Source organism: Lytechinus pictus, chromosome 15, assembly GCF_037042905.1.
Source record: "Lytechinus pictus isolate F3 Inbred chromosome 15, Lp3.0, whole genome shotgun sequence".
NCBI lineage: Eukaryota > Metazoa > Echinodermata > Echinoidea > Temnopleuroida > Toxopneustidae > Lytechinus > Lytechinus pictus.
This window is the reverse complement of record NC_087259.1, coordinates 23,649,681-23,711,605: the sequence shown is the minus strand read 5'-3', so window position 1 is coordinate 23,711,605 and position 61,925 is coordinate 23,649,681. Positions and strand designations below refer to the sequence as shown.

The window sequence follows — 61,925 nt, the reverse complement described above, 5'->3', positions numbered from 1 at the left end:
TAAAATGGCACTGTAAAGCCCCTTTCACAATTGACGTACGACCTGTTTACGACCGCCTGCAACAGTTTTTTCTTGTTGTTGCACGATCGATCTCTTGGTGTCTTGCGAGCACTCGCAGTGGTTGTAGACGAACGCACGAATTTGAGGTGGTCGGAGGTGGTCGTGACTGGTCGCATCTGAATCTGAACATGTTCAAAATCCAAACGCGATCAAATACGATTGATTTACTCGCATCAGGGGAGCGTTTCATCAATACTTTCATCCGACAAGTTGTCGGATCTGACATCTTTCAATGATTTTGATTGGCTGAGAGGCATTGTTCCTATGGTAACTGTCGGATAAAATGGGACTTGTCGGATGAAACGTCCGACAAGTTCTTTCATGAAACGCCCACCAGGTCGTACCATCGGTCGGGCGATCATCGTGTGAGTGTTGTTCAACGTTGTACGACTTGGTGCGAGAGGTGACACAACTACGTATAGTCGCATTTAGTCGACTGGAGGTCGTACAACACTTGCACATGCGCTAGATACCTACAGAGACCAGTCTTGCGACTGGTTGCGATAATATAAGACTGTTGCAAGACCGATCGAAATTACGGCTTACAACATTCCACTACCGTTGCATTCGCATGTATGCGACCGTACAGCCCCTTTCACAATTGACATCCGACCAGTTTACGACCGCCTGCAACAGTTTTTTTCTGCTGTTGCACGATCGATCTCTTGGTGACTTGCGAGCACTCGCAGTCGTTGTAGACGGTCGCACGAACTCGAGGTGGTCGTGACTGGTCACATCTGAACTTTGAACATGTTCAAAATCCGAACGCGATCAAATACGACCGATTCACTCGCATCAGCTCGTATCCGGGGTCGTACCATCGGTCGGGCGATCATCGTGGGAGTGTTGTTCAACGTTGCACGACTTGGTGCGAGAGGTGGCACAACTAAGTAGTCGCATTTACTCGACTGGAGGTCGTACAACACTTGCACATGTGCTAGCGACCTACATGTACAGAGACCTGTCTTGCGACTGGGTGCGATAATACGATGTGCCATAAGACTGTTGCAAGACCGATCGCAACGGCTTACAACATTGCACTACCGTTGTGTGCGACCGTTCCCCTCGCAATCCCTCGTGCAACACTCGCATGTGATCGCACGAGCACAATAGGATCATAAGCGACTTACTCGTGCAACGGGTTTTACTGGTTGTTTTTGTTGTACGACAGCTGTTGCAACTGTGAAAGCCTCTGTGCGATATTATGAGATGACTGGCGATTGATGCCTGTTGCAGCCTGTCGCACGACCAAAAGGTCGCAAGTGGTCGTACGTCAATTGTGAAAGGGGCTTAAGATACACTTGCAATCATTTGTGAGACAATTCTATGCCCTAAAACCAATTATAAATCTTGCTATTAATTTTACATTTATTACCAATTGCTTATCTGTCTTGTTCTTGCAACAGAAAATATGAGTTCTTATATACTACAGTTAAAATTGATCTATCAATTTGATATCTACTAGAAATCAATATAGATCTACATATACACGGGCATGAGCACTGTATTTAATACAATTTAATTTACCTACTCCAAAAAAATCATTTCTGAATTTACAATTAGCTGCAAGACTTATGACTGATTTGGTGACTTATAATAATATTATTATTATAATAATAAGCCAGTTGCTAAGACAGAATATCATCATTAATTGTAATAATAATGAATGACACAAAATAATGTCACAAAAAAAAAAACTTTCATCAAACCCCAAATTATGCACTTCAATAATTGCACCACAAATCAATGGACGGAACTGCTTTATTCTACAAGTACATGTACCTGGTTTCACATTGAAACATATTAACAAGTTTTCGGCAAACTAAATACTATCCGTGGCATAGATTATAAACTTTATTGAAAGTGACAGGAACATACAAGAACCGAAGTGACCTCACCAATTTCCATTTTTGCATTTTGGTATTTTTATGACCATATTTTGGTAAGGCACATGAAGAACCTCCACACACCTAATTTGACTAGTCCAGATGCTGGACCTTCGAGATTTTGTTTTCCTCCACACACTGCGCTCTAACCACTGTTCGCTTTTCCCATTGATCGCGCGATCCCCAAATTTACCCTCCTACCGATAGGAGGTAGGAGGGTAAATTTGGGGATCGCGCGATCAATGGGAAAAGCGAACAGTGGTTAGAGCGCAGTGTGTGGAGGAAAACAAAATCTCGAAGGTCCAGCATCTGGACTAAATTTGACATGAATGGGTTCGTGTTGGCCCAAGGTAGAGCTTAAAGAAAAACCGAATAGGCCCCCATTGAAATATGTGTAAATCGGCCTGGGTCATAACTGTATGGAACCCGGCAAATTTACATTGATTTCAATTGGGCTTAGAAAGTACATTTACAGCCACATCTTGTGTCCCCATGGACCGGTTCCCATCAAGTTTGGGTTGTGGAGGTATTTTTTTTTCATGTTCCAACAAACAGTGCTCTCGGGCACGCAAAAAAAGAATACGTGATAGGTATCTTTACATATGACAAATCGAACGTTATAGATACAAGTGAGAGTAGAAAAATCTATTTTCTAAAGCTTTTAGCCTTTAGTTTACCTTCATATAAAATATTAAATATGTACATGGATATGTATTTCTGATACATTCACATATTTCATTTCGAATTATGCTATGTGCACACCAGCTGCTTATAATGCACTTTCTAATCATCACATTACAAATAATGCATAAATGGCTGTAAGGATAACATATTGAATAATTTATCTATACACTGTATACTGTACATAATTTACAAGAAGAGGAGGTAAAAACTGGCCATATAAATAATATTTCATACTAATTATGATCTCTAGTGGTACTAAACATATGCAATTTACATTGTGAATATACAGATGTATACATTCTAATGTGCACTCACTCGCTCGCTCACTCTCTCTCCTCCCCCTCTCAATCTATTTATACCCCCACACCCACACCAAAATATGCACTTTCACCCTATCTTGTCCACCCTCCACTTCTTTTCATTTAAAAGAATACATTACACTTACATTATATTAAACTAGCTACGTAACTCTCCAACTGAATTTCAATGGGCCTGACAGAGGTGGATTAACTTTAACCGATGGGGAATACAGATTTCTTTTTTTAAACAAAATTTGCTAAGATTCTGAACCTCAAAGCGGCAATTTTCCACATCTGGTGCAATTTTTGCGGCATAAAATTTGAGTGTTCGTCTTTGCCATTTTTGACATTTACGTCTTTGCAAAACGATTGTAGGCCCCATGAAAGCCAGGGTTTACTTGGAGCTACCAAAATGCCTCTACAACTGGAATGTCCTTACATTAATAATACTATGTTTTCCTGAGGAGTTGAATAATGAGGATGTCATATCATTCAAGCATACTTCATGATAAAATAACAGTACAATGTTTCTACTCTATTTAATACTAGCTGACACATGAAATTGACTTTAAATGCATGATGGTATTTTTGAGAAACAAGTTACAAACTTCTTTTCCAAATGAGTAGCTATATACTACATGTACCTTATTCTAAACATAGAACCTAACTGATATAAAATCCATCATAATAATAACAAAATATATGCTTGAATATAATAGTCACTATTCTATATAAATTATAGAAAATCACCAATGAATTTGTCTAAAAATAACTGAAATCATTAAATACTTACTCAAAAATGTAAGCAAATGATTGGTTAAGCACAAACATAGTTTGTGGATTCATATTTCACTATTTGATAATGTAAATTGACAACATGATTTAGAAATACACTCAAAATTGTATGTTAAGGCCACCCATCGGAAACGGAAATGGTAACCACTAGAGACAGATGGCTGCTACAATAGGTTTGAGAGCATACAAATATATAATGTCTTTCGAGGATCTAGTATACAAATGTATAATTTCTTTCGAGGTTCTAGCAAAAATATGGGTAATGAGGAGGTATAAAATAATAACTTTTTACCTGGAGCAACTTTCTATCAATTTACTATACCCGAGGCTGATAAGTATATCAGGGTCTGATTTCATAAAAGACTTGTTACAATAAGAAATTAACAAATTTACAATCAGCTAATCACAATGAAGGACTTCAGTAGCTGATGGTGGTGCTCCTATAAAAAGGGGCGTGGTCTGTGGATGGGGGGGTTATGGTGTCACCTAGCAACAGGAGGGGACATCATCTCGGAATGTCCACTTCTTAATCTAGGGCCGTGGAGGGCGTGTCTGAAAGTCAAAAAGAAAATGAAAAGTGGGATAGGTGAAGTAGAACATTTGATAGAATAAAAAAATAAATAAATGAATGGAACACTTCCTCAATAGATTATATGTTGCTTAAACAAATTTAGTAATTGTGTCATTTGCCGGGATTTTCCAAGTAAGGAAAATTCAGGGGAGCGTTTCATCAACATTTTTGTCCGACAAGTTGTCAGATCTGACATTTTTCCTTGATTTTGATTGGCTGAACTGTCAGATAAAAATGGGACTTGTCGGATGTTTTATCTTTTATCTTTTACCTGATTGAGCACAAGAAAAAAATCAACAGTCATTCGTAAAGTTGTGTGTAACATACAAGAAGGAAAGGGTAGTGCCAAGCATCATCGCAAAATTCTACGAGACAACATCCAAGGTATCACTAAACTTGTGTAAGTGTGAAAGGATGCTTACGATTCCTGTTTGTGCGAATAGCGGAGGGATACGGGTCTGGGGTCTGGTTCTCTTCCACAATCATTGCAGAACGATACTGATTTGGCACCTTGAGATGAAGACATATGTGAAAGGGTCTGAAGTTTCCGTACAAAGGCACCTGGTAGAGAAAATAAAGGGTAAGTTCAATCTGTTGTATTGTATCATAGGTACTTAGAGTATGAAGAACACATAAATGACCTGAGAGATTATGAGTTAACTTATCACCTCTTCCGATCTTTCCCTAACATGTACACATACACCATCGCCTCCCCCTCCCCTCCAAAACACATTCTCTCTCTCTTTCTTGTGCGTGGATGTGTTTCTCTCTCTCTCACTCTCTCCCTCTACCACACACATCCTTCTCTCTATCTCTGTCTCCCTTGATTTCTCTATACCTGTCTATCTCAATTTTATTAGTCCTTCTTCCAAAATGGATGATATAAGGTCTCTAAATAACAATAAAGTTGATTTTGCAAGTCTACTTTCAGTCCCTAAAAAGATCGTAAGTTTTAAAATTAAAACAAAATTGCGATTTATTTGTAATCTGCTTCTTGAATCAAGGAGTATAATCTCATATGCTACAGCTAGAATTGATTTATCAATTGCAACCGAAATTTTCTAATGATTGCAAATATTTTCTTGCAACACCCCCTTAGTCTTGCTGCAAGTCTATGACGAACCATGTAAAAAAAAAATTAATTGTAACTATCTAGCATATATATTTATGTTATACTCTCAGGTAGGAACAATAAATGGATGAATCTTCTAACTGCAAAAGGCATATATGGTGGTGATTTTCATGAAATTGCTTGAACTCTTCATAAACTTCAAACTTGTGCATTTCAAATCCCAACGTGATGTAACACATTTGCAAGAGATCATATGCATGATCCACACACAAAGGTCATATCCTACAGTGAACATATCCAAAGTTTCTACATGGGGAAGAGGGGCAGACTTTTCATTCAATTGCCACAGTCACACTGACAAAGCCACTCCTGGGCCCCGTCTTACAAAGAGTTACGACTGATCCAATCAATCGTAACTCTATGGAAATCCATTAGTGTCATAATTTTTTTCTACGAAAAATTTGCACAATGTCCTTTGTATGCAAAGAGAAGCGCAGTGAATTTTCAAGAAAACAATGAATGCATGAGTATACACCATAGCTAGAAAATATTTTCCATAGCATGACGAAAAACCTCCATTTGAGAACACTATACCCCAGTTTCCTTTTCACCAATTCTCTTCTCCAAGTACTATAAGCCCGAACTGCCCCAAGCAAGCAATTTAAGTATCAAAACACATGTTTCTTGACCTCGGTCCGAAGATAACACGACAGCCCAGCACATACAGTCACAGCAGGGGGCCATACACGATGGATTGAGAGCCTGCTATGGAGTTCCGTGTATACACGCGGTGAAGTGCAACTTTTTTCTTTTCTTCCTTCCTTTCTTCCTTCCTTCCTTTCTTTCTTTCTTTCTTTCCTTCTTTCTTTCTGTCAGGCTGGTTTTTTTTTTCGAACGTTAGGACTGTATCAATGCGCGAGTGAACGGCATGCATCCCATATTTTCTTGCTGGACGGACAGAAACTATGGGATGCATCGCAGCGCTGAGGGCGGTCCCTGCATGCAAAGCATACCGTAATTTTTATTCGCTTATTTTCCTTATTTCGAGGTCGATTTTCTTCGTTCAAAATTGAAAAAGGACTAATATTGGATGTCTGAATACAATATGCCTTTGAAAACGTGATTAAATATCGAATACAATAATTTCATTCCGAAGTTCCTTCTACAGGCAGAAAAGTCTTACGTAATAGCATAGCTGTTGTTTATCATTTCGTCCTTGGCTTTACTGGCCTGTGGAGGTGAAATTGAGACAACGGGGATTACCTGGCCAAGATGGGTTTATCGGGGCTTGGAAATGTTCAAATGAAAAATGAGAGTTTCAAATGAAAAATGGGGTCTAAAACCGCAGTTTGCAATCCGAACTGCGGTGTCGCCTAAAATGGGGTTTTTGACGTAATGGTTGCGATTGATCTGAGCAATCGCAACTCTTTGTAAGATGGGCCCCAGGGGACCGTTTCAAGAAAGCTGTCAGCACTGACAAATTGTCTTTCTCCGACAGTTACCATAGTAGCAGTTAGAGGCCAGTGCCTATCAGCCAATCAAAACCAAGGATTTCACTGAAATTGTAAGCACTGACCACTTTCATGACCCCCCCCCCCCACTGCATGACCAAAGCTACTACCTTATTTTGAATGATTTACAATTGGTCAGTTTATAATCAGTTTTATTTGTGTGACTGTAGAATGACTGATAAACAAAAGTATTTAAAAAAACAAAGGTTTTAACACAAGACACAAAAAGGTGGCATATGAGAATGTGTTGTGAAGTTCCATACAATGTGCTTGTGTGTGTAGGGGTGGGCTGGCGGCCTACCCAAAGCTACAGCATCTAACACACAGTGCAGATCAATCCTGTCATTAAACCTAATGGCCCGTATTCTGAACTCGGGTTTAAATTAAACCCTGGCTTAAAGTTGTGGTTGAACTATGGAGAGCTAATTGGAACACAAAACTCTGTTCAATTTATTAACTCTTATGACTCTTGAATCATTTATAACTGTTTCAGAATGATTACTGGAATATTTTCTTCATTATGAAAGCAAGGGGAAAGAAAACAGTAAATATAAGAAATATCCAATATAAGCAGAATTTTTTTAGCTTTTAGCTCTCTATAATTTTAGCACAGAGTTAGACCATGTTCTAAGTTAAACCTGACTTCAGAATACGGGCTAATGAGTACAAATTGCTTTCAGTATAATACACTAAGAAAATAATATGCAACATCTAATATAATTCAACATTCTATTCAATATAGTGTTGCTATGTGCTGGATACTATTACCCCAGGTTTAGCATGGCTACCATAATCAAGTGCTCAAGCATCCAAATAACTCCTTCCTACCACAAACATATGTTCTATGAATACCTGGGCTGAGAGAGGTAACTTAAGATAAACCTTGCCAAAGAATGTGAGTGCTGTGGGGGTACATGAACCCTAGACCTCATAGTTCAAAATCTAGGGACTTTATATCCACAGAGCCACAACATTTTTTTTTTCGGGGGGGGGGGGGCATACATGTAGGATTCATGAGTATATGTGTTAAGAATTTGTGACTTCAAAACAGGATGAAAGTGCAAATACAAAACACAAGTAAATTGCAATTAAATTATTATAGGACATTAAATGATTTTTTAATAAAAACACACATGTGTGAAATGGGGAGAAAGGGGGGGGGGGTCAATTAGAAAAAGGTACTGATAGAGGGAGAGGGACGGGGAAGGAGGAAAAGGTGGATTTTGTGATCAATAAAACCACATCAAACCCTAAAATGGCAAAAAGGAAGCATGTGACATCATATTTCCTGTTTTAATGAGCAAAACATAACACATTTTAATGCAATGCCTGGAAATCGTTTCATGAAAGGACTTATCAGAAATTTTATCTGACAAAATGTGTTCTGACTGTTACCATAGTAACAATGTTTCTAAGAAAATCAAAGTCAAGGAAAGGTGTTGGATCTCAAATTTAAAATGCAAGCTTGATTCTAGTTGGTTGTGCTTTTCAGTTGTGTTTAAATCTGACACTTGTGTTTGACTCCAACTCTCTTTTTCAACAGGCCAAATGATGCTTTTATGAACAGGAATGTGATTTTGTTCAGAAGAATAGCGCAGGAAGAGTAACACAACAATATATTTATAAGTAATTTTTTTTTATATGTCACTTGCGTCCTTTTGTCCTTTTGGTGGGGAGATAACCATTCGTACAATCACAACATACTTCCTAATATAAATGGAGCTGTGAGAGAAGAGCATTACTTGCTCATTGTACTGGTCCTTTTCATTTTCAAATCTGAGGACCAAATAGAACAAGTCAAATTAAGATGAATGAATAAATGAATAATCATCTTTAGGGATTGGGTCAGGTAAAATTAGATCTATCTCCTCTTCTAGAAGTAGTTTAGCTGTGACTGTCAAGTCAGTGGCATGTTTCGTGAATGACTTAGATTCATGGTGAAAACCATGGAAACAGGACTTGGTATCCGATCACGATCAAGGTTTCAATGGTATTCACCATCAAGGTAATGTTGCCTTGATAATTGTAAATCTTTTTGCAAAGGGCCTTTGGTTATAGCAGTCATTTGTTGTTAAAGTCAAGGTGTATATTGCAGCTTTTAAGCGAATATGATTTTAAAAAGAAATATTTCAATTCATCATTCAATTTTTTGCTAGTTCTCTTTATCAAAAAAATACAGAAAAAAAAACATGACTCATAATTAGTCATCATGGCTATTTAGCATTGTTATGATCACAGTACAAAAAGCTTTAGTGTTGTTGATTAAATTTTTAAAAAAAAGTTAAAACATCATAGCTTCGTTGTTAGCTCCAAACAAAGGAATACATAGCTGTTACAATTAGAAATAACTAGCACTCGTAACTGATATCAAACTATTATCTTACTCTCCAAGTTTGTCAGAAAATTATTATAATTTAAAATTTGGGTGTTACAGCATTGAAAGGGAGTGGTAGTATTCATAGCAAACAGCCTTACGATCAATTTCTGGACTAGTATAACAGCGAGCAAGCCTAAGATTGGCCGGTAGGACTAAGAAATTGGAACATGAAGAAAGAAAGAAGTACATATAATAATGATGTGATGAGAATAAATCTTATTCATGATAAAAGAGACAAATACAACATAAACCCTGGTATACGTTCTGTATGAATTATTGTGTAAATGAACTGAAAGTAGAGATATGTACATGTACATCATGTATATGACAGGGCAGGTTTGCAATCACTACACAAAATCTTTTGTCAAAAGCCCTTCAATAACAAAGAAGCATTTGTCGAATAATGGTGAATCAAAATAGCAGTGTCATCCTGGACTCTGGACAAACCACATTTGCAATTGTTCATCCGGTTCGAATCTTCAGACTATTTGCTCTCCCGCTCCACCAACTTTCGACAAAAACCTCTCAGCTGTCCATTGTGATTTGACTCACATTTTCAAAGGAATTGGTGAAATGAAGAAAGCGTCTGCATAGTGATTGCGAAAATATGCTAATCACATTGTACAGTGCATTAAAAAAAAAGGAAAAAAGAATTCCAATTCACTTTTTTCCAATATTAACAAAGATTTATGGTATATTTCATTTACATGATCGTAAATTTAGATATTTTTTCTGTATTTGATACCTACATGTAATATGAAAGCTAAGATGAGAAAACATATACAAAATATTGATGTCAAAACCATGTCGTATGGAAAAATGGGTCGAGATTTGTTGAGAATAACAAGGACATGGCGCAAGAAAGGGACGCCTCGTTAGCAGTTCTTTTTTATTCTTTATTAGCTTCTGCCGTAATGAGAGTGGATTCAGATTCAAATGTTTCTCCACAAATCATTTCTGACGTGCCCCAGTATTTTTTGTAATGTGCCACGCATGAACGGCTCTCTAAGAATTTAGTCTCAAATCAAAGAATCTATGAAAGAGGGTTTCCTTCCTTTTTCATTGGATGCATTGTACATGTACATGTAATTATTATATTATGAAATGGCAATATTGAAATATTCCATGTTCCACATTGGAAGAAAGAGAAAATGACAACTTGATTATAAATGTAAAACAATAAAAAGAAACCAAAAAAATGCAGATAATATTAAGTGATAATGGGCAGTAAATATGAAATGAATGACTACAAACAAATAATATACAAATGATATGAGCAAGAAAAAAAAAGAATAAAGGCAATTTTGCTTGACAACATGCAATATAACATCTTGAGAGGTAAAAAGGTGTTAATGGTACATTTATATACCAAGAAATAATATGAACTTATCAATGAATTGTAAATAACTTGAGAGTAAGAAAGGTATTAATAGCACCTCTATACCAGCTGAATAAGAATAACTATTCAGGAAATACTTTGAGAGTAAGAAAGGTGTTAATAGTACTAGTCTTATATACATGTACCAAGGAATAACAATAAAACATTCAATGAGTTACTATATTATAAAGAAGTGTATTAATAGTACCTTTATACCAGGGGAATAAAAATAACTATTCAATGGATAATTTGCAAAATACATTGGAATATAGGTGTTAACAATGCATTGAAACCAGCGAATAATATAAACCATTCAATGCATTTACAATATAATACAAGGATTACTTACTTTTGTCTTGTAGGCTGGCAAGCGTGTTACCCCTGGGGAGGAGAGGGGTGGGGAGATTGACGGGCTGGGTGCGGAACTGGGTGGGAATGAACTGGTAGTTATTGGCCCCACCCCCAGATTTCTTGCTGCTAGGGAAGTCGGGATCTAGAGTTGTCTGAGCGGTGGAGGGTGGCGGCATGTTGTAGGCACCGGGGGCTATTAGTCTTGCTAGATTCTTCTTCAGGGTAGGCCTATATTATGATATGATGATAAAAATATTTGGGTAAATTTAAAAATAATACAGTCAAATCTGTGTTAATGAACACCTGTCTATAGCAGCCATTTGTCTATAATGACAACTAGAACTGATTCTCATGGAGGCAGAATGTGTGTATAAGAACCTGTCTATAGCAGCCACCTGCCTATAGTGACCACTAAAACTGATTCCCATGGAAGCAAATTACTTAAGAACCTGTCTATAGCAGTCACCTGTCTATAGTGACCCCTAAAACTGATTACAATGGAGGCAGATCCTGTGCATAAGAACCTGTCTATAGTGGCCACCTGTCTGTAAAGGTCACATTTTGTGTTTCCCTTAGGTGGTCACAAGTGACAAGTTTCACTGTAATTACGATCTATCAAATTCTATTTACAATATTTCTGAGGAATATCATGAAGATATTTTCCATTGCAAAGAATTGCCCCCAAGCACAGGCTTCAAAATTGGAAACAAAATAAAAAGCAGTTGAAACGTTGGAAGACAATATGGGCATAGTCCCATACATGTTCATTTGAGTGTGGTGAATGTGACCTTCGGGAGAATTGAGTCAATTTTCTTTTTTACCACTTTAGGGATTCCATTGCTTTTCCATTGAAGACCCTTTCTTAGGTGCATAATAAACATCCTTTCGCAATCACTTTTGGACAATTTTCTCCAATATTTCAATTCACAACTTAATGTCATCTGTAAGTCCAATTTTGCTTCTTGTTTGACATATATCTCCCATGAATTCTTATGTTTCTTACCGATGACTTGATATGAATGTGTTAGTCCTCTGGTAGAATGATCCATGGTCAGCTAAGATGCTACGGGATGGCAAGGCATGTTCCTTCAGAGGATTCCTGCTAAGGTTGCCATGAAAAGAACATTTTTTATTTAAGAAATGATTTAAACAATTTTAAAATGCATTTTAAAACACATCTTAAAATAAAACCTTTTTTATTGTGCCAACTAAACTTTCTGTACAGAGAATATACCATCTGTTCATCAATCTTTGATCAAACATCTCAGTACCATGTCATGGAGGATGTCAGTCTCAGTGTAGGCAAAGTGTGGATTGACGCCTTGCCAAAGGACGCTAGACCATGGTGGGATTCGAACACAAGACCCTCTGATTACAAGGCGAGAGTCAGAACCGCTACACCACGGCGCTTCCATGCAAATAATAAAAAGAAGCAAATAAAAGTGAAAAACAATGACAATGTATAGAGCCTATAGAGCCATCCATTTAAAGTAAGTCCTTAATACACACTCTTACAGAAAATTGCTGATTGGTCTCCACCCATTTTGTCTATTTTCAGTTCGGTCTCATCCCACATGGTCTAATCCTAGTTCGTCTACTAAACATTGGTCTAAATGTCATTTAGCCCAATGTAGCATTTGGTGTATGTTCCAGTTAGGCCTTACCCAATTTGTCTAATGTCCACGTTGTCTAACACCAAATAGTCTATATGGTTAGGTGAACTGTTTATTAATGAATTTTTCATTTGACAAAATGAAAGAAATAATTAGTGGATGAAGTGGAAATGAGAAAAAGTTAGCATTTGCCTAAATTAAAATCAGACTATTAAAGTGGTAAAAAGACCAAGTGTACTGTACCAGAAGACCAAATTATAATTATACTAAACTGATAGTAGACAAAATAGGTTGAGCCCATGTGGTATTTGACTAACTGAGAAGTAGACCAACTGCTTATAGACTAAGTGAACCTAAACTTCTCTAACCTGGTGAAGATATCCCGTTTGATACCCTTGTTGATTGCTGAAAGGGATTTATCTCCTCTAATGCTGCTATTGCTGTTGTTGTTATCATCAATAAAACTTGGTGCTCCACTGGCCATCCTGCCGGCATCATCAAAGTCATCATTGTCACTGTCACTGACTCCGAACCTGTCAACGTCGTTCCACGAACCTCTGAGCGACCCCACTTCCCTAGGAGACCTCTCGGGGAGATGGTCAGGAAGCTTTTCCACATCATTGATATCCTCTTGGACAGAAGACCTGTGACTTTGAAGTTCTTGTTGTTGCTCCCTTTTCTCTGCAGAGTTCGGTTTCTCTTGATAGACAACATAGCCATTGGCCATCAAGGTGAAGTCTTTGCTCTCCCCTGCAGCAGACAAGGGATTGTTTGGGGCAATGGAGTTCTCCTGCAATCTCAGATCTTGCATGGCAAGAGAAGGGTTGAATGACAAGCGGCTGCTGTGGGCCAGAGACTCCAGCTGGCGCTTCTTAGAGTTTGACTCCTGTGTGGCGGCATGGTGCATCCTACCAGGCCGCGGAGGAACGTACGACATGACATCTCCTGGATACTTCAAACCTGCTTCCCGCTCCACTCCTAGAGCAGTTTGTTGTCTCTTCATGGACAGCGAGAGACGCATCAAGGCCCTCCTGTCCACGCTGTCCGCAGGGAAGTGCTCTAGAATTCCTTCACCAGGCAAACCTTCTCCATGTGCACCAACAGCATGCTGCTGCTGCTTCTTCCTGTCCCTAGAATGCACCGTCTCATCAAACGTAACGTCCTTCCGCGACATCTTATGTCGTCTCCTTGTCTCGTTTGATTCTGCTGAAGTAGATTTTTCATTACCGCCCTCCACTCTCTGAAGCACATCATCATCAGTGAAATCCTTGTATGATACGGTGACACTCAAGAACTCTGGGTCATCCTTTGTGTCTCTGTGCCTACTTGGATTGACCGTGGTGTGGTTTGAACCGCTGACCTGCTGGCCTGTTAGCGCCTTCCATCTGTCGTCCTCAGACCAGTCTGAGGAATCTTCTCCTGTAGATGACTTCTGACCTCTCTCCAGTTTCTTCAGGGCAGCAATGTGACGGTTCTTGCGGGCATCCTCCTGAGGATAGAAGAGCAAAACACAAGTTTTAGATTACTTTTTGGAAGAGAAACACTGATGTATACATTGTGTTGAGTACATTGTGCTCAACCAACCTCTCAGGATAAATGTGAAGGAGTGACTTCACAAAATGCACAAATTCCCAGTATTATCAATAGTAGTGACTGAGCCTACCATATTTTACAGCTTTTATATACCTTGTACTAAGATTTTTATCACTGATTGGTCAAAACTACATCATGTGACGCGGTGCTATTCCGTATATCATCATCTCAGGGGTTGGACTTACTGTCAATTTCTTCTATCAAACCCTCTGATAGTACTCGTAACCCCTGAGGGTGGGGCCACAAGTGTATTGCTAAGTGCGACCTAGCTGGCTGCTTCTTCTTGGTCAAGTACGCACACCAAACGGTGCGCTGGCCAGCTGGATGTATTGGCTGCCCAGCACCAGTGCAGTGCAGCTCATTTTATTACACTGGGCATCCTAAAATTGAAACCATTGGGTCTAAGATTATGTGATTTACAATGAGGTACAATGTATACAAAACAAATATAGACTGCTTTGTATTCGGATGACAGTGGAAATCATCACTCCCTCACTGCTTTTCATACCAGCCCTTCTATCACCCCAAGGCCTTGCTCGGGAACAATAATTTACACAGTCATCCTCAAATTTTGTATGATAATACAGCAAGAATGCCACTTAGGCTAGATAAAAAAAGAGCAAAAGAGCATGAATGGTAAGGTGGTCTATTCTGGACGGGATCTGAGCTTCACTGTTAAACAAAAGAGCTAAATCATCTAGAATGACCCATTCTGACATGAAAAGGGAGTTTTCTATGGCAGAAGATATGTTGAAAAGGTCTGAATTCAGACTTTAGTCTGGAAAGAGGCATCCCTGACACAGGTGACAATAATCCACTGGTCTCCTTACCGTGCTCGGCTGCTGTGATTCCCTCTGTTTACGTGCACTTCGAGCTCTAGATGACCTCTTTTTATGGTTCCCACTCCATGAGCTGGATGCAGCTATATGGAATGAATAATGAAAATTCAACGCATCTTTAGAAAATAATTGGTTTCCATGAATTCGGTGCAGAGAGACAATATAAACTTACTTCCATTACATCATTCATAATTTCATTATAACATCATGGAGTTAACAAAGACCAATTGTATCTACTTAACTTTCAATTTCATTTAACCTAAGTAAATGATTTTTAGACAAATTTGATTAAAATTTGATTAAGTTTTCAGAGAATACTTTTCTTGTCATAAGAAAAAGTTTAATGATGGGCTTTCAGGACATTAATAATATCAACAAGACACAAAAAAGTTCCTCGAGTCTATTTTCTGAATCTTGAAAAAAAAATCATTAAATCTTCAATATCAGGAAAACAGATCCCTTGAAAGGAGATAATTTGATTGCAGCTATGTATTCATACTTTCTATATTTATTGAGAATAACTCCCGAGGAGTAGTGTTTGTAAACTAATATTGACCTTTTGAAATCTTGAATTCTCAAAAGTCTAAACCAAAATGTTTAAATTCTTCTGTTGCAAGCGAGAAGGTACAGATACTGTTATCTTTGGATACAATTAAATACAAGCTATGGAACTAATATAAACTTTGACATGAACACAGTAATATACATTATCTGAACAATTAGCTTTATTCTCACCTGACATGGGTCTGGAGACTGATGTATCAAAACTTGCTGGGGAACTCCCTGGTTTGGACTATTGTAAACAAAATTTTAAAGTAAAAAGAAATTATTGATAACACATATGGATATAGCATTTTAATGGAATATTTGTGAATCCCAAACAGATCAATTTCTCCAACATTGATCTCCTAATTTTATTCATCCATCCATCCATTCAACCAATCATCCATCCATCCACTCATTCGTTCAATCATTCATTCAGCCATCCACCAATCCATCCATCCATCCAGTCATTTATCCATCTATTCATCCATCCAACCATTCATCCATACATTGACCCATTCATTCGATCATTCATTCAGGCGTTCATCCATCCATCCGTCCGACAATCCATTCATCCAACTGTCCATCCATCCATCCATCAGTCCATCTATCCAACTGTCCATCCATCTATCCATCCATCCATCACTCAATCCATGATGTTACTGGTGCACAAGACTTTGTCAGCAGCACAAGATTAAAGGGTCAACAATTTTTTTATATCACAATACAGTGCAATTTAACCAATTCATAATTTTAACACAACTCAAATATCAACAAACCCTATACATTGTCGATGAGGCACAACAAAAAGAAATTCATCCACCACTGCCTCATCTAATATTTATCATACACCTAACTATTTTCACACACTTCGATTGACAATTATGCATAAAATTTACATTTATGGTACCATAAGTAACTTTTATGAGTAATTGTAACTATCAAGGCAGCGATACTCAACAGCAAATCAAAATTAAGTATATTTTGCAAGTCATTTAAGGGAGGCAGAGTCGCCACTATATTAACTTTCATGCAACTGGGCCCTGATAATAGTCATATCAATGTCCATAGAGGAGCCAAAAAGTTTTCACAAATTTATTTTCTGCACTCACATGATGGTCTCTCTTCTTGCTGTGCCTGGAAGGAGAACGAGGATTTGATCTTTCTCTTGGTTTACCTGGAAAGTAGAAGGAAATCACTCATAAAATAAGCCCTGAGTAACAACAATAAAGATAATCACAGTGAAATGTATATGTTCAGGCCCCCCCCCCCCCACTTGAATGGTTTATCTTAAAACATACTGAAAATAGCAGCTGAAAGGCTGAAAGCTGAAGTATATTCAATTTACAATAAACATACAGACATATAAAATAATACAATAACAAAGGCAATTATTAAAACAAAATGGTATATATATGAGTATAATGTTCAGAGATAAATTGGAGTAATTGCATGAAGAGGGATGATACTGTAAATTAGTTTTTTTATGTCATATTACTTATCAGTCTGGAGTTATTTTCGGGGGAGCATGATGAAAAACATTAACGTCCAAATCTGATAGGAATTGGTTAAATGGGGCCAAAGATATCATCACATAATATCTACAGTAATTAGCCCCATAATTTGCATCATTGAGGCTGATTAAATAATCATGTGGTCCTTGCTCGGACCCCAGTGAACCAATTCCTCTCAAATTTGGGCTGTAGATGTTTTTCAAAATGCTCCTCCAATATATAAATAAGAAACAAGGAAATGAAATGCTAAAAAAAAGTGATGTCATCACTTCAGTATTGTAACTTACTGCTAGGCTTTGTTTCCAAGTTTGTTTTTGTTGGATGAGAGAAGAAAACTGGTGCTGTAGACTGGACATTATCTAAAAAGACAAACAAAGAAAGAATATATAAATTTGTGCATTTCATAATACACAAGCCACCAATGTTCATTATTATACAAGGTCTTTAGGTCAATCACTCTCACCTACATGTATGACATACAAAATAGCATAGAGTGAGAACAAAAAAATTCAAGAAATATTTAACTGAATGATGAATCCCAGGCACTGAGAAGAATATGAATTAATCAGTAGATCTACAAGTGAGATCTAGGAAAATTGTACTGTTTTAATGGTGTTTTTTGTCTATTTGAAAGAGAAACATGGTGATTAATACATGGTGTTGAGAACAATTTTGTTGACCAATCTCTTAGGATAAACACGTAGGGTTCAATTTGCGTGCAGGTATAGTAAAACATTTATTGACCAGGTGAATATAAACCAGCAGACAATGTAGTTGGGAAAGAATAGAAAACCAAGCTTACATTCATCTTTTCCTGTTTTCTTCTTCACCGGGTCACTCTCACATTTGCCTTCACTGGTCACAGCAATCACCTGCATGAAGTGAATGCAATATTAGTAATAGTGACCATAATATTATAAGACACATCATCAGGGGCATTAGTTATAATTATACATACGGTGTGTCTCTCTGACAGGTCTAATGCTGTTTCAAAGGAAACAGGTGTGTGTCATCATTCTAAGGCCTGAGCAGAATGATGTGTATTATGCCTTATAAGATAGCGATGTGGATCTTTGTTATTTGATAAACATTCTCATTTCAAAACCATGAACGGTCAAAAGAACTAGTAATTAGAGCTTGTCATAAGTGCCAGGCATTAGCAGATTTTCTGAAGACTAAAATGAATGCCTGTGTCACGAGTTAGTTTTCCGCCAAACAATTAATTAAGATCCACATCACCATTTTATAATAACAATTCTTACATGAATAACATTGCATAGAAACAATGAAAGCAATAATATACAGGGGTCACATATTTTCTTCAGGCATCGTATTTCACATTTAATCTGAGGTTTTGTAAATCTAATTTTGATATTGTATCTTCAAATAGTTCAGTTTATAGAATGAAAAAAAAGATCAAATTCTAAGGGGAAGGAAACCTCGATGAATAATGGATCTTTAAAAAAATGATATCACTCATTAATAAAGTGTAATGGTTATCACAACTAGCATTCATGGTCAATAATTGACAGCTACAATATATCATTTTTAACAAATCTTCATTGATAAGTTTCTCTTCCTTTAATGTTTTTATTTTTTTAAACCAACTTGAACCTTCCCCTGAAACATAATACCAATAGTTTGACTTACCGTAAAGGTATACTCGGTATTTGGGGTGAGTTGTTTAACAGTGAAGCTCAGATCCCGTCCAGAATAGACCACCTTACTGTTCATGGTGACTTCAAATCGGTATATCCTCCCCAAAGGAAAATCGGGCGGGGCCCAAGTCACATGAATTTGGCTCCGCCCACGCGCCGTCAGCGTTGGTTTGCTAGGAGCATGCTTGCCTGCATAAGATACGGTTAATAGGTAATCAACAATATTTTACCAGCAAAATATATAATAATAATAATAGTAACATATACTATTCATGACACTGATTATCTAGTTGGCTATTCAATGGCTCACTTGGTACACAGCTTTATCTCATATGATTCTGATCTATGTTTTTAGTTGTATTATATTTAAGGACAATAAACATTTACACTATTTTCTGGTCATTTATAACCCGATACCCTTCTGAAATGTATTTGAATTTAGAAGTTCAAGTTCAAAAGCAATGTATACACCAATAAAAAAAATGTGCAGAATTGCTTTTACCCAACAAGAATGTAAGAGGGATATTTCAAGCAAAAGCAAATTTCTTACCAAGTTCTTCTGTTGTTGCTGAAATTGAAGATTTTGGTCCTTTTCCTTTATGATTATATGCACATACCTACAAATATGAATGAATAATATAATTATGATTAATCATGTGTAACATTAAAGAAGATTTCAGTAGATTTAAAGTGGCCCAAATAATAATTTTATGAATAACTTTGTACGCAGATTTTAATTGTACAGTGGTGTATAAAGGAAAAGCTCTGAATTTGCACCCGCTTTCAATCCTGTATGTTGAAATCACATCCCTTTCAACTTTAATGCCAACAAATTCTTTGGTTGTCCCTCATATTAATTTTTCATGGTCCTTCCACTTAAAGTATTGTCTTTTTTGCACACCATGAAAGTAGTATAGCATCACAATGGGCTGGAACAATTCAATGCCACACGTTCAGGGAGGAATAAAAGTTTGTTTCACATTATACTGAGAAAAAATATCAATATTCCATATTTCACAAAAAAACAAACACAAGAAATAGTGAGTTAAAGATGTCATTGATTCCCTTACTTGCATACCAACCATGATGTGCATATGACTGTTTTGTAAAATTAAGCAAAACTCGAAAATGACATAACCTTCCTACTGTAGTTTAAATCTATTCTTTGATGAAAATTTTCACCGCCATGCCTTTATTTGATTGTTCTCTTTTTACTCAAATCAACTTTTTACTCAGGTGGACTTGACTGATAATAACACTTTACTTCTTATGAAACTGTCTAAAGAAGAAAGTTTTTATGAGCGCTAAACTAAACATTTATGGGAAACAGATATATCAAACTCACATAGATCTCATAGGAAGTCTTTGGCGCCAAACCGCTGATGATGGAGTTGAGTTCCGAGGTGGTTTCCACCTGATGCTTGCCATTGTAAACCACATATCCCTTGAGACCACCGTTGCTGTACTGAGGTGGGGCCCATCCCAACCTGATCTGTGAGGTGGTGATTCCCAGGACACGCAACGCTTCAGGAGCATCGGGGGCTGATGGAACGATGAGAGGAGATTGAAAGATGATAATAATAACAACAATGTCATTCATATATATACTGAACTGCCAACCCTAAATGAGCAAAAATCCAATTCTTTATTTCTTTTATTTACAAATTTTGAGCATAAAATCCTATTTATGTTTCAAATTTTAAGAAACATTTACAAAAAAAACCTTTGTAATAAGATTTAAAAATCCTATTTCAAAGGGGAAAAAAATCCTATTTAGTATCACTACCCAGCATCTAAATACTAGGATAAAATCCTACTAATTGACAGGTCTATATAATATATGATAGTAGCTATGAGATATTATTACCATGGTTATATATAGCCCGCAAGTATTTTACAGTGAATAGGCACTCCACGTAATTCAGTCCTGGGAGGTAAACATTTAGCTCAGAAGAGTTGAGTGCAGCTCAGTTTCTTGCTGAAGTTATGCAATGACTGAGATTCAAACAAACAAGCCTCTGTTTCAAAATCCAGAGACTAATGCACCTGGCCACAACACAAAAATATACAATAAACTCACCTGCATCTTGCGTCTTGGCTGTAGAGTCATTGCTATGTGGACTGTCATCACCCTCAGTGTGTAACTGTAGCTTGAAGGTGTACTTGGTGAATGGTCTCAGACCAGAGATAAGCTGCACAGTCTCCGGACCGTGGTACACCTGCTTACCTTCTGTAAATTTAATCAAAATTCCATCAAAATATAATCAAATTATTTATGAAAAGTTTCAATCATTGGTATGGTAATGGCATTAATTATTTGGTGCCAACCTTGACAAGCATGTTGCTATAACATAAGCTCCAATTACCAGAATTGACTTGTTTTATATGCCATGCAATGTAAATACACCTGACTGTACTAATAGGTAATAAAGTCGACTTCAAAATGGTCAGTGATTAACTCCAGAGGGCCATTTCACAAAGTGTGGCTTCAATTTCTGGTGGTGTGCAGTGTATCGCTTACTTGGTAATATCAAGAGAGCACACATTTATTATATAGTTATTTGTAACCGCAATCACAATGGTATGAAAGACGTATTTAACTCTTTGTGAAAAGTCTCCAGTTGTGATGTGGATTAAAAAATAAGCTCAACCAAAATAGCAGTCAAATATCAATAAACATCATGTATTCTAGTTGAAAATGAGATCTTTCACTGCGATTAGATTGGATACCTTTGAAAACTTCCCCACTGTTACCGACCATATGGCACAAATACCTGTGCATGAGATAAACAGCTTGTCAGCATGAATAGGAACTCACCGCAGAAGAGGGTGTATGTAACAGGTAATCCACTCTTTAGCTCGACAACCGGCCAGGTGACTTCTATCTCGTGGGGACCTTTGACCTCTAACCCTGGAGCTTCGGGTCTGGCAAGGTGCTTCAGGAGTTCAAGGGTCAGGTCGACTTCTTCCAAGAGGTCAGGGTTCAGACTAGGCTTCAGGGATATTTGCTGTGAGATAGTATATTAATAATACACATTAGAGAGGGCAATAATAAGAATTACACACACCAGGTAATAACAGTTCTGTCTTAAAGGTAACAAGTGTGGGCAATTATTCTAACGACCAAATAAAAGGATGTGTATTATATGTTTTTGTAAGACAGTGATATGGATCCTTGTTATTTGATAACTCATCCTCCATCCAAAACCATCATAGGTCATTAGTACAAGTCATTTTACCTAAAATAGAGTTTGGTCACATGATGGATTTCAGCCAATCAATTGATAAGGATCTCTATCACCATTTTGTACACGATAATCCTATACTGATATCATCTTGGAACAAACCTTCAGGAGTGGAACAACATCAGTATGGTCTCTAAGTCTGAGGACGCCTTGTCTCTTTCCAGCTAATGTTCGAAGAGTCCTGCAGAATAAACAGAAACCAAAATGTTCTTTGAAAATATAGCCGTATCTTGATGGAACTACAATTCTTTTTTTTCCACATCCTCTGCTGTTTAAAGTTTCATTTGTTGAAAGAACATCAGTGTATATTATTTTGGATCCTCTGATGACAAAAAAATAAAATGAAATATCTGTAATAACAGTCCTATTGATTCCAACTGATGCAGTGGCACCGAACATTCTAAACTGACCAAAATTTGGAGGAGTCAACCAGGTGTATCCCTCCAAACTTTTGTCTAATTCAACTTTTCTGGAAAAACAAGTCAGATCTGGAGATCTTGACTAACGAACAGCAATGACAGGCAATTGGATTCCAGATAAAAAATATAGATTAAATGTAGAGTTCTGATCATATTTCATGCAAATATGATTGTTTCAAACAAACATATTGGAAATATTACACATGTTACAGGTGAATACTAGGAAATGTTAAACAAATGTAAATTCTACTCCCTTTACTTCAAAGGTAGTTATATGGTTCAAAGAAAAAATACTTGTACAAGAGACAAAGCAAATGTCACACTAACTATTGCTAAAATCCAGTCGGTCAATGTTTTGAACCCACTTTACAGTCAATTATATATTTTTCCAAAAAATCACAAAAAGAATGGTATAACTGCCATATAATCTTTCACATTTCCTGGAATTCAAATTCCCTTTTTGTGAGATTTGACTTGTGAGAGGATTACTTACATAGCAGCAAACCATGCTGTCTCTCCATCCTCATTGCTGAGCTGCTGGGCCAGGAGATGTAGCATCAGGTCAGAGTTCTTGTGCAGCAATAGTCGCTTGTGACCTTGGTCACTGCTTGCCAGGCAGCTTAGAGCATAGCAAGCGTTCTTCCCGCATCCAGAGTCTTTACTAGTCAGCATGCAACACAAGCTCTCCAGCTATGGTAGTGGTAAAAATAAGAGGTGGATGGTGAATCTGCTAGCTGTTCAAATCCCATTTTATTGTACATGAGCCAACTTTCACTTGGACATACCTATACAATTGTTGTGTAATTATAGTAATACTACCTGTAAGTCCCACTTGGTCAACACCCTTCAGTCTATCTAGGGGTGCATCATGAAGACTTAAGTTTGACTTAAAGTCATGCTTACGCGCCAACGTGTACACGTTATTGAACCAATACTCTCTCTAAAAGAAACGCCGTTCGTACATTTCCTGTACATGATCTGACCAAAGTGACAATAAATCTAAAACCACATGCAACTGGGAATTAAGTGTGACTTTCATTCAGTCTGATGTTTATTTTTGTGAAACAAACCCTGGACAAATGGAGAGTTGTTGCACCGTATATCACAGGCAACTGAGAATTTAAATTTGACTTTTATGTCAGACTTAAATCTTTGTGAATCACCACCCCCTCCCCCCCCCCCAGATATTTACAATGAACTTACCATTTTCTCAGAATCTCTGTGATTCAGTAATCTCAGCCTTCCATCGTCAATGTCACACAGACGGCCGATAGCAAACGCTGCATTCATCCCCCTCCCTATACAAAAACAAGGCAAGATCCTAAGAATTAGAGTATTAGTGATTAATGAGTTAATATACAATTACAAATAGGAGTCCATCTTGATAGTATTACAGATTATATTTTTAGGCTTGTGGTAATGCAAAGAGATTCTTATTCGCACTACCCACTATGATAAATCTGATCAATACTTTTGATATTACTATAATTATTATATAATTATTATAATTTTGATATTATGGATCAAATTTCAAAACCCTGGGTGTATAATTTCCTCTGTGCACATTTCACATGCGAACATGAGCTTATTACCATATATTTGCTCTCATCCCACAAGGTTTAATCCTAGTTCGTCTGCAACCAGTTCATCTATGAACCATGTGGTCTAATTATCATTTCATCCATTTAACATTTTGTCTATTTTCCAGTTTAAGTTCTACCCATTTCTACCAATACCCACTTGATCTAACACAAATTATGTATACATTACTCAAAAGACTATTATTGAACTAAACTTTGATTTGACATAGTGAAAAGCAATACGTGTAAGTAGATGAAAATGAAGTGAAGTGGAAATGATAATAAGGTTAGAAGGAAATTTGTCCAAAATATTGTTGACCAAATGGTAATTAGACCAAAATGATAGTAGACCAAATACATGTTGGCTTTAATAACCCAAGGTGACTCTGTGATATAGACCAACTGCTTGCAGACCAATTATCCTTTTGACCTACCAGCTTCATCCATTCCAAGTGATTCTACAAGCTTGGTCAGGATATGAAGAGAGCTGTAGTGATTCAAGATTCGCTGACATCCTTCTTCTGATATCGAGAACCTGGTAAAAGAAAGGAAATTGAAAACAATACAATATAACCTAAACTGTCAATTAAAGGTCAGGGATGAGTGCACATTGTAGTCAATGCAATGAATCATTGAAAACTGTAAAATCATTGGTAAGCTTTCTCTTTGGGACCAAGATTACATATGGGACATCCACTTCTAAATGAAAGTGAAGTATTTGGGGTTACAATGAAAACATATGAGGATTTGAAAATGTGAATACTCAAGAACCCGATTGCAAATAGATGAGATCCATGTTATATCCTACTTACTTTCCTCATCATCATTATTATTATTATCATCACCATCATCAACAACATCATCATGATCATCATCATCATCATTACCATCACCACTATGACCACCATCATCATCACTGCTCTTTTTCATCTCAACAATCACAGCCTAAAGAATTTTAAATCACTGATACTTACAAAAAACAATCAAGGTTTGAAAATATTTGAATTATGTAATAAAATGTAAAGAGATTTATCATTTGTATTTACTGACAGATGTCATATGCTACTGAATATCATTGCATCTCATTGGCTGAGAGCAAATTAGTAGGTGAAAATCATTGACAAAACTCTTCATGAAATGCTCTTTCCAGAACCTGATACATACCTGGCTAGAACAAGTGCAGCATTGCTAGCAGTCCACATATTAGAAGAGGAGAGAAGACCGGTAACCTTTCTCAGTAGATCATCTAAACATGATTCACCCAGCATCCAATCTCTACCAGATTTACTCTCAGCCTTTAAAAAGGATATCATACAAGTTTAAGGGACTAATTATATGAGGACACAGGTTATACAAAATGAATCTCTAGATTACTGATGGATTTCTAGCAAATGCTGAAAATGATCTATTTCTAGATTTTCTGGAAAAAAAATCAGTAAGACTGACTAATATTTCTAGATTATTCTCTAAATTTGCAAAAGAGTGAAATCAATCTCTATTTACAATTTATGTAATAAAATATTACATGTATTTCATCAAATTTTCAAAAAATGATCATTCATTTTTAATCATACATGTAAATGTATTCTATCTTTATCTTTTTTCTCTTTAACTATACATGAGAGAAAAAGGTACGAACAATTGTTGCTAATTTACAAAAGCAGATTAATTATATTTCTTAGAAAAGTTCTTCAAGATAAATTTCTTACCAATGTGCCCATGGTTCCCGCAGCATTCATGACACATTCTGTATCGTCATAGGAGAGCATATCGGTAAGATCAGTCAATATGTTATGAGGAGAGGAGCCATGGATGAGTGACATCACACGAACTTGACCTACATCATGCTCCGCCAAGGTTCCAAAGATGTACGCAGCATTCCCGGCAACTCTGTAAACAATCAGTTGAATTTCCAAAGTTAATTTCATTTCATTCACAATAATCAATATTACACAAGGTTCTTTTATAACACACTCTGTAAAATTGGGAATAGGAAGTATGACTACATGTATTTGATTAGTTAGAACGTGTATGTTAGGGAACAAACCATTGATTAAGTGACATCACATTAACTCGCCTACCGGTACCTATCTGACAGATAGGGTTGTAGGGTACTGAAAATTCAAACAGTATTCCTGACAACTTACTGGTAAATTTCAAAGTGAGTTTCATTCCCAGTTTAGATACAATATTTTATGACACACTCAGTAAAATAGGCAACTCTGTACATACACAACCTACATGTACAGTATCTGTCGATTTTCAATGTTAATACAACTGATTCACAACATACAAATATTACACAATTTCTTGGCATACTCTGTAACTGTAAGATAGGCAAATCTGTAATCAATCATTGGATTGTCAGATATCAATTTATTGTAATCCCGTCAATTTAAAACAAAACAGAGGCCTTGAATTTGTAATATTCTCAGGCAAACCAAAATTAAATGAACTTTAGCCTAATTTGTCAGTGACTTCAATTTTTGTTTTTGATTTGTTCAAGATGGGTTTCAAACATTTAAACATGTATGCTATAGGCTACACTTTTGGGGGCATGAATGTAAAAATGGTGTTCACACAATATTATATAATCGAGATTGTATGGGTGCACCAGGATATTTTCATAGGTGGTGAGGGGAGCAAGAAACTTTAGGCAAGCTCACTTTTTTTGTCTCTGATTAAATAACAGTACAACAATTTTTTTTCTTCATAATAATCTTTTTATCGGTTCTTTTTCACTACTTGAATAATCATGGGGGGCACTCACCCTCCTGACTTTGCCCCTCCCCCACCCGTTGTTTTTACCACTCCTGACTGTAGCCATGCATATTGCACTGTTTCCTTTTTTGTATGAAAATATTCAAAGATTACAAGCTCTTCCATTACCCCCACAGATGCTACATAAATGTATTTTGAGCAATAATGTAACCCTTATGAAACAAGTACTACCTAATTGATGATTGCAATCTCCACATTCATAATCATACCACTATACACAAAAACAACCAGATGACTTGTTCTAGTTATTAGAGTTATACTAAGAATACAGTTCTTTCCCACACCCTGACTGAATGGCAGATCATTGTTAATAGTTCCTCCTACATGTTTTGTTCTGATAATCAATACAGACTACAAAACCCTCTTTTGTTAAACTTTTTCACTTCTTGTCATCAGAAGAGTAAAAGACCCAGAAATCCACCCCAATTCACAGGAGATGGATCAATAATTAGGTCAATGATTACTGAAGAGATATTTTACAGATTCCCAGTTGGGAATTATATTTGTTTAATATGTTCAGTAGTATACTCAAATCTTGTTGTGTTATACCACTTGAGATAATAACAAGAATAAAAATATTGTATTCCAATAATGACTTTATGTTTTTTTTTTCCTTTCTCCCTTATCTAGTTTTGTAAGATAATGTACAATGAAAGTATAAAAACAGCAAGTTTACATTTTTGTCATTAACTTTCATTCCAATTTTGTTTACTAGTACTTACAAAGTATTTTTACTTTTCAATAAGTGCCCAAGTGTACATGCATACATCCCCGCCCAACATTCATGCAGGATTTTGTATTATAGTCACACTGTGTTTGCATGAGGGATCTTTAAACAAAACACTATTTGCATTCTTTATTCAAGACTCTCTTCATCACGACACAAACAAAACCAAAACAAATAGCTCTGCTTTATTTTATTCTTTCTTCTTCACCATCCCCCCTTTTTTACTCTTCGTGAGCTGACTTTATTCAATTAGAATCAATTGTCTTTTCATAAAGTTTCTGAGGGATATGCTATACTTCTTTTATTCACCACATTATTCTTTTTCAGTGCATAAACGGTAAATCAATCCTCATCATTTTTATCATTTTCATTGTACCATGTAATAATATTGAAAAGAAGCAAATGAATAATGAGTGGTGTGCAGTGCTATGTACTACAGATGTATTGTTATTGTTTGTACATTGATGGTATCTTTGAGGTTTCTGACTTTCTGCTAGTCTGCTACATATCACACACACAAAATAGTGTTTAATAACGAGGCACTCCAGTGATGGGAACTCAAATTACAAACTATATGACCGAAACCCTGGCAAAATCTATTTAGATCTATAAAATAGACACATGAATAATAATATTATTCTGGATTCAATTCTAACAACACTTGAAATTTCCATTTTCAGTTCGATAGATTTCGAATTGTTTTTTTTTTTGTCTACATCTCTGGAATGTTATTGTTAATGAGTTTTTCTTTCTGAAAGTAGAAGTGCTCCACATTTCCATTCTATTTTAAGAGGTTTCTCTGACAGAACAGACAAGTGTGCATACAGAAGGTGTAACCACTGTTTGTAGAAAGGCTTTGCCTATATCATCAACAATAAAATGTTTACAGAGCTATGACTCTCAGCTCTGCACAATAACTCACTCTCATCCTTCAACAATTTCATTGTACAGATTTTGTCAGTTTCTGTGGATATCTTTTTCCTGAGACAGAGAATAAAAAAGCAATTGTGTCTACAAATTATACAATTTGATTAAAAGAATACAATGCAATTTGTAATTGGGTAAACTGAGTGATCTCTGAAATTACATTGTCTGAATTACATAGAGCTTAGATTCCAAACACAGCTTGGCATTCTAGAGATTGTAACTACAACAAATCATTCATGAATGAAAAGTGTACTATTCAGAGAAAACATTTGAGATTTGGGATTAAGCAAATTTTGCTAAATTTCCTTTTAAATTAAGTTTACATCAAAATATTCACTCACACAATATTTTGTCATCCACTTCATTTAATCAAACCCCATTTCTTCTGTGATATTGTCAAATTTTATCCACATAAATTCATAAGCATAAAATTGAAAAAGAATGAAAATTAAAAGATTTAATGATGATGTTTTGATAACAACAATAATCAGTGGCGCATCCAGGGGGGGGGGGGCATCCTGCATGTGCCCCCCCCCCCTTTGAGAGCCATAGTAATTTTTTTAATGTTAATATGCCGTTTTTATGCAAGTGTGCCCTCCCCCCTTTGAAAGTTACAGCATACATGTATATAGTTTTAATAGCAAGATGTCGTTCAGACACAAGTGACAAGTGATTACCTTTTTTTTATGCTTGTCAAATATTTTGTGGACGAAATATTCCTCAATTTTTGGTGAAGACTTCTTTCCTTAATATTAATAAATAATAACTGTCAGGGTTTTTATATGTCCTTTTTGTGTAAAGCAACTGACCAATGTTTGGATGTCATGGCATCCACAATATAGAGCTGGCAGCCATTCTCCATGTAGTGCTTTTTTTAGATTTAGTTGTTACATAATTATGTAAGTTAATTCTTAACTTGACAGGAAATCTAATCCTTGTAAAACTTACAGCACAGCACCAAGTAATAGAAAATACATGCATTTATAATAGTGACATGTAATGTGACTGACCATGGAATCGTGAAAATACAAAGACACAATTTCAATGATTAGATGCTGTATTCATAAGTAATTGCCATGAGCCAATGTGTATTTTTTTCTGTGTCTCGGGTAATTCAACATTGGTAGAAATTTGACAAGTTTAATAAAGTGAATAGGTTTGAGTTAATGAAAATAGGATGTGATTTCATACAGAGCAGAGTCTGATCAATTAAGTGTAAATAATGAATGACACTTAATTTGTAGGATCTGGCATAATTTACAAGCACAAAATTAATCTAGGTCATTGAATGAATTTCTTGTCTAGATCTTATCTCTTGACAAATTAATTGTAATTTAGTTGATACGGTACTGTAGAGTAATTGTTATGTGTCACAATGTCAGTCTGAGTCAAACTCTAAATATAATTTCAGCTGCTTTGAAGTTTTCAACATACTTACAAAGGAAATTTAAAAGGGAAGTACACCCTGACCCAAAATTGCCAAAAAATTATATTAAAACAAATATTGGTTAAGGTTTGAGAAAAATCTATTTAAAGATGAAAAAAGTTATTAAAATTTTTTTTTTTTTTATTTGTAATGTCATATGCGAGCAGCTTCCAAAAAAAAGCAATGAAATATACATATAATTTCTCAAAAATTTGAAAATGTTTTTTACTGTACCTCCTATAGATCAACAGACAAATCATTTCACACCTGCTCTGATACAACATTGATCTGGTTTATATTTTTATAGGACTTACATATTATTTGATTTGTCTTGCTATTTACAATTTTTTTTTATATAGGCCTACATATTTTTCTAGTTTTAAATATGCATGACTTTTAATAATGATATTTTAAAAGTGTTAATGTTAATTTATATATGTTTTTAATACTCGCAACTTTGCGGATTTAATTTTGACAATGATAGTTTTACAATGTTATAATTTCAATCAATCTTAATCTTTTTTTTTTTAGATTGTCCAAAATGATTTTTTTTCTGGCTTTATTTGTTGATTATTTGTCTAGCACTAGAATTGTGATATATTGTAGCCTAATCTTTTAATAATATATATGTACATTTTTACTTTGTAAATATGATAATATGAGTCTTCGGACTTTTGTCATGTACCATTTTCACAATAAAACCAGAATTGAATTGAATTGAATTCCTTCATTTCTTTCTGTCTTTCATTCTATCTTTCTTTTTTTTTCCTTCCTTCCATCTATCCTTTTACCTTTTCTTTCTTCCTTTCTTTTTTCTTTCCTTTCTCTTGTTTTCTTTCTTTCCCTTTCTCTTCCTTCCATCCATCCTTTACCTTTTCCTTTCTTTACTTTTACCTTTTTTCTTTCTTTTTCTTTCTTTATTCGTTCCTTTCTTTCCTTCTTTCCTTTCTTTCTCTTCCCCTCAGTTTTTTTCTCTCAGTTTTTTTTTCTTTCTTTCTTTTTTCTTTCCTTCATTCTTTCCCTTCTTTCTTCCTTTCTTTCTTTCTTTCCCCTGCAGCCATTCTCTCTCTCTCTTTCTTTTTTTTTCTTTCTTCCTTCCTTTATTTCTTCCTCCTTTCTGTCTTTCTTCTTATTTTTTTTCTTTCATTCTCTCCCCCTCTCTTAATTTCTTTTTTTTTCTCTGGTTATTTTCAGTGAATTCCCCTTTTTTTATTGTGTGTCCTAGTTCCCTCCAAAATATATGGAAAATATATGAGATTAGGAAATAGATTAAAGAACATATAGACCATATATTTTGTGATGATGTACAAGATAAAAATCATTTAAAAAAAAAGAAATACAAGGTACATCAGTAGTCATGTTGAAATATATATTAAAGCCGTCAATGGTATGGTATGTAAAACCGTAAGCCTATAACTTGTTTTAAAGCAATAAAACTTTGTTTTGAAGGATTTTTTGGGCAAGTGAAATCTACATTCGGGCAAGTATTTTCCAACTATTTGAAAATTTACTTGCCCGACAGGGCAAGTGCTTCAAAAAAGTTATGTAGCACCCTGGAACATGCAGTTAAAAAATAAATAAAATTAGTTAGCAACATTGGCCGCGGAGCAGAGGATTATGTTTTGTGTTTGGGGGGGACGCAACAATAGGCACAAATTTATTACCAACATCGATCTGCTCAGATTCGATATAAGAAAGCAAACAAAAACTAAGAATTTACCTGTGAATTTACTCATGATATGATAAATGAAGAAAAAATTATAACAATTCTTTCTTACATCATTATAATCAAGAATATTTCTACCCGTCTGGCACGCGTCCGGAATTATGATGTAATTTGTCACGCACGAAAATTTTTTTTTTTTCGTGGAGGGGTATGCGGCAAGTGCGATGCAAAGAAAACGGTTGGAAAATATAAGATAATTTTAATTTTTATCATATTCATAATTTTCATATTTGGAATAGCAAGTGCTAATTTTTCTTGATTGTATTTCCTCTAGTTGTAATTTTTAAAGCACTGAAATAAAGGTGTCCGGCAATAGGATACACTGCCATAGCATATAGGCATAGGCCTACTTTAAGTTTAATGGTGAGTCACTGAGTGGAGCCAACGCAGTTTAGCGGAACAACCAAAATACAGAGACTGAAGCTTTGGTTTTGGTCCAATTATCATGATTACTATTCTTAAAATATCAAGTTGATTAACAGATTAATGACTCAATATTTACCTTGCATTCTTTTCAGCTAGTAGCCGGACAATACCCCAGAGAAAGTCTTCAGATCCATAATGAGAGATGAAGGCATTGATGGTTTTCTCCTTGTCTTTGTGGATGTCATCCACCAGCAGTTCCAGCGCCCTGTGCGCCTCGGGGTCCTCCGGCTGCGCGAGCAGCGACTCGAAGTATTCATCCTGCCGCCAATTCAGGGTCATTTCCAGTTGATTTTGTTCTGCAGTTTACATCATTGTGGTTGAATCTCATGCAGAAATCGAGTCGATGTGAAATTAAAAGTAGGAAAATAGAATATTCATGGTGTTTAAAGATGTTGCTAAGACCTGTCGCTTCCGTACACAACCACCGTCGTTACGCTGAATTGCGTGTTTTACGATTTGCGAAATATTGGCAGCAAATTCGGCAAATGCAAACCAGCTGAAGAACGTAGAGGGCGGCGGGCAACACTCGAAACCGACACGATCTAGATCTCGGGATAAGGATTAGGGATTTTACCGTTAAACTTTGACTGATATACCGAAAATATGGCTGATAGGGCCTACTTCGGTTTTACTTTCTAAAGGTCAAGTCCACCCAGAAAAATGTTGATTTGAATAAATAAAGAAAAATCGAACTAGCATGATAAAGCTGAAATTTTCATCAAAATCGGATGTTAAATAAGAAAGTTATTACATTTTTAAGTTTCGCTTATTTTTCACAAAACAGTTATAAGCACAACTCAGTCGATGATGCCCCTCATTCACTATTTCTTTTGTTTTTTTATTATTTGAATTATACAATATTACACTTTTTACAGATTTGATAATAAAGAACAACCTGACTGAACCATATAGTATTAAAACAATGCTAATTCCACAATGTTCAGGAAGGAATTAATCTTTGTTTCACTTAACAATGAGGAGGAATTATAATATTTCATATTATAAAGAAATACAAAAAAGAAATTGTGAGTGGATGACGTCATCGGTCTCCTCATTTGCATACCAACCAGGATGTGCATATAACTGTTTTGGGAAATTAAGCGAAACTTTAAAATGCCATAACTTTCTAATTTTATCCGATCTTTTTTTTTGCAGTACTATGCTTGTTGGATTTTCCCTCATGTTTTATAAGCCTATTCAAATGAACTTTTTGTTGGGGTGGACTTGTCCTTTAAATGTAATTTATTTATTTACTAAATTAACTCCATACTTTACAAACGATGGTTTTTTCGACCTCATGCCACAATCTGAACTATGGCAGTCAGTAAGCTGATCATCAAAATCCAATACAAATTTAACAGTAATTTGTATGTCATAAAATATAATTTGGATTTTACTAAGTCAATCATCTTGTCCAAAATGTACATCGAAAAAAAAAATCGAACTATTTGTACAACTAAAAATAACATTGAAATAATTTGGCATCATATTCAAGACACAATATTTCTGTTGCTTATTTTTTCTTTCAACAAGCTTTAAGTCCCCCCTAACGAAAATTGTTTTAATAAAAGAAGAAAACACAGAAAAAACACATCGGTAAATTAAGGTTTGATGAAAATCCATCAATGATCTGTTTTAATTGCGTAATATTACACACAAGCAGCTTCCCCATCCACACATAAGCGGATCCAGGGGGAACCTACATAGGGGCCCGCCCCCCCCCCCCCCCCCTCCTTGGCGGAGCAAAAAAAAATGGGGGAGAAAAAGAATGGAAAGGAGAGGAGAAATAAATAAAAAAGGAGGAAGACGAGTGAATAAAATAAGGTGAGGGGAAGACTTAGAAAATTAACAAAAAAATCTTTCATGTCACCAATTTTATATAAAATTTTCGCTCGGGCTTCGCGATCGCATTGCGTGTTCAATGAAAATCATATCTTGCCCAATAGGTTGATAAGCCAAGCTTAAAATATCAAGTTTTGAAGTCAATATACAAAACATATTTCAGCTCGGACATCGAGCTTTCATTGGTTTGTTTGATTTACAAATTGATTTTCAAAAAGTGCTCTGTAAAATGTCCGTTTTATTGTCTGAATATCAACTATTTCATCTCGCGCTGCGCGCTTGCCTTATTTGATTTGTCAAGTGCCTATTCTCTTCTTGTATTCCATAAAGTTATCAAAATATCCCTTTTTAGATTTGGTTGTCAAATCCTATCAGCTAGCGCTGCACGCTCGCATTTTTAATTGGTGAGTAATGTATACCTAACAATTTTATAACAAACTACTTAAAATCCATTTTCATGACAGTTTATCAAAAACTTCGACTCGCAATTTGCGCTCGCATTTTTTTTTTACCCATGAATCCTGTTCATAATTACAAAAGTACTTAAAATGTCCAGTTTTCAGGCCATATATCAACAAATTTCGTGCTCTCATTAGGCGTATTGATATAATTTTCATGAATTCCTAATAATTCAATTGTCCTTTTCTCAGAAAGGAATATTGACAAGTTTTATCCGGCGCGTAAAGAGGGATAGGAAGATAGTCATCATTTTCATATGATGACAAAATGTCTCTAGAATGTCCCAGTCCTAGGTCAAAATAATAATGATAAAAATATCAGCTCGCGCTCTGCGTTCGCACCACCTATCAATTGCGATCCATATCCACTTTACAATTTTCTTACACAGTGCTTGAATTAGTGCTTAAATTTACCTTTTTTCAGATCGGAATATCAATTATTTTCAGCTCACGCTTAGCGCTCCAATTATTGATTTTCATACTAAAAATGTACTTAGAATGCCTAGATTATATAGGTCTAAATCTAAAACACGCGCACGCATGTTTATTGAGATACGTGGTTAAATTATCCAGCTTCAGATCAGAATACCTAAAATTTTCTGTTCGCTCTTCGCACTAGCATTATTAATGTAGGAAGATACTCATCCTAATCATGATTTACAAAACATGAATAGAGTGTCCCATTTTTAAGGTCTAAATCTCTTCTTTTTCCCGCGCGCGCTTCGCGCTCGCATTAATTGTTTAGTTCTTTCCTGTTCATGATCACAAAAGTGCTTAGAATGTCAATTTTTAGGTCGGAATGTCAAAAATTTCAGCTCGCGCTCGCATTATTTGATTGTTGAAAAATAATTATCGCCTTCATGGCTAACTGCAAACAGTCCTTAATAGTCTGGTCTGTTAGCGAAATTATGTGGACACGGTGGACAAAAGCATGATTTTTTCTCCAGACCTTTGTTTATGTATAAGAATTAAAAATGGGGTATGCTCCAAAAAATCTGGCTGCAGGAACATAGAAAAAATGGGTGAAAATGTCAGAATTTATGAGTTTAGATTGGTCTGATATATAGACTAGCAGTAGTGCAAAACTCAATAGCAGTGCATTATTTTGCATTGGTTTAGTTCTTGAATTCAGACCCTTTTTGAACAGATGTTCTGTATGTCCTCACATCTCAATGCACCAAATATCTGAATGCAGATGCTAAACAAGCCGAAGGGTCGCGGTGGAGGGGGTTGAACGTTGGTGTGTATGTACATATTTTGGTCTTGGGGTAAAGATGTGCAAGACCCATTGTTTGCATGTGTTGGAAATTGTGTTGCCATGGTAACAGTGTATTATGGCAAAAATAAGGTAAAAGTCTTGCAGTTAGAACTACTTCCTCTGTTTTCATCCGTTTCTCATGAAATTTGGCACACACATTGGTCTTGAGGTGAAGATGCCTAAGACACATTTTTGTGTGTCTTTCAGAAATCTTGTTGCCATGGTAACAACGTATTATATGGTGAAAATTGGGGAAAAAATAATTACAATTCAAACTGCTTCATCAGTTTTCAATCAATTCTCATGAAATTTGGCACACATATTGGTATTAAAGTAAAGATGTACACGGCACTTTTTGTGTGTGTTTCAGAAATTGTGTTGCCATGGTAACAACATATTATATGGCAAAATCTAGGTAAAAACCTTGCAATTTGAACTAGTTCATCAGTTTTTAACCAATTTTCATGAAATACGGCTCACACATTGGCCTTGAGGTAAAGATGTGCAAGATCCATTTTTTGTGTGCATTTGTCAGAGAGTGCATTGCCATGGTAACCACATATGATAGCCAGAAATGCAGGAAAACTCATTGTGGATCAAACTTCTTCCCTGTTTTTAGTCAGTGCTCATAAAAGTTGGAAGTAATATTCATCTTGGGGTAAAGATTCATATTAACTTTTAAGTGTATTCTAAACCAGTGCTTCTCAACCTTTCTTTTACTCGAGGACCACTTTGACTCTCGTTTTTTTTTCGAGGCCCACCTACCCAAAACTTAAGAAAACATCAATTTTGATGAAAAAAAAAATTGGCCTTGAGGTAAAGATGTGCAAGAACTTTTTTTTGCATTTGTCAGAGAGTGCATTGCCATGGTAACCACATATGAAAACTCATTGTGGATCAATCTACTTCTCAGTTTTCAGCCTGTGCTCTTAAAAGTTGACACAAATATTCATTTTGGGTAATGAATCATATTCAGTGTTAAAGGGGAATCCAGCCTTGGTCATAAAATGTAGTGTGGAAAAAGAGAAAAATAAGAATTGTGACAGTTGGATAGAAATCGGACAAGCAAAATAAAGTTATGGCTGTCTTAAAATTAAGATCCCTAAGACTACTAGTATGTAGATTTCAAATTGGCAACTGGGTAAGTAAATTATGACAAGGGGCGAGGCCGCAAGGACACCTTTCCCATAGGCCTTGTACTTAATTATCAGGATTTGGGGTTTTCTCCTAAATCCCTATTCTATTGGGGCCGTAATATAAACCTGGTAGTATATTGTTTTATGTCCTCATGATAGAAAAATATAATTTGAAGTAAAACTTTTGAAAAAAGACATTTTAGCCAATACCAGTACATGGAAGAGTGGTCCTTGCCTCACACCACTATATATGACATCACATATGCGGCCAATTTGAAGTTTTCATGGGTATAGTGATTACCAATGTTTACAACTTTTATATATTCACAACTTTCTTATGGTTTGTCCGATATTGTTCAAACTTCGACCTATAAACTTGTCTGATTTTTCCTTTTCCTCTAAAAACAAGTGTTTATTTGGATTGGATTCCCCTTTAACGTCATAACGTCATAATCACCTTCAATAATATTAATAGGTTTTTTTTGGGGGGGGGGGCGGAGGAGGTCCTTAAAAACTGACAACATAAAAATATAGAAGGTTAAAGGCTATATGACCATTAGGAACTGAAACACTTTTTTTGGGGGGGGGGGCTTTAGAAAATTGCCACATAAAGAGTAAAAGGAAATCATTATGACTAGGAACTTAACCCCCCTTCCAAAAAAAGGGGGGAAGAAAAATACTTAACACTTCAGCGTATTAATTTAAAGCCTTAAACATTCTGCTTTGACAAAAGATCGTTTCCGGTGCCCAATATATAATCAATGTTTTATTTATCTTCTACTCAGTGTTTGTTCATTTCAGTTCCTACTCTGACTTTCTTACATCACTTTTTGCACTTTTGAGCTTTACCATACCTTCTTCTTGTTTTGTTTCCTCTATCCCCCTCTTTGTCTCCCTCTCTAAGTACATTTTTCTTTGCTATTTTAATTCATTATTATCTAGCAACAATTATTCCATTTTGAATGCTTACACCAACACCGAAATATAATACCATGACATTTTTTTTCTTCATAATCTTTTAAACTCCATTTTGGCTACACTCTGTCCTGAATAATACTATTAGCAATATTTAATGTCTAGTTTAAAGAATTGAAGAAATTACTGTCATGATATTTTATTTTGATAAAGGTGCATCAAATTCATATTAACAAGGTTGCAGCATTCAGAATGGAATAACTGTTGCTTGACAAAAATGGATTTAGTTATTTTCCAAAAATCCTCTGTGAAATTTTTAGTTTTATCACTCAGTTTTCCCATTCCTGCAGTTTCAACCATCTGAAAGGGATATGACTAGAATATTATTATATGTAGAGAAATAAAAAGTCATCATTTCCTCAATGAACAGTGAATACGTTTGTCTTTACTCCAATGGAAAATTATTTGCATTTTTTTTATGACAGTCAGTGTTAGCATCCAAGAATTTTGCTACTGAAACATAATATTAATTTTTTGACAATGGGAGATGTAGAAAGCAGGGGCTGTCACAAAATTATGCTGAAAAAAATTAAATGAAAGAAAATAGAAGGCTAAAATTTATTGTGCACATAATTTTTTTTTTTAATGTATATTTTCGATATGGTATGTATTGAGTCCTGGATTTGCAAGTGAATTTCTAAAACAAGTGCAGAGATTTTTGTATATATTTCTATAATTAGTTGCATGATTAAAGGTACACTTTATAATATGTCAGAAAAAAATATACTTGGAGAGAGTAAAAAACGGAGAGAGGAAACAGAAGGAGATGGTACGATGAAGCTCAAAATCAAGAGTGATGTGATAGTAGGAACGGAGTATGAATAAAAGACTGAGTCGGAGAATATAAATAAGCAATGATTAATTGGGTACCGTAAACAATTTTTTATCAAAGCAGAATGCATTAAACTTCAAATGAATGGTCTGAAGTGCAAAGGACTCTTCTTACCTTTTAAGGGGGGGGGGGCATTTTTCTGCTCAAAAAATATATCAGCCCCCTATTTTTTTCGGGGGGGGGAGGTAAGTTCCTAGTCATAATCCTTTAACTTTTACTTTTATAAGGTCATTTTCTAAAGACCCCCCCACCAAAAAAAAAGGGAGTAATGTCTCGCTTTAAAAATGCAAAGACCTCCATGAGGGGCAAAGGCGTAGACTAGCTGGTTTGAACATGGGAGGTAGAACTAAAAGTGGTATGGGGAGGGGTGCACATCTTGGGGAGGTGGAACTAAGGTTTGGAAAATCAGCTGTTGAAAGTAGAAAGGGTACACATTTCATTTTGCTTGCCAGTGTTGGAACTCCTCTGCCTCAGCGGAAGGTTTCACATTCACCCAGTGTACCCCAGCCTATGCCCTTGAGGGGATGCTTATTTTAAGAGTGTTTATGTTCCTAATGGCAACCGCCTTTAACTTTCTTTATTTTGATGTCAGATTTCAAGGACCAGTTCCGCCCCTCCCCCCAAAACCTAGAAATATTACTGAAGGTGATTAATAACCCCACAATCTGGCGTGAACATTTTAATGCAGTTTAGAGCAGCGCTTCTCAAACGGTGCTTCGCGGCCCACTGGTGGGCCGCGATAAGCTGAAGAGAGAGAGAAAAAAAATAGGGGAAAACTATAGTATACACATACTGTATACCTGTCTGATCATGTTAAAATGTTTTGTCCGATCGGTCTACTTAGGTCAAACAAAATCTAAGCACACTTTTTTGGTATCAAGCATGTTGCAATGCATATACATGCACACTTTACTATATGATGTTTTCGATCTAACTTTGATGTATACCTCATGTGCATGCATATTGTGTATGTAGTTAATTGTCGCCCATTTACCGGACATTTCCGAATGCAGATTAGTTCTCAAACAGCCTGTTGCGATTGTGCTTCAGAGCTTTGTGTTCAAATTTCATGAAACATTTTTTTTTCATCAAAATGGATGTTTTCTTAAGTTTTGGGTAGGTGGGCCTCGAAAAAAAAACGAGAGTCAAAGTGGTCCTCGAGTAAAAGAAAGGTTGAGAAGCACTGGTTTAGAATACACTTAAAAGTTAATATGAATCTTTACCCCAAGATGAATATTACTTCCAACTTTTATGAGCACTGACTAAAAACAGGGAAGAAGTTTGATCCACAATGAGTTTTCCTGCATTTCTGGCTATCATATGTGGTTACCATGGCAATGCACTCTCTGACAAATGCACACAAAAAATGGATCTTGCACATCTTTACCTCAAGGCCAATGTGTGAGCCGTATTTCATGAAAATTGGTTAAAAACTGATGAACTAGTTCAAATTGCAAGGTTTTTACCTAGATTTTGCCATATAATATGTTGTTACCATGGCAACACAATTTCTGAAACACACACAAAAAGTGCCGTGTACATCTTTACTTTAATACCAATATGTGTGCCAAATTTCATGAGAATTGATTGAAAACTGATGAAGCAGTTTGAATTGTAATTATTTTTTCCCCAATTTTCACCATATAATACGTTGTTACCATGGCAACAAGATTTCTGAAAGACACACAAAAATGTGTCTTAGGCATCTTCACCTCAAGACCAATGTGTGTGCCAAATTTCATGAGAAACGGATGAAAACAGAGGAAGTAGTTCTAACTGCAAGACTTTTACCTTATTTTTGCCATAATACACTGTTACCATGGCAACACAATTTCCAACACATGCAAACAATGGGTCTTGCACATCTTTACCCCAAGACCAAAATATGTACATACACACCAACGTTCAACCCCCTCCACCGCGACCCTTCGGCTTGTTTAGCATCTGCATTCAGATATTTGGTGCATTGAGATGTGAGGACATACAGAACATCTGTTCAAAAAGGGTCTGAATTCAAGAACTAAACCAATGCAAAATAATGCACTGCTATTGAGTTTTGCACTACTGCTAGTCTATATATCAGACCAATCTAAACTCATAAATTCTGACATTTTCACCCATTTTTTCTATGTTCCTGCAGCCAGATTTTTTGGAGCATACCCCATTTTTAATTATTATACATAAACAAAGGTCTGGAGAAAAAATCATGCTTTTGTCCACCGTGTCCACAAGTAGGGTATTTTTGACGCTAACAGACCGGACTGGTTCCTTTTCGATCAGGCCAGAACGTGTATTAAAAATTTATGCTCGCGCTTCGCGCTCGCAGTAGTTACATACGCATTTTCTTTAGGATCACAAACTTTGCCCAGAACGTTCAATATTCAGGATAAAATATATGAAATTTCAAAAACATTTAGCTCGCGTTTTTGCCCTCGCCCCGCGCTTGCACTATTCAAATAGGGCTAACGAGAGTGTATTATTTATGTTACTTTATAAAAATAAAGCTAAGAATTAAGTGACTGTTAGGATGGTCCCTTTAAGGAACAAACAAAAATCTTTGAGCGGCCGATCGGGAAAAATGTGGGGGAAAACTTTTTTCGGGCCCCATGCACCTATTGGCGAATCCAGGATCCGCCCCTGCCATTTTCCATATACATTCCATTAATTCATTTTTTACGCAGAACATGATGAATAAAACTATTATTCTCAAACAGTTTTGAGGGGTGAAATAGTGTGAATGTGGTGATATATCGATTTACCCGCCAAAGATCATTTTCATTTTTTGTGGGATTTATATCACATGAAATATAAAGGAGCTGCTCGTCTGTGAAGTTATATATACAAAGTCAAAACGTTAAACATTCATAATTATTGGACAGATTTTTGTCGAACCTTAATTCCCAATACCTTTCTCTCATTTTTCTGCTTTATTTATAGACAGGGTGAACTTCCGGCTTCCCCTTCCGATGTTATCCAATTATCTGAATTTTAAGATCAGTGATGTATCCAGAGCATATAATGGCTTAATTAGGCATGCAGCTTTCCTATCTGGTTGAATTGCGGCTATTACTTATTCACACAGTGCATAAGAATTGTACTTTCAGTCTAAAAAAATAGAAGGGTGTTTTTACCTGTACCCTTCTGAAAAGGTGTGTGTGTGTGTGTGTGTGTGGGGGGGGGGGGGGTCCCTAGCCAGTGATCATCATAACCATGTAGGGTCCATGTCATAACCATCCTTATCGTGGTGATGATGATCATGCATATATTAGCAATTGTTATCTTATCTTAACACTACAGCAGCTGAACGCGGAAAATTGTGGATTATTTAATTCCGCATCTATAATCCCCCGCCCCCATCCGGGCCCGGCCCATCTGCCACTTCCGATTACTTTTGCCGTATGCATAAGGCCTACAAACTTTTTAGCTTCCACACAACGGCTGTACTTCTCGTGCACTGATTAGCAGATTTCAAATTTAATTCGCATTTATTGCATTTGTTGAGAGGTTTTTATTTTCGAGGAACACTGTAAGCAAAAAGAACAGAATTTGGTAAAATCAACTATAATGGTAAGAAGTTCATAAAGTATTTAAATCAAATATAATACACCATATATTGCGATATTCCTGCATGGTATCTGAATCCCCCAAAGAACAATAATTTTCCATGATCTAGAAATGTATAAATTAAATTGCTTTATGGAAAATTCATAAAACTTGCAAGATGATTGCCTGAACAATGGGTATGTATTTTGTTTTGAATTTTTTCATTTTGCATTTTATTTTATCAAATTTTATATTATTTATAATAACTAAATGCTTTAGTGGCTCCACATGATGATTTTAGCGACCGTCAGAGGAAACACTGCATATGGTTAAAGGGATGATCCGGGTTGAATTTTTTTATCTAGATAAATAGAGTAAAATTCACAAAGCAAAGTGCTGAAAATTTGATCAAAATCGGATAACAAATAACGAAGTTATTGAATTTTAAAGATTATCAATATTTTGTGAAAACAGTTATAATAATGCACATCGTCAACATTCATTAGGTGGGCTGATGATGTCACATCCCCACTTTCCCTTTTCTTATGTTATTTTATGAGGCGCGATAGCTCAGTCGGTATAGAGCGGGGGTTTCGGATTCCGGTGACCCCGGGGTTCGATTCCCAAGTGGTGCGCTAGTGCCATATTTGGTAAGGCATTTATCCTCATTACCAGGTCCCTCGGAGAGGACCTTAAGCCGTTGGTCCCCTGGTTGCTTGCTCACAGGCATTCGTGCTTTCTTAGCAGTCAGGTAAAAAACCTCGGTATAAATGTTTCATTTTTTCATACATGTGTAAATGATGTGTCTCCATTATGATGAAATAAGTTGCGGCAGTAAATAACTAATGCACTCAGTCAGTTGTCAATCTAATTGTTTTAGTTCTTGGTAGAAATTTTGAATAAATCTAATATCATACAATAAAATACAAAAGAACAAGTGGGGATATCGGACATCATCAGCCCATGAATATTCATAAAAACATGCCTAAGTGGTTCACATGCACTAATGCAAATTTTAAAATTCAATAACTGTTATTTGTTATCCGATTTGGATGAAATTTTCAGCATTTTGCTTTGTGACCGTATTATCTTTTGAGATATAATTATCTCCAGCCTGGACCATCTCTTTAAGTGGACATTATATAACATGGCACACGGCCGGGGAGGGGGTAGATAGCTAGAGGGGCTTTTAACCCCTATGAGGTTGATAAGTAGTATACAGCCCCTATGATCATTTTGGAGTGAGACCCCCCCCCCTTTTTTTTGCTTTTCAAATATAGCAAATAAACCCTCTTAGAAAATCGGGTATCTTATATGATTTGCAGTATACACCTGCGCGGCGGATTAACAGTATATATGCAGAGTGTAATAACGGGTCGCTTTAGACTGAAAATAATATCTTAATATAGAAGTAAATGAAATGTAGGCCTATGCTGAAATTTCATCAAAATCTTATTTACAAGATAACAAAGTCATGTTTAATATGTCCAATAAAGCAATCAAACAAAGAATCAATTTCATTGCTCTTTACAAAGTAATAAACAACAGCTGGAATGTATTCCGGTAATGTTTTTGCCATGCAAAGACAATCCCGGAATTCAGTCTTTTATTGGCATAACATAAAAAAGTTCATCACATCACGTATCACCATCATCATCACCATCATCATCATCATCATCATCATCATCATCATCATCATCATCATCATCGTCATCATCATCATCATCATCATCATCATCATCATCATCATCGTCTTCTTCTTCTTCTCTATAAGTACAGGCCACCGTCTGGCGTATTGTCGTACTGTTGTGCAGGTGCAATGTATGTACAGTGTCTCAAATGAGGGGTCTAAAATAAACTCAAGAGTGTGCAGCTAAAAAGACATCCGTAGAAAGTTAACGGAGCTGGATTTTCTGTACCTCCCTTTTGAAACTTGGAAGAGAGGTACATGAGACGGCGACCTGTGGAAGAGCGTTCCATAGCCTGGTTGCGTCAGGAAAGTAGCTTTTTTGCAGTGTCTGTGTCCTAGCAAATGGTACTTGAAATGTCTGGTTATGACCTCTTTGTGAGGAATGGAGAGATGGGATCAGAGTCGCCTCGGGGACGGATATTAACGAGTTCTTAATGCAGAACATCATCGCAACCTTTGCCTGGGCTCTCCTTTCTTGCAGGGATGGCCATTGCAGTTGTTGGAGCATGGAGGTGACACTGCTTGTTCTGCGGTGGTCATTGCAAACAAAGCGAGCATACCTTCTCTGTATCATTTCAAGCCTCATGATGTTAGCTTGAGTGAAAGGATCCCAGATGATGCTTCCATATTCCATGACTGGTCTAAGTAGAGTGAGGTAGCAGAGCACCTTGACTTTGCGAGGACATGATCTAATGTTCCTTTGAAGAAAAGCCCTGGTGGAATTAGCCTTTTTTGCTACCTGACTGATGTGATGATTCCAGCTGAGCTTTTGATGGAGGTAGATTCCAAGATATTTTGCTGTGTCTCCTTTGTCCAAGGTGTAACCATGAAGGATGTATGGCAATATGATAGGCTTCCGTTTGTTGGTTACATGGAGGACTTGGCATTTCTTGGGGTTGAACTCCATCAGCCAGTCAGCCTCCCATTGTTCCAAGGACTTGATGTCTTCCTGCAGTTGAGCACCGTCTTCCTCTGACCTTATCTTGCGATAGACTAGGCAGTCATCTGCGAAAAGCCTAACAGTGGTGTCATTAGACAGGTACTCTGGTAGGTCGTTGATAAATATCAGAAACAACATCGGACCGACGACACTACCCTGCGGAACTCCCGATGTCACTTGGGTCTTGGTAGAGATGGTTCCTTCAAGGAGTACTTGTTGCGTGCGACTGTCAAGAAAGTCGGCTATCCATTCATGGGTAGAGTTCCGTATACCATAAAAATCGAGCTTATGAAGAAGTCTCCCATGTGGCACCTTGTCAAAGGCCTTGGCAAGATCTAGCAGGATGACATCGATCTGTTCTCTGTTGTCTATTCCCTTCGCAAGGTCTTGGACCGCAAGAGCAAGTTGTGAGACACAGGATCGTTTTTTACGGAAACCATGCTGAGCATCAGAGAGTATGTCATGGTCTTCAAGATGGTCCATAATATTGCTGTGGACAATGTGTTCCAGAACTTTGCATGTCATTGATGTTAATGAGATCGGTCTGTAGTTCTCTGGCTTACATCGTTCACCCTTTTTGAAGACAGGGGCAATGTTTGCATTCTTCCAGTCAGCTGGAACAACTCCTTGGTCAAGGGAAGCTTGAAATAGGACTGTCAGAACAGGTGCGAGTTCGCGGTCCAGGTTTTTCAATAGCCGTGAAGACAGTTCATCGGGCCCAGTGGCTTTATGGATTTGTAGACCAGACAGAATTTTCTGCACACCATCGGATTGTATGGTGATGGGTTCCATACAGGGATAGGGAGAACTTCCCATGTCCTTCATGTTAGTCATGTCTTCATTTCTAGTAAAGACAGATGAGAACTGTCTATTCAGGATGTTACATTTTGAAGCACTATCCGAGTATGTAAATCCATCGCTTGACTTCAGCGAAGCTACCCCAGATGAGTCACATCTTTTGCTGTTAATGTAACTCCAGAATCGTTTAGGATTGGTCGTTGAATCTGGGCTGACAATATCTTCAACATATTTGTTTGAAGCGGCTTTACATGCTTTCTTTGTCTGTTTCTTTACAGCCAAGTACTTTTTATAATCCCCAGGGTTGTTGCTTGCCTTAGCTCTGTCGAAGCATCGCTTCTTCCTACGGGTCAATTGCTTCAATGAACGAGTGATCCAAGGTTGATTGTATCTTGTTGATGTCATCTTAGATGGTACATGCTTTTCCATGAGACGTAAGAGGGTAGACTTGATGCTGTCCCACATGACTTGCACAGGACTCGTCCTATCAAATTGCTCTGTAAAGGAATGTTGAAAGGCAAGACAGTCTTCTCGGAGGGCCTCCATGTCAGCATGCTTCCAAAGGAATACTTTCCTCTTCACCGGTCTTTTCCTGCGCGCTACAACAGAGGATTCCACTAGCACGATATCATGGTCACTTATTCCTGGAAGGGCAGTACACCTGCTAAGAAGAGTGGGCCTATTTGACAGGAAAATGTCAAGACAGCTGTTCAACCTAGTAGGAAAGGATACCATCTGTTGTAGATCACAATTATGGATCATCGTCAAGAACCTTTGCTTGATTGGCATAGGATACTGGTTACCTGATGACGACTCTGTATCCCAGTCGATGTCCGGTAGATTCAGGTCCCCACCCATCCAGATGACAGAGCTTTGGTGCTGATTGTGAGTTTCTTCTATAGATTGACAGAGATTCTCCATATAGTTGACAGAACTAGAAGGAGGTCTATACAAAGCACCTATGATAAGGAAGTTATTCTTTGGAAGGCTTACTTTGATGAAGATTGCTTCAACATCAAGATTAGGATCATCTGGTAGTTGTTCAAAGATGATGTCCTTTTTAAGTGCTATGAGAACACCACCATATCCGTCAAAACGATCCTTCCGTATCACTTCATACTCTGGAGGGAACAATTCAGCACTATGGATGTTGCTGTTGAGCCAGGTCTCAGTGCCCAGGATAATATCCGGAACAGAAGAATCTATTAGATTTCCGATCTCTTCCTTTTTGTTTCGTGCACTCTGAAAGTTGACAGTTAAAATCTTCATCTTTCTTTCCATGACTGGGTGCCTTCTTCTATTAGACTGGCGGGATGGAGAAGAAGATGCTATCGGCGGTCCAGGACTAGATTGCGCTGTTGCATTATCATCAGAGTAGGACGATGACAGTGTGGAGAAGGTATTGCTGGTGTCAACGATGAAAGAGTTGAACAAACTGCTAGAAAACTGGGGCATTCCACAAGAAATGCATTGCCAAGATACACTTGAATTAGCGAGAGCTTCATAAACTGGTGTTGACATGTGCATGCATTCTACATGGTACCACTGGTTACAGTCATCGCATGCAACGCCTCGCTGTTGCCATGTTACCGGGTAGGTGCAAATCTGACAAGGATACTTGCTGGCAGGACCTGGGTTGAGTTCAATGTCTGATGCATTTGTTAAGAGTAGCAGGGTTAGATAAGCGGCTACGAGAGTTTTACATCGACATGTGGAACTAAGCATGTGAATGTTGCCCTTCCTTTGCACTCGAAGGTGATGGAGAGAGTTTGTTAAAACCTCAAGATCAGTTGGCAGATTATTGGTAAATCCTATTTGGGCATGCCCTAAAGAAAGCTTGCTGGATGGTGACCTATGGCTATGGGTATATTTCAGCCTTGCAGATAGCAATGTCCTTGTAGATCTAGGGACACAATTCTCAGAATATATCATATTTAAGATTGTCATAAGCAAAGTAAGGCAAATAATCTTGCCAGTTACAGATCTCGCCATTTTTGTTTTGTTTTTGTGGCCAAGCTTATCAGGAACCACATACAATGAATGGATAACTCAATCACAGACTTCAGTCTCAGGGCTACAGTGAGTCTACAATGATCTAGTAAATGATAACAGTTACACACTATTCACAACTTAATCCAGCAGTAAGATAAAAAATGGTCTCAAAATTCAGCATACAAACTAATCACAACTGCCTGAGCAGATTGATACTTGCTTGGATGAAAATGCTTTAGTAGCAGCAGCTGAAGAAGGAAGAAAGTACAACTACAAGTGTCATTTGCTGCTTGATTGTCAACTCTACTCAAAATACAGTAGATGGGACTGAAGTCAGGGAGCTTGCTTTGCTTCTGTAGTCTAGAGATGGTAAAAAGTCCATTAAAAATCCAGCTTAATCTTGTGTAAATCCATCAAAAATCAATGTGCAGCAGCAGAAATACTAAAGTTGCACCATGAAAATACTGATGATCCAAATTTTGATAGAAATTGCACACATCTAAAGATGATTTTTTGAGCTAAAATAGACCCATAATCCAGACACTGCACACACACACACACACAAAACACACAATTGTCATCGTCATCGTCATCATCAACATCAACATCATCATCATCATCATCATCATCGTCATCATCATCATCAACATCAACATCATCATCATCATCATCATCATCATCATCAACATCATCATCATCATCATCATCATTCGATAATCGCATCATTTGCCGCGCATGCGTTGTTAGATTCATCGAGGAAAATGGCAGCGCCTACGAAGCATGCGCTTTCTCTTCAAATCCTCGCCGAATGTGGCACAACGAAAGCAAGAGTCTGTAAAATGCGACTTCCCCATCAAGTTGTAGATACGCCAGTATTCATGCCAGTTGGAACTCAAGGAACTATGAAAGGGGTGACTTGTGAGCAACTGAAGGAGTTAAATTGCCAACTTATTTTAGGAAACACATATCACTTGGGGATGAGACCCGTAAGTTTCCAGGACACACCCCCGCTCCGTGCCCCTGCCCCTGGCGTCCCGTGCCGCGTCAGGTCGTGGCGCGGCCGCTGCATCCCTTCCTGAGGCTGAGCATGACACTTTGTTGCACAGAGAAACGTACGTCGTACTCGTACTAGGCTTACTAACTGGGCGCTAATGCCGTTTCGCACCGGCCGACTTAGTCTTAGAGCAATTTTCTCCATCTTTAATTTTTAGCAAAACTAAGCAATCATCAGATGATCAGGGGCCGATTGCACGAAAGGGTCTTTCCAAGGACCGTCTTTCGTGTCGCCCATCTTTTATGATACGCCATGTGAAACGCATTTCAAATAAATTATCTGCAAATATATTTTATTTGTCCGTTAAAATAAACAAAATATTTGTTTATAAAATGATGTGATATCTCATGAAATTGTATAAAATTTGATTTAAAAGCAAGCTTACGAATTTTATTTGTTTATCATAAATTTCAGAAACACCCCGCTTATAGCGCATCATAAAAGATGGGCGACACGAAAGATGGTCCTTGGAAAGACCCTTTCGTGCAATCGGCCCCAGCATACTGCATGGCCATCGCCATGGCGAAGCTCTGAGTCGGTCAAATTTCGAGGCCAAGCCCAAGTCGACAACAATGTCAATGAACATGATGAATATGCCCATCGCTGCCGACGCTGGCATTGCTTTTCCGAATAGGATCTAGATTAACCCGGGCCAGGGTTAGATCTAGATCTGCCGCGATCAGGAACGGCTGTATTTTGGCTCTGATCTTTGCGCTAATGCAGTTTCGCACTGGCCAATTACCAGCATTGATACCTCATCATCAATACTTCAAATACTTGTTCACAAATGTCATGAAAAGTCTCTCGACTCAGTCACATTTCGAGGTCAATATATACCCACCACTTTTAGCTTTTCCTAATTTATCGGGAACGGCTGTATTTCGGCTTCGATTGCGACGTTGTCGTTCGTTCGAAAAAACTTCGAATCCTCAGACATCACTTCGCTTGGATTTGCTGCGCGCGCTGTTATGTTGATATGGACTGAAGTTGGCGGCCAAATCATGTGAACATGCGCCCTGATCATGCGGCGCACAAACTGTTGGCATGTCGCAAGCGAATCTTTTGGTCGCTAACTTTAGTCTATATCAACATTATTGCGAAGCCAAGCGAAGAGATGTCTGACTGAGGATTTGCATGGACGATGTCCTCGAGATCGCAGTCGAAATACAGCCATTACCGATCGCGTTATTTGGAAAAGTGGTGGGTATATTGACCTCAAAATGCGTCTGAGAGACTTGCTATGACATTTGTGAACAATTACTGGTGGTGAGGCATGCTGGTAATCAGCCGGTGCGAAACTTACTGCATTAGCTCCCCGGTCTCGACCTCGTCAAATTCTCAGTCGGACATCGTTTCTCTTTATCATATATGGACTGAATTTAGCGACCAAAAGATTTGCCTGCAGCAGCTCACCCATTTGTCAGTAGAGGCGCTGGTCAAATAATTGGGATTGTCCTAGAAAACAAGGATATCCTCAATCCTCATAAACCAAGACAAATCATGTCTTGATGAATTGAGATTGTCCTTGTTTTAGGGGATAATTTTTTTTCACTTGCTCCTGCGGGACAAAGACGGCAATTACGGGATTGAGAGTGCTAAAAATAGATTCAGTGACCTCAATTCCCCCCAGTTCACCGTCTATTTTTCACGACTTGCCGTGTTCCAATAATCCTGTTATGAAACCTGATACATGTATGTTTACATTGACTAGTGCACTTGATTGGTGCTGGCACTTGACAGGAGAATGAACTTTTTTAGATTTCTTGTGTGGAGAATTCTTTGGAAACAGACAGTCCCTGTAAACTGGGTCGATCCCAATTTTCTGACCAGTGCCTCTCCTGTTTGATTGCCGCATTTTTGCATGATTTTGTTTATGAACTTCAGTCTATATCAAACTGAGAGCGAAGCTAAGATCAAGCGAAGCGATGTCTGAGTTATTCAAACGATGATATCAATATCAAAGCCAAAATAGAGCCGTGCCTGATTGCGATATTCATAAAATTGGTGGGCATATTATATTATTGACCTTGAAATGTGACTGAGAGACTTCCCATGCCATGGCAATTGCAAACAATTTCAGGTGGGCATGGGGGAATTTGCTTGCAGTAGGTTGATGCAAAACTGCATTGCCATTAGCGCCGGCTTTCTGTAAAATCGATGTGCTAAGATATGACTGCCAAACTCATTTTCTCATACCGGGACTTGTCCTTTCCTTTTTTTAGTTTTTAAAGGTAATGGTAATTTTTTACTGCGGCAGCCTCCTCCCCCTAAAGAAAAACACTTTGTGTTGATGTCCCTAGCCAGGCCAGGGATAGATAACTTAATTTTTTGGTTGGTGATGTCATATACCAGCAGCTTTGCATTATGTAGGCCTAGATCTAGTAGGGTATGGCCTATCGTAAATTGAAAATATCAACGAAATGTAATTTTCTAAAAAAATTGTAAATTGTTTTTTTTTGTACAGTCTTCAGTATATCAACAGAAAAATCATTTCACACCTGCTCCTGAAAGAAAGAAATTTTTTTTTAGTCAATTCATGCATTTTATATTGTAAAATAAGTAGGTCAATATGGGGCAGCTGCTTACATGTATATGTCGCAAATTTAAAAATTGAATTTCTCATATCTTTCTTAATCTTGATTGATTTCTCTCAAACCCTTATCTTTAAATTTCTTTTTATTTTTTAATGGTATTTTTACAACAAACTCTTCGCCAGGGTGAACTTCCCCTATAATAAGCCTTTGCCCTCAAATGTGCAATTTTCTTGTTCTTAAATGTCTTTACTATAGTGACTAAATGAATTTGCATCAATGTTAATTGCAATGTTCGTTTTCAATTCCAGCTCAATATTTCATAAAATCTTTTAATGTATCGGCATGTTTCGTGGCTGTGATTCGACAGCTCCTGCCCTTCGTTCGATATAGCTTTCACATGCTCAAAGTCGGCATGTTTCTTCCTATATCTTCAGACTTTAGAGTTTTTATGCGTGTAAGCCTTTGCATTGCATTCTTCTCTAAATGTTGCTGTTCTGTAGTGCTAGTTTATGTTTCAGCCCAGTTTCCTCATCATTTCAAATGTTTGATTCATTTTAGTTTGTTTTATTGATGATATTGTTAAATTGCTAATAAATGTTGATCTAGGTGCTGATATTGTATTTGATTTGATTTGATGAATGATCCGCTTTTCTAAATTTCTCACAGGGTCCTGATACTTTGGATAAGGCGAAAGGGCTCCATCACTTCATGGACTGGGATAGAGCATTGCTAACGGTGAGTGGAGAGGTTTATTTTCACTTGGTTTTGACTCTTAAGCAGTTGGTCCAATAGACCAGTTCGGAGTTTCCTCATGGGCAATTTTGGTCAAATGACCTTTCATTTCTCGCATTATGATAGGCAGATTTAAAAGCAATATATTATGTAAGCATGCCTTACATAGCAAGATGCAGAAATTGCATAGACAAGATGACTAGAATAACACACCAATGAACACTCTATGAAGGTATTTGTTGCATTTTTCTACTTTGAATGCATTAGCAAGTTGTTATAACAATGTACTCGGCCAATTGTGAAATACCCGTTGCTAGTGGATGCATTGTTGTTTTTTGTGGATCTAATGAAAAACACAATTCAAAAGAAAATATGAATAATTAAGACGTTACAGTCGGTGCTTATCTCATTGAATATTAAACCACCATGTCATATTAGTACAAATAACCTTCTTCTGATCATGCGCAGCTTGGAACTCCAAACTGGATTATTAGATTCTAATCCACATGGGCAAAACCAATGTGGTCTACCACCCATGGATGTTACAATCTGTTTGTGAGCTGATTTTTGTAAAAAAAAATTAAATAAATTTTTAATGCCTTGTCTAATGCTATCAGTAAAATTCTAAATAGTGGTATGAATCTTAAAATTGAAATTCAATGCAATTCGTTGGATTCACAATACGGTGCGCCATCTATCAGTTTCAGCGGACAGACTGAAATTCGCAGTGCCTCACTGGAAAAGGTTGACATCTGTTGCTCGCTAGTACTAAAGTGCATGCATGCATGCGATTATTTAGCGCTGGCTGAGTCGGTTCGACCGGATATGCTGTTTTCTAGGGTCCAGGAGGTGGGAGAGAAATTTGACCGTAGATTTCTTTGCAAAATTAAGACCTTTTTTGTGTGAATTCTTGCCATATGGTTGTAATTTTTTGAAGCATCACAGTCACATTACAGTACACTAGCACTGTGCGCGATGTCTACCCTGAAGTTAGAAATATGGTCTGTTTGCTGCAACCGATAGATGGCGCACCATATTGTGAATCCACCAAAGAGCAGGCATCCCTTTCAGAATAAGAGTGAATTAATTTCAAAATCCTCATGGCGTCATGACAATCATGCCATTGGCGATATAGGGACAGTGATTTTCCGTTTCGAAAAATTGCTTTTTCCGTTTCAGAAAATCTCAAATTCCATTTCAGCATGTCAGAAAACGGAAATTCCGTTTCCCCATAGACTTTGTACACACGGAAAAGTGACAATTCCATTTACACATTGAATAGCAAAATCACAACACGCACACTCGCACTGGTCAAAATTTGTATCTGCTACTGTACCAACAACACAATAAAATCCGTTCTAATCGGATCTATGCGGGTGCATAAAATATTTTTACACACCCATTTTGCATGCATACATCCTCACCTTTCATATTATTAGCATTATTTCACGGTGAAATGATATTTCATCGATAATTTTGGGGGTTTTTGGACATCGTTATCATCAGTCAACGGCTATTGCCAATCCGCCATCTTGGATTTTAAGACCACGATATCGTGCTGTTACATCTTCAGACGTAGAGGGCAGCAACACACGACCGTGTAAGGAGTTGAACGATATGTGTGCATGTGAAGCCCAACCCGGCCGGCCGGGTACGGCTACGGTGCGGGGTACAATCGAGTGTGCTGATGTCGAGTGCAGTCACGATGTGTGAATTGTCATGATAGTAGCGAAGTGAGATCGTGTTTTCTGGGGTTTTTTGGTCATTTAATATTCTCATTTTGTTGTGATTTTGGAGTAATTTCTGTTGCTATTCTGTGTATTTTGAGGGAAAATACGTTTTCCGTGATTTTCCGTTTGAAATGCCACTTTCCGTTTCAAAAGGCCCTTTCCGTGAATTCCGTCCGTTTTCCGCGATTGCGGAAAATCACTGTCCCTAGCGATATCATTTTGTCTGTTAAAAGAAATAGATTAATAAATGATCTCATTGACACCTCCATACGTGGTCCCATGCATTTCAATTTTAAACCTCTTTAACAGAGCTGCCAATCAGTACATTTTTTTTTTCTTCACAAAATCGTAATTTATTGAGAAAAATCATCTCTATATGTCTCTATTTCATAAAACTTACACAAATATGGCTATTGGATCAATGTAATTTCAGGTAACTTGTTTTTTTTTCAATCATTTTGTTAAAACCAGGATGAGATATACTCATGTTTGAATGTTTTTTTTTTCATCTGCAAGAGCAGTGCGCATTTTAGCTTGCATGCAGCTTGAACGCCGCGATGAGCGTGCGTGCCAAGCATTTTATTATGAAATATAGTTTTTTGGGGAAAAATAATTTTTTTTAAATCACAATACAATTTTTCATTCCCAGAGGTTGGCAGGTCTGCTTTAATATATTTCATCATTTTTGCAGGACAGTGGTGGGTTTCAGATGGTGTCCCTTTTGAAGCTTGCTGAGATCACAGAGCAAGGTGTCAAGTTTGAGTCCCCTTACAATCAGAAGGAGATGCTACTCACACCAGAAAGGTCCATCGAGATACAGAACAGCATTGGTGCGGACATCATCATGCAGCTCGATGACGTGGTGCACAGTCTGACGACGGGGCCTAGGGTGGAGGAGGCAATGCATAGGTAAGTACACTTTTTGGTGATAGCAATGATGATGATGGTGGTGATGATGACAGACATGCCAACCATTCCCTTTTTTTTTTTATAGAGTATTTGTACCTCTTCTTTGCAATGAATACACCAATACTCTTTTTGTATGATTTGTTACTTTTTTTTCAAATTTCCGATCATAGAGTATGTATTGTACACAGCGCGTGACACTAGCACCGGTCCGACAGTCCCAGACAGGTAAAAATCACTGTCGGGCCAGTAACTTGTTACATAAAAAATACAAGTAAATTATTGCCCACGAGCACATGTTTAAAAGGGTGAATATCAAGTTTTCAAGTAGAGTCATTTCACATGTTTTTTTCACCGATCTCAACTACAACAGGCTGGTGATTGTTACGTTGAGACAATTTTTTTTAAATACTCTTTTTTTGCCCCAAAATACTTTTTTTTCCTTCTAAGAATATTTTTTTTGTCGTAGATGATGATGATGATGGTGGTGGTGGTGGTAATGATGACAAAGATTATGATGAGGATAAGGATGGCAATGATGATGATGATGGTGAGGATGGTGTTGATGAGGATGGCAATGATGATGGGGAAGATAAGGATGATAGTGATGATAGTTAAAATGATTGTTGATTATGATGGTGGTGGTGGTGAGGAAGAGTAGGAGGATTGACGATGATGATGAATGTAGTGATGATGAGGAGGTTGAGGGAAGGATTGTGGTGATGAGGAGGAGGATGAAGCTGAGGATGGGTATTGGGGGGAAAGAGGTGCTGAAGGATTGCAATGGTGACAATGAACGTACCTTTTTTTGCTCTGCTACTAATTCTATCATTAACTAGCACTATTCATGTTCTATACGATCAGATCAATTCGTTGGCTAGACCGGTGTATAAAGGCCCATGGAAGACCTCATGATCAGAATCTGTTTGCTATCATTCAAGGTGGATTAGATCGAGACCTTAGGATACAGTGTGTCAAAGGTGATGTAAAATTCTGTTCCAAGAATTCCTAATCACAGCATTCACATTTATTGCAGTAGCAGGGTTCCCACAGTCATGGAAAATCCTGGAAAAATTTGTGGTCATGGAAAGTCAGGGAATTTGGAAAATTTGTGAAAAGTCATGGAATTGCATTTACCTCTTGGCTATGGTAGCTTTCCAGTTTGTCGTGTCTCGCAACTCTCATACTCTGTGATCATAATTGGTGTTCATGATTTCCATTTTTCCCAGTTTTGTGACATCCCAAATTCTACATTTTTCCTGTGACGTCAGGGGAAGTCATGGAAAGCATCAATTTAGTCATGGAATTTGGTTTTAAAATTTCTGTGGGAACTTTGAATAGTAAGTTGTGCCAATGCCTGTAGTTTGACACTGATAAATTGTGAGTGAATGTGTTATTTTGAAGGCAATTTGGCTAATTAAATGTTAAAAAGCTTGACCTTCAAGTGGACTCTGCCCCCCTTTAACCCCCGCTGGGGCACTAACCATGCACCTCGCCTGTTTTAGAAAGACTTGTTATAACAAATGCACTATTTATATAACAAATTACTGTTAGCCAATCAGATCCAATGATTTCAGTAGCTTTAAACAGTTATTGCAAATTTGTTATAATAACAAGTTTAATGAAATGGGCCCCTTTAGACATCCCTGAATTCAGCTTTGATACTTTGCAGACAACAGTTGATAAACTGTGTTTGGATGGGGAGGGGGCATGGCACTTGTAAACCAGGATACTTTATGGATAATTACATGTAAACTTCATTGGCTAACTATATTCCTCTCATTCCTCACCTGTTTACAGAGATGGTCAAACGTGATACACCAGGATATGCTATAGGAGGCTTGAGTGGTGGGGAGGCGAAGGATAAATTCTGGAGAATGGTATCGTTATCAACCGACCACTTGCCAAAAAATAAACCTAGATATTGCATGGGTGTTGGGTGAGTATTCAACATGCCAAATAGCCCAAGTCAGAAGTGACCTCTGATATTCACAGTTAAACATGTTGTTCAAAGCCTTTTTGTGCACTTAGATCAGGCACCAGAGAGTTTTTGTCTCACCTGCATAGCAGAGTGAGACTATAGGCGCCGCTTTTCCGACGACGGCGGCGGCGGCGTCAACACCAAATCTTAACCTGAGGTTAAGTTTTTGAAATGACAGCATAACTTAGAAAGTATATGGACCTAGTTCATGAAACTTGGCCATAAGGTTAATCAAGTATTACTGAACATCCTGCCTGAGTTTCATGTCACATGACCAAGGTCAAAGGTCATTTAGGGTCAATGAACTTAGACCATGTTGGGGGAATCAACATCAAAATCTTAACCTAAGGTTAAGTTTTTGAAATGTCATCATAACTTAGAAAATATATGGACCTAGTTCATGAAACTTATACATAAGGTTAATCAAGTATCACTGAACATCCTGCATGAGTTTCACATCACATGACCAAGGTCAAAGGTCATTTAGGGTCAATGAACTTTGGCCGAATTGGGGGTATCTGTTGAATTACCATCATAACTTTGAAAGTTTATGGATCTGATTCATGAAACTTGTACATAATAGTAATCAAGTATTACTGAACATCCTGTGCAAGTTTCAGGTCACATGATCAAGGTCAAAGGTCATTTAGGGTCAATGAACTTTGGCCAAATTGGGGTATTTGTTGAATTACAGCCATAAATTTGAAAGTGTGTTGGTCTAGTTCATAAAACTTGGACATAATAGTAATCAAGTATCACTGAACATCCTGTGCGAGTTTCAGGTCACATGATCAAGGTCAAAGGTCATGTAAGGTCAAAGAACTTTGGCCACGTTGGGGGTATTTGTTGAATTGCCATCATATCTCTATAAGTGTATTGGTCTAGTTCATAAAACGTGGAAATAAGAGTAACCAAGTATCACTGAACATCTTGTGCGAGTTATAGTAGTTTTCAAAATCAGCACTGCTGCTATATTGAATCGCGTGATGCAGGTGAGACGGCCAGAGGCATTCCACTTGTTGCATTTACAACTCTCTACTCACAAAATAACAAAGGTGGCTCATGAATAGATTTTTAGTTCTATTTTGAGAAGTGAATACCTCAATGTGGACAACATAGAATAAATTTTATAAATAAATGGTAAATACATCATGAGTGAACAATAGACTGCTCTGATTCTATTAACCATCTTTGTATAATCAGTGAGACTATATATTTGGAATTCAGTCTACATAGATTGAATGTTGGTATGTTAGGCAATCCTCTACTAGATTATGTCAGTGGGCTTATTTTGATTGGCTCAGAAACACTGTTACCATGGCAACTCTCAGAACAGACTTTGTGAAATAAAGCAATAAAATGTCAGACAAGGATTGTCATGAAACACAGGATTTGTTTTAAAGAGACGGAGCAATGTTAATGTCTTTATCATTCATTGTGTTCCATCGTGTATGGGACTAAGAAGATAAAGGATTATTGTTCATTTGAGGAATGAAAGTTGATGCTGTACACCTCAAGGAAACCTCAAACTTGTCTTATTTGATTTCAGCTATGCTGTAGACCTTGTTGTCTGCTGTGCACTAGGGGTGGATATGTATGACTGCGTCTTTCCAACACGAACAGCAGTAAGAACAATTATTTTATTTTAATTTCATTGATAAATTGATTATTCCTAGGCTTGCATTGATCTATGGGTGGGTTCAAGGAAATGGGTTGCCTAAATTCAGCCATGATTTTCTATTCCTTACAAATTAGACTTATAACTGGTAACATTGTTGAATGATGTGTTGTAAATTCTCATTTATTTGGTACTTTAGAGTGTAGTGGTTTCACGGTTCACCATGTATTTTGTGGGCATATGTTTGTCTTGAAAAGGACCACCCAAATTTGTTTCGACAAATGTGTTATTTTGGTCTACAGGAGAATGGACAACAAGAACACACTTGTTGAAACGTCGAGTTTGGGTGGTCCTTTTCAGGACCATAAAAGAATACATGGTGTACTGTGAAACCACCACGCTCTTCTTCGCCATGGATACATTCAGAAGTTGCATATTTGGTACTTTATTAGTTTATATTCACTTCGTCTAAATTCATCTTTTTCTCAGATAGCCTACTTGGGCTAAATCCATTTGGTCTTTGATCAATTTGTTATCCATGATCAAATTATTGTTTGGTCATACAACACTTGGGTTCATGGTCAAGTTGAATTCTCTTTTAATCTGATGTCTATATTTTCTAATTTTGTCTCCTAATGTATTTTGCACTTTGTCAAATCAAAATTTGATCCATTAATAGTTCATATAACCATGTAGACCAAATGCTGTTGACCAAGTGGATATTAGACAAAAAGGGTTCAGCTTAACTTGAAATTAGACAAAATTGTAAATGAACTAAAAGGCAAAAAAGAAAAAAGTGACCGCATGGTTAGTAGACGAAGTGGTTTCTAGACTATCTAGGATTAGACCATATTATTATTTCTGGCGTCACCTGTGCCTGGGAGGCATAAAATGAACTGAATCACTGACTCGCAGGTCTCTCCACCCGATGTAACCGATTCGGGGAGTGCAGATGGACCACTACACCAGGTTTCCCCCGAATCCCCCCGGAATGTGGGATTAGACCATGTGGGATGAGACCAATGTAAAGTGTTGACCGAGTGGCAATTTACCCTCTAATCATGTCATTTTATTGGTCATTTTTCAGAGGTTTGGGTGTGCCCTTCTAATGGATGGTCAACTACAACTGAAAAACAAGCAGTTTGCCAATGACTTCCAACCAATCGACAAAGATTGCAAGTGTTTCACCTGTCAGCGCCACACCAGAGCATACATACACTCTATATGGAGTTACAGTACGGTGGCTTGTCAGCTACTTAGCATTCATAACATAGCTTTTCAGGTCAGTGTATTAATGATGATAATTATAACAATGATAATATTGATAGTATTCAGCTGTAAGCTCTCATTACCGTTAATTCTATTCAAACTCAAATTAAATGTTGATATTTTTAGGTAAATGTACTTTACAAAAGGGCACATTTTTATATGTGCATGAATGGGGAAAAATAGGAAGGGCCCAAAATTACCCATTGTCATAAGGTGCATTGAGGCCGATCAAGAGAACATCCAACAAAATGGCCTTAGATAGCCTTGGATTAATGCAAACTTACATCATTGTTTTTGTTTATTCTATTTCATAAATGTAGCAGACTGTTTCAGGAATTTGGATCAATTTTTGGAGACAATGTCATTAGTAGTCAGTCATTGATACATTTGCCACACATATGTTTGCTTTTGTTCTATGCTCATTGCTGCATGTACTAAACACCCTTTTCAAAAGGAAAGTTAAGTATTAAAGCACTGTCACACTCAGCAATGTGTGACATGACTGATAGGATTATTCAGGATAAAACAGCAAACAATGGTTTCATGAAAAGTCATGATAGTAAAGGCCGATTGTCACCAAATCATTGTCAAACTAGATTCATTTAATGTGCGTACACCTAACTATGTGAAATCATGGAGTTGAAGTTAAAAAGTCAGCACATTGAAGAATGGCAACACATTGTGGGACTGTTTTCTTGGGAAAAGACCCATCTCCCGGCAGAAATGCCATGCTTATTTTGCTAATTTCTGAGCAATTACTCATTCTCTCTAAGAATCACTTTTACATATATTTTATATTTTAAATTGTAAGGGTTCCCACAAGTAGCCATGTTGGAGGACAAACAATAAAAACTGTGTATCAAACCATGATCAATCATTGTTTATGTTGTCTAATGCACAGGTTTCTCTTTGTTGTGTCCTCCATGGTGACATCGTGTGGAAACCCTCAATACATACAAACACTATGGTGGTGATTTTATTGGATGCTGTTCCAACTAATTTTGAGATTGGTACTATGACTGGCATTTATTTTTATAGTTCCATCAAGTTAATCTCTTCCTTTGTTTTTTTTTCAGATGAGACTAATGAAGAATATACGAGAGAGCATCATGGAGGGAAGGTTCCCAGAATTCATCAGATCCTACTTTAAGACTGTTTATCCAGACAAGAACTACCCAACCTGGGTCCTAGAATCACTCGCCTCGGTTAATGTAGAATTGGAGAGATGACAGCGTTGTGAAGCCAGGGTTTGTTACTTACATCAGTACTAGGCAGGGCCCTGTTTCATAAACCTACATGTTCAGGGCAAGCTACATTAATATTGTTGTAAGCTACTGAAATAATAGCACTCCATTGGCTGAGACCGATTTTAAGAAGGGTTATACATGCCAGCGAAACCGGGTCTAACCTGTCCCAGTTTGGTTCTCCAATAATGGAGAATAATTCTGCCGGGGACTCGGCAAGATGTCTTTCATAGAGTTGACATCCGAGGGAGTGTTTCACAAAACAAATAGTAAGTGATTTTTCACTGATGAATTTGCCCTGACCCAATCAGTTGCAAGGATTTTGTGGCTTATGACAATAGTCAGTAGAATCATTTGAATATTTGTTTTATGAAATGCTCTCTACAAAAGGTGTCCTTGAGATTTATCCTGAGGGGATAAGTCCTCTGGAGCAGCCAGTGCTAAATATATTAAGGAGAGATAAATGTCATATCGCTATTCTCCTATTTGAGAACAAAATAATGACTGCTACCAGTATTCAACCAGATGCAACTTATTTAGGATTCAAAATGAAGATCAGATAGCCAAATTTGAAGACTATATCTATGCTGTTTTGGAGAAGGTTTTGATGGCGAAGAATAGTATTTGACATTCTTTGGCAATATTTAAAATGTTTGAATTTTGGTAATGGAATGTTTGTTGAATTGAACATCTACTATGAAAGATTTATGCCATATATAGCTAACTACAATTAAAATGTATCATGGTTTATCTTATGTGTATGACACCTTTCTGAATATGGACCAAATTCACAGCCATTTTCACTCTAATTTTTGTCTCACCTGCATAGCAGAGTGAGACTATAGGCGCCGCTTTTCCGACGGCGGCGGCGACGGCGACGGCGGCGGCGGCGTCAACACCAAATCTTAACCTGAGGTTAAGTTTTTGAAATGACAGCATAACTTAGAAAGTATATGGACCTAGTTCATGAAACTTGGCCATAAGGTTAATCAAGTATTACTGAACATCCTGCCCGAGTTTCATGTCACATGACCAAGGTCAAAGGTCATTTAGGGTCAATGAACTTAGACCATGTTGGGGAATCAACATCAAAATCTTAACCTAAGGTTAAGTTTTTGAAATGTCATCATAACTTAGAAAATATATGGACCTAGTTCATGAAACTTATACATAAGGTTAATCAAGTATCACTGAACATCCTGCATGAGTTTCACGTCACATGACCAAGGTCAAAGGTCATTTAGGGTCAATGAACTTTGGCCGAATTGGGGGTATTTGTTGAATTACCATCATAACTTTGAAAGTTTATGGATCTGATTCATGAAACTTGGACATAATAGTAATCAAGTATTACTGAACATCCTGTGCAAGTTTCAGGTCACATGATCAAGG

General features: G+C 37.2%; 2 protein-coding genes across 6 annotated transcripts in view; one reads left to right on the top strand and one right to left on the bottom strand.

The window, feature by feature from the left end:
- Positions 1 to 2,764: 2,764 nt before the first annotated feature.
- LOC129277460 (uncharacterized) lies at positions 2,765 to 32,472 on the bottom strand. Of its 5 annotated transcripts, none has more exons than XM_064110319.1 (23): positions 32,078 to 32,472; positions 25,698 to 25,878; positions 25,153 to 25,283; positions 24,423 to 24,523; positions 23,612 to 23,706; positions 22,902 to 23,098; positions 22,092 to 22,170; positions 21,563 to 21,752; positions 20,825 to 20,974; positions 20,090 to 20,286; positions 19,295 to 19,361; positions 18,737 to 18,933; positions 17,889 to 17,958; positions 17,374 to 17,445; positions 16,685 to 16,749; positions 15,765 to 15,822; positions 15,021 to 15,112; positions 12,966 to 14,086; positions 11,988 to 12,086; positions 10,983 to 11,212; positions 9,354 to 9,407; positions 4,718 to 4,856; positions 2,765 to 4,276 (listed from the first exon to the last, which is right to left on the bottom strand). In XM_064110319.1, exons 1-23 carry the CDS (start codon positions 32,278 to 32,280, stop codon positions 4,207 to 4,209), a joined length of 3,858 nt encoding a protein of 1,285 aa, XP_063966389.1. In that variant the 5' UTR covers positions 32,281 to 32,472; the 3' UTR covers positions 2,765 to 4,206. The 5 variants fall into 5 exon arrangements, with proteins under 5 accessions (XP_063966389.1, XP_063966391.1, XP_063966390.1 ...); XM_064110320.1 differs by having other exon boundaries at positions 4,128 to 4,276; positions 11,988 to 12,083; XM_064110322.1 differs by lacking the exon at positions 2,765 to 4,276 and adding an exon at positions 8,583 to 8,654 and having other exon boundaries at positions 4,774 to 4,856.
- A 15,748-nt stretch (positions 32,473 to 48,220) lies between these two features.
- LOC129277937 (queuine tRNA-ribosyltransferase catalytic subunit 1-like) overlaps positions 48,221 to 61,925 on the top strand; it is a 14,639-nt gene continuing 934 nt past the window's right edge. Inside the window, exons 1-8 of the mRNA XM_064110461.1 lie at positions 48,221 to 48,451; positions 51,720 to 51,788; positions 54,207 to 54,424; positions 55,286 to 55,401; positions 56,222 to 56,360; positions 57,952 to 58,027; positions 59,108 to 59,302; positions 60,366 to 61,925. The exon at positions 60,366 to 61,925 is cut by the window's right edge and continues 934 nt beyond it. Of these exons, the coding sequence (XP_063966531.1) occupies positions 48,227 to 48,451; positions 51,720 to 51,788; positions 54,207 to 54,424; positions 55,286 to 55,401; positions 56,222 to 56,360; positions 57,952 to 58,027; positions 59,108 to 59,302; positions 60,366 to 60,518 (1,191 nt within the window). The 5' untranslated portion in view covers positions 48,221 to 48,226 and the 3' untranslated portion in view covers positions 60,519 to 61,925. The remainder of the gene's footprint in view (positions 48,452 to 51,719; positions 51,789 to 54,206; positions 54,425 to 55,285; positions 55,402 to 56,221; positions 56,361 to 57,951; positions 58,028 to 59,107; positions 59,303 to 60,365) is intronic.

Bases quoted from the DNA above. Each gene is read 5' to 3' on its own strand.
- LOC129277460 (XM_064110319.1), bottom strand. From the start codon at position 32,280: ATGACCCTGAATTGGCGGCAGGATGAATACTTCGAGTCGCTGCTCGCG. The intron at 19,362-20,089 runs GTGAGTTTGATA...TCATATTTGTAG, and splicing joins AGACTTCCTATGAGATCTAT to GTATGTGCATATAATCATAA. The intron at 15,113-15,764 runs GTGAGAATAAAG...CATTCCATATAG, and splicing joins AGTCTCCAGACCCATGTCAG to CTGCATCCAGCTCATGGAGT.